Genomic DNA, 69,921 nt, shown 5'->3' with positions numbered 1-69,921 from the left:
GTTTCCTTGCTTATAACCTGTCCTCCCCACTAGCATGCAGGCTCTGTGAGGGCAGCCACTTAGCCTGCCTGTTCCTTCTGAATTCCCAGGATCGGCACAGTGCCTGGTACACTATAGGTATTTGATAACTACTTGTTGAATGTATGATGAATGAATAGATCTCCCAATAAGCTATGAGCCCCTTGAGGACAGAGATTGTTTCCCCAGTGCAAGACTTGGCACATAGTAGGTGCTGTATGTTGGAATTGAGTCAATCTTTAAAAATTACAGGAGCAACCCAAAATTTAAAGGAACAAAGGAGGGAGGAGCTCTGCAATGCAATTTATCTATAATGTCAACCCCTTTTTCACCAGACACACCGAATGGCATGTGGCTGTGGACCTCACATTCACTGGTGGCCGGTGAAGCCACCATGCACTTATTGCAGCATGTCCTGTTCTAAGCACTTTACATGGCATTACTCTATCTTTATGATAATCCTATACGTGGATACTGTTATGAGACCCATTTTACAGATGAGAAAACTGAGGCATGGGGCTGAAGCAACTTGCTCAAAGTGTACAGCTAACAAAGGGTAGAATTTTTTAACTGCAGACTGTGAACTGCTTGGGGTATGGTGCATAACTTATTTGTCTTTGATTACCTGGGTGTTGCCAGAGAACAGGCTCTTAACTACTTTCCTGTAAAATTATTGACTCCAGATAAAATCTTCCTATTACTGGGCATTTGGACGTGGCTAATTTTTTAAAAAAAGATTTATTTGTTTATTGGAGAGCGAGAGAGTGAGTGTGTGAACGCGGGGGAGGGGCAAAGGGAGAAGGGAAGCAGACTCCCTGCTGAGTGCGGGGCTCAGTCCCACGACCCTGAGATCATGACCTGAGCTGAAACCAAGAGTTGGATACTCAACTGACTGAGTCACCCAGGCACCCTGGACATTGCTAGTTGTTGCTTATTATTCATTCATGTGTTTGTGAGAACTACCTCTGCCTAGAATGCTCTTTGTTAGTGTGTTTGTGTGACTGGCTCAAGTTACACACTGATGGTGGATTCCCTTTAAAAAAAAAAACTGTTTTCTGGGCAGCCCGGGTGGTGCAGTGGTTTAGTGCCGCCTTTGGCCTGGGATGTAATCCTGGAGCCTGGGATCGAGTCCCACATCCAGTCCTGCATCGAGTCCCACATTGGGCTCCCTGCATGGAGGCTGCCTTTCTCTCTGCCTGTGTCTCTACCTCTCTCTCTCTGTTTCTCATGAATAAAAAATTTAAAAAAAAAAAAACCTGTTTTCTTATGATGAGTCCCTAAAATAGGATTACCAGGTAAAAAGTTATGAGCATTTTCAGGTCTCTTGATACATATTGCCAGATTGTTTTCCTCAAAGTTTGGCCCAATCTGTACTGTTAGCAGCAGGCTCATTTCATAATAAGCTCACTAGCAGTGCATGCTGTGACTTTTTCTTGTTGGCTAATTTATCTGAAATGGTATATATCTCAGTATTTCTTTCATTTCTGTCTTTTTGACAGGTATAAAGCATTTTATTTGTTGTTTTATTTTTTATGTCAATATCTTTTTATATCCTCCATTTACCTAATTTGGAATTTCTCTTACAAACGAAGATGAGCTTGTATATGCATGTGTGTGTTTGTGTGTGTATGTGTGTGTGTGTGTATTTCATATAATATTTGACACAAATAGTTTTTTTCCTCAGTCTGTTGGTTTTAGTTTTGTGATTCTTTGTTATTCTTTCATAGAAGTTTCAACATACTATCATGTGTCTTAACTAAGTGCACTGCCATTAATAGGGAATTTGTCCCTATTTACCTTTTGTGCTCTGCAAGTTATAGATTACATTTATTTTATACATATTTTTTTCTATTGTAGAAATAGAATGTGTAGTGCTGGCTTTGGCGGCATATATACTAAAATTGGAATGATACAGAGAAGATTAGCACGGCCCCCGTGCAAGGATGACATGCAAATTTGTGAAGTGTCCCATAAATTAAAAGAGAGAGAGAGAAAAAATGTTTATTAGGGAAAATCTAGTGCAAACGCCCATATAAAGTGATCCTTTAAGCCCACCATTCAGAGATGATTATTGTTAAAAATTACTTTGATTCTTTTTCTTTTTTTAATGTCAATACACATTATTTTTTAACTTTGAATAAACCATATATTGGAAAGTATGGTTTTCTTTAAATGCTGATATGTTACATGGACTTTTTAAAAAGATTTTATTGATTTATTCATGAGAGACAGAGAGAGAGAGAGAGAGAGAGACAGAGACACAGGCAGAGGGAGAAGCAGGCTCCATGCAGGGAGCCTGACGTGGGACTTGATCCTGGGACTCCAGGATGACACCCTGGGCCGAAGGCAGGCGCTAAACCGCTGAGTCACCCAGGGATCCCCAGGTGGACTTTTTAATGTATAAACATTTTAAATGTTCATGGAGTGGTCTAAAATGACATATATTTAGGGTTAAATATACAATTTAGCAACTATGTACTGGCATTTTATTTTTATTATTATTTTTTTTTAATATTTTATTTATTTATTCATGAGAGACACAGAGAGAGAGGCAGAGACACAGGCAGAGGGAGAAGCAGGCCCTATGCAGGGAGCCCAATATGGGACCCAATCCCGGGTCTCTAGGATCACGCCCTGGGCCAAAGGCAGGCACTAAACTGCTGAGCCACCCAGGGATCCCCAGTACTGGCATTTTATAAATGCAAGGTATAGTTGGGTGTAGGAAGGGACCCAGAAGGGGCAAGTACCACAGGAGTTTAATAAGAATCTTGGGACCCCAAATCCAGGGCACAAGCCTCAGTCACTCCACTCTGTCTGGAGATCCTCTCTCTATTGACAGGATTGGGCTTTCTTAACTTGCCTATTGTGTTTTATTCTAGTGATTTATGGTTATGAAGCGTGACTCTGTCTTGAGTGTGCTGCAATAGCATTGTTAAATGTGGATCTGGCTAGTTTTTGTCTTAAAAATTCTTAACTTATGATTTCAACTGCTTTTTTGTTTTATTACTGCTTTGCCATACTGTACAGTAATTTTATTTTTTTCATCTCTTGTCTTTATCCTGTTTTTTGATAATTTGTTTTCTTTGTTCAGCCTATTCCATAGTGTTTTCGCAATAGCTTTGTGTTGTGTTTAGAAAACCAGTAGGGTGCCTTCTATTTCCAGCAATGTGGCAGTCTAGATACTCTGAACAGCCTCCCGACTGACAACAAAGAAAACTGTATCCTGACTTACAAGAAAGCAGGGGATTCTTCAGAGGTCAAAATTAAGTGAAAGCAGGCATCTCCACTTTGAGTAAAAGCCAGCCTATTCTCCACCCACTAGCCAGAGGAATTCTTTTAAAATGTAAGTCAAATCATGTCTAGCTTTATTAAAATTGCCTGAAACCCTGCCCTGGCTCCTGTCTCACTCCAAATTAAAGCAAAAGCCCTCCAGGGGTTTCTAAGACCCTTTGTGATCGGCCCCTGTCTCCTCTCTGATCCCCTCCCTCACTACTTTCCCTCTTGCCCATCCTATCACAGTCATGGCAGCCTCTCTGCAGTTCCTCATGGAACAGTTCCTCATGGCATGTCCCTGCTTTAGCATCTTTGCACCAGCTTTTCCTTCTTCCTGGATCACCTTTCTTCCAGGTACCACACAGGCTCATTCCTTTACCTCCTTTGCATCTTTGCCTGAGGTCATCTTTTCAGTGAGGCCTTATACTTTATCCTTAATACTGCCACCTGCCCTTCCCCCTGCTCTGTGCTTTCTTTGATTCAGTATCATTTATTATCTCTTAATTTACTTCTTTATTTTGTTGTTTGCCTCCCTCCTGCTGGACTGTAAACACAATGAGAAGAAGGACTTTGTCTCTTTTTTTCACTAGTGTGTCCCAAGCATGTAAAATAGTGGCTATTCTAATATGTATTAAATGAATTCATTAACCCAGAGAGAAAACCCGACTTTGAAACTGGCTTTCTCTCTGGGAGTGTATGCTGACCCCTTGGGGTGTTGGTCTTTGGTTTTGATAGCTGCATGGGTTCCTAAGGGACTCAGTCGGGATGGACAATCTGATAGAATCCCTCGCATAAAGCTGTGAACCTGAAAAAAGTACCTAATCATCAGTGTAAGGGTAAACCAGAAAAACACCTATCCCACAGAGGAGGACAGCAAAAAGACATTTTTTGGATCTTGGTAGTGGTAAGAAGAAGATACAAAATGGATACTTTAGAGCCATAAGCTAGCCTTTTTTTTGGCTTTGTTGCCCAAATTCATATTCAGACAACTGTGTTGTCTGAAAAACGTCAAGGCTAGAATTTATTTTACCTTTCAGAAGCAAACACAATGTCCCTCTGGAGTAGAAATCTTTAGCCTAGGCTTTTAAGAATTCTCACAAGTGCCAAAGTACATGAGCTTGCAGTCAAAAAATTGCAAAACACAAACACCATGAGGGAAAACCAGCAGAATAGACAACAGAACCAGACCTACAATTATTTCATGTATTAGAATTATCAGATGTTAAAACAGAATGTTTATAATGTTTAAAGAAATAAGAAATTTAAAATGTGACCACTGTTATCAAGAGGTACTTGATCACAGGGTAGTTCATGTGGTTAGGCCTCCAATTTTTTATTTTGACTCAGGTCATGATTTCAGGGTCGTGAGATCAGCTCTGCCTTGAGCTCTGTATCAGGCCCTACACTGGGTGTGGAGCCTGCTTAAGATTCTCTCTCTCCCTCTCCTTCTGCCCCACCACAACTGGATCTCAGGGGTAGCCTGCTGCTGAGTGGAGGAGAAGCTTGCTGGAGGGCATGGGCCAAGGCTGAACTGTGAGGACCACTGAGGTGAAGGCTACCATACCCTTGTACACTGAGCCATAGGGACTACACAGAACACAGTATGATGAAAGAGTGAAAGTCTCTTTTTCCTGATCTGTCCTTGTAATATCTTTCCAGCAATCTCTGTTGACAAAACTTAACATAGAGCTACCTGGCAAGGGTTCAGCTCCAGTACCACAAAGCAAGGCAAAGAAAGGTGAATTGGGAGCTGAGAGGCAATAAGTTAGTAACTGGCAGAGAGTCAATAGAATGGCAGAGAGGAAGACCTGTTTTCAGATTTAGGAAATCCAATGAATCCCACACATAGGCAACATATTAATGAAACTGAATACTGAAGACAAAGAGAAGATCTTAAAACTAGTGATAGAAATGAGACAGAAGACTACCTATAGAAGAATGACAGACTTAAAGCTTTTCTCCCATAATAATGAAGGTAGGAGATATTAGAATAGCAGCTTTAATATATCAACCTAGAATTTTGTATCCAGCAAAATTGTTTTTCCAGAATGAGTATGAAATGTAGGCATTTTCAGACAAGCAAATACTGAGAATAGATCTTCACTAATGAAAGTTCTAAAGGATATATTTCAGGCATAAGGAAAATGATTCCAGATGGATGGTCTGAGTTGCAAGAAGGAATGGTGACCAAAGATAGCTAAATATGAGGGTTTATCCAAAGGATCACTGACTGTCACCACCACTACCACCACCAATAATATTTTTGGGGTTAAAAACAGTTTTCAGTTATGATTAGGCTCTGCTGTGAGTAGCAGATCCCAAGTTACCTGACTTGAACAAGATATCGAGGCTTATTTCACTCTCATGTAAATGTCTGGATGTAGGCAATTCGGAGCCTACATCCATCGGAGGTTTGGTGGTTTAAGCATATTGCTTCCAGTTGTACCTATTTCTAGGTGTCATCATCTTGCTGGGGCTAAGATCTTAGTCCCATGGCCATGAATACCTGTAAGGAATGTTAGCAACATGGTCTTTCTAGGTGGTCCTGTGTCTAGCAAAAATTGAGGATTGGAAGTGTTGGTGTAGGCAATTAGCAGCCTCTGCCACAAATAAGATAAACTAAGACACTGGACAGCAATAGAATATAAGTTGGGAAGTAAAGGAACCAAGTTGGTGTTCTAAGGTTTTTAACTGAGAGGAAGATATTGTTTAATTTTAGACTTTAAGTTAGGCATGCATGTTAAAATGTAAATGTTTAGAATAACCATAAAAGAATATAGATAATATAATGGATAATAGATTATACACAATAAAAATATATATCTATATAAATAGATAATATAATTGCCAACATTGAAGGTAGTTGAAATGGTTTAGTTTGGACACCGTCATAAAAAAAATAAACAACATAGTTGAGACCACAGGAAAACCCAATATATATCTGGAAACTTGTTTTTCGACAAGGCTTGAAAAGCAGATCACTGAGGATAGTTTAATAATATATGGTGCTGGGACATCTGATTGTCTATATGCAAAAAATGAAGTTGAATCCCTATCTCAATGCACACATGAATATAAATCCCAGGAATCCATATAGGAGAATATCAGTTTAACCTTGAAACAGGGAAGAACAGTGAAGAATCTCTTAGAAACCAGAAAAGGAAATGACTGATATTTGTCTAAATTAAAACAAAGAGCTTCTGTTCATCTGTCAGCAAAAGGAAAGAGGCAATCACACCCTAGGAGAAAGTATGGAAACATATATACAACTGGATAAGAGATCAGTACACAGAATATATGAAGGATTCTTACATAAGAATCTTAAGAAAATAATAAGAAAAGCAATACAAAATGGAAATCAATAGAGAGATATAGACAAAATACATTAACAGGCAGTTCACAGAGGAGGAAATCCAAATAGAAAAATGACAAACTGCCCAACCTCGTTGATAATCAAGGAAACATGAACTCAAATGAAAAGGAGACACCATTTTCTACTGACTAGATTAGAAAAAAATTAAAGGCATGACAATATCAAGAGTTGGTAAGGGTATAGAGTAGTTGGATCTCTTAGACATTGACAGGTAGGAGTTGGTATTTCTATTTTGAGAAACAAGTTGTCACTACTCAGATAAAGTGAGATATGTGTATACCCTACCTTCCAGCAAGTTCTTAGATATATATTGTCAAGAAACTCTTGGCATGTGAATTTGAGGATATATATGAGGAATGGTCACAGGAGCAATTTTTATAATATATAACATTGGAAACAACATTAACATTTGTTGGCAGGGTAATAGATAATAAATTACTGTGTATTCCATATAATGAATTGGATGCAGCATGTTGTGAATTAAGGGTATATCAGTTGGATGAATCTTGGGAATGTAAGTTTCAACAAAAAAAGAAAATTGCCGAGATTACATACTCTATAATTTGATTTTACACAAATTTCAAAAGTGTACTAAACTAAATACTGTGCTAAACAGAGCAGGAGAATAATGAAAACAAAATTCAGGATAACTGCTACCTTTGGAGGGGGAAGGGAAGTGGCATGTCATTGGGGTGGGCCACATGGGGGTTTCAAAGATATTGGAAATTTTATATTTATTTAGCTGGTGGTGGGTACACTGATATTCATTTTATTGTTATTCTTTCTATCTTAAACATGGTACAAGTATTTTTTGTAGGAATTAAATATTTAATAAAAATGGAGTCTGTCATTATTGCTTATTAGTATTCTTTGATAGGCTCACATTTATTCTATCATGCCACTTATAACATCCAGAAAAATATCTTGGGGATTTCAATTAGCCTACTTAATCTATTTATTAAATAGGAGAGAATTCTCTATTTTGCTTTATTAAGTTTTTCCAGCTAGGAGAAGTAGAGCTCTTGTATTTTATTTCTCTCATTAAGGTTTTATTATTTTCTTTGAATAAGTTATTGTGGGCCAAGTACATCCAAGAATTTAATAACATAATGCTTTCATTACTATTGTGAATGGAAACATTTGCCTGTGTTTCTGAGCTGAGACAACGGCTTGCATGCTGAGACACATTGATTTTCCCCGAAAACTATCCCCTTTCCTTTGGATTTTCTAGGTAGGCAAACATGTTATCTGCAATATGATTTTTTTTTTTTTAGATTTTATTTATTCATGAGACACCACAGAGAGAGAGAGGCAGAGACCTAAGCAGAGGGAGAAGTAGTCTCCCTGTGGGGAGCCCAATGCGGGACTCAATCCTAAGACCCCAGGATGCAGACAAGCAAATACTGGATCACGACCTGAGCCAAAGGCAGATGCTCAACCACTGAGCTACCCAGGAGTCCCTGCAATGTGATTTTTTTTTCCATTTTCTATATATTATACCTTTTTGTTTCTTTTCCCCCCCCCTAATAGCTATTGCCCACACATCTCATGATATATAAAATAGGAATGGTGACAGAAAGCTTCAGACTTGGAGTCAGAAGACATGGGTTTGAGTCCTGACTTTACCATATAATAGCTGAGTAACTTTAGGCAAGTTAACTTAATCTCTCTGAGCCTGTTTCTCCCGTTTCTTCGTCTGGAAAATGAAGAGTTGAACTTAATTACTAAAGTTGGTTTTGGTTCTGAAATGAGGCCATTCTAATGTATATCCATTAAGTTAGAGTTACCTCTTTAAATAGTCTCTGCTTTGCAGGGCTTGATTTTGTTTTGTCTGTAGTTGTAATCAAGAATAGATGCTATAGGCTATTGAATGCCATATTGACATATACTGAGAAAATTAGATTTGCATTGTGGATCTATATTTTCCATATTATGATGAAGCCGGTGGTCGCCTTGCTCATATTGTTCCTGTCTTCCATAGAGAAATAAATCACTGAAGGTGATTCTTTGGCTATGAGCGGAGATTTGGTTAGTTATGGTTTTGTTTTAGATTTTCCTGTATGTTCACAAGTTAAATTCTGACCATATGTTTTTGTTGTTTTCCTTTTTGTGTGTTGCCCTTGTTCGTTCCATTTTTTTAAAAGATATTTTTGTGCACTTTATGTAGAATAGGGATTATTGCTTTGTTTTTAAGAGTTGGGGAATTATTTAAGGACTCCATTAGGACCATTAGACATTATAAATGTTTGACCTTGTTTCTTCTGTGGATTCAGTCACTTATTGGGCCTCTTTGAGGAGGGCAGCCAGTTGATGCAGCGAGGAGGCCCCTTGTCTGGGACCACTAGGGAGATCTGCTATTAACTCAATCCAGAACCTGGAGCAGGTCACTTCCTCTCTCCGACTTTTCTCATCTGTAAAATGGGGGCTGCAGCTGCCTCTCAGATGAGGTGTGAAGTCGTAGTGGGCATGCTCTGTAAACTCTGCCCTCTCTCACAGAGGGGCCTGGTAGCAGATTGGGCAGCTTTATTTTTACAGGTGCTTGTCCGTTTCCACTCAATTTCCAGACTCATAAAAAGAGCTAAGACTTAATAAGCCTGTCACCACATGCTTTTGGAATATTTATTTTGCGGATTCTTTTTTTTTGTTGTTTCCTTTTTTTCTTAAAAAACGGGGGGGGGGTGCTTTAAATAGCAAAAGGGTAGCTTTGCATTATTTCCTGTGAAGTTAAAGTTTTTTTCCTCTGATTTTATTTATACCACTAATAAGAAGAGAACTCTTATTATAATGCAAGGGTGTCTTTTCTTTTTTACTTTATTGTCAAAGAACCTTTGGAACCTCTTTTCTCGGGGTCCTCATGGATTCATTTATAGAGCATTTTCCCCTCAAAGCTTTGAAAGTTAATGTTTTTTAAAGTGGAGCTAAGGGAAATAATTCAGAGCAACTGAGATTAATTTTACTTATTAACGAAGGCTCACAAGCAAGAATGTTAAGTTATATGAACAAGGATATATGTGTTTCTCTTTACTAGAATATATACTTCCCAGCTCCTAGATTGGAGCCCAGCACATAGTAGGTGCTCAATAAGTATGTGCTGAGTGACTCATGAATATGGATAGCTTGAATTTTTTACTTTAATATGTACATGTTTTTATTAATGAGACTAATGGCTTATTAATTTTTAATCATATACATGAGTATTATTTCTGCTTATGGAATCTGTAGTTTTTCTCAATTTTATTCATTCCTGCTGCTGGCTATGGTATTGGAACATTTTTTCTTTTTCCTCTATTGGTCTTCTCCATTACCTCCTTTATTTTTTTTTATTAAAAAAATTTTTTTTTAAGATCTTATTTATTTATTCATGAGAGACACACAGAGGGATGCAGAGGCACAGGCAGAGGGAAAAGCAGGCTCCATGCAGGGAGCCAGACGTGGGACTTGATCCTCCATGCAGGGAGCCTGACGTGGGACTTGATCCTGTGTCTCCAGGATCACACCCTGGGCTGAAGGTGGCGTTAAACCGCAGAGCCACCCGGGCTGCCCCCTCCTTCTCTTTAGATGGCTTCTATCAATCTCTTCTTTTTTTCTTCCTCCCTCCCTTTTTTTCCCCTTTCTTTTCTTCTTCTTCTCTTTCTCATCACTTATGTATTTCCTATTCGTTCATCTATTTAAAAGATATTATTCAAAAAAGTACCTACTCTATGCCAGACTGCTAGACACGGGGGAGAGGGAGAGTGAACAAGATGGTCATGATCTCTGGGGTCATGGAATTTATAGTCTGACAGGGAGAACAGGCCTGAGCAGATACATTTCACAAATACCTAATTATAAATTATGACAAATGCTATGAAGGCTAAGTTTGTTGGAGGGAGCATGGAGCTTTCAGAAAGGCTTTTCATGAAGTCATGGTAGCTGAGATCTAAAGGGAAATTAGGAGTTGATGGGGTTGGGGCCTCAGGGCACAACAGGGTGAGGAATGGGGTTGGGGGAAGGGAAGCAAGGTTTTCCTGAGAGCCCAGAGCCTTGGAGTAACTGGAATACAGTGAGCGTGTTGGGGATGAAGAAAGGGGCTAAAGGGCACAGTCAGGGTTCGTTCATGTCCACCTTTCTGTCAGGACTCCTCCTCTAGGACCTGCCTTGCAGGATCCCACACTGCACTGGTTGTCAGCAAGTGGTCTGTGTTACAGATTTCTTTTCTGGATTTTTAAGTCATTTAAGAAAACAATTTTAATTTTATGTCTTTGGGCAAACCATGTAACCTCTCAGAACCTCACTTTCTGAAATGAGATGAATTTGGTCTACCCCATGGGGTTCTTTGTGATCACCCTGTGATTATCTGCTAGAGGCCCATCTTCCTCCCAGGCTTGAGAGCCTGGCGGTGAGTGGGTGTTTCACACACCTGTATAATTCTGGCTCCTATGATGGGGCCTGGCATGGAATGAGGGTATCTGGGAGGCTGTCATAGAAGACGGAGCCCCAAGGCTGGGCCCAGAGGCCAAGATGTATTTGAGGAAGGGGGAAGGGCTGCAGAGGTATGGACAGACCCAGGGTCTGGAAAGTGGCAGATGGCCAATGAAGATCAGAGCAGAGAGGTAATAACAATAACAGTAATAATGATAGCGCTATCTTACTAGGCCCTTGTTATGTGCCAGACACTGGTTTAAATGCTCTACATATACTCATTTATCCTTTTAGTGACCCTGTGAGGTAGGTATTATAATTATTCTCATTTTACAAATGAGAACACTGAGGTACAGAGGGATTAAGTACCTTGCCCAAGGTCACATATCCACTAAGTGTTGAAGCCTGGATTGAAGACCAGGCATTATGGCTTCAGAATATATAACGTAATGAATGCAGAGAATTAGGAGTGGCTTAAATGCCAGGCTAGAAGGCCCTTCTAGGCTATTGTACTGGTTATGGGAGCCATGGAAAGCTTTAGAGGGAAGGAGTGCTAAGGCTGCACTCACTGTGCCCAGGAAAGCTGAAATGACTGTCTGTCTCTTCTGCAGAAATCATCCACGGAGCAGCCCCTGTACAGCAGCAGCCTGTGGGGCCCTGTGGCTGATGGCAGTGACTGCGTAGCTGAGGGCCTGTGGCTGCCACAACTACATGTAGGGGACTGGCTGGTCTTTGAGAACATGGGCGCCTACACCGTGGGCATGGGTTCCCTCTTTGGGGGGACCCAGACCTGCCGAGTCACCTATGCCATGTCCCGGGTGGCCTGGTAAGGGGGCCCTGCTGAGAAGGGAGTGGGGGAGGGCAAGGGAGCAGGCAGGGAACAAGAGAAATCTGAGATTTCAGACTGGTTTCCATGACATCCAGTTTGACAAGTACCTCCTGGCTGTTGATTCCCAGTAAGGCCTGTGCTTGGCACCTGGTGTGGCCACGAATGAGCTGGAGCTGGCCTTGAGGAGCTCAGCATCCTGTGAGAGACCCAGAGGAGCAGACAGGCACTCGTGATAATACGGGGGGGGGGGGGGGGGGGGACGGGGGGACGGGACTGCGGAAGCTGAGAGCCCATTCTGATGCCCAGACCCAGTTCCCAGAGGAGGGAAGATGGTAGAAGAGTGGGAGTGAGCCGGCAAGAGGGAGCAGGGGGTTCAGGGCCGAAGGAACAGCGAGTGAACATGCTGCCTTCAGAAACTACCTGAGGTTGGTTGTGGCTGGAGAGTGCGCAGGGCTGGATCTGGGCAGGGCTCTGAGCAGTGGGGAGCATGGACTGATATGAAGCAGGTAAGTGACACATCTGGCCTGGATTTTAGAAAGACCACTCTGGCTACTGGGGGAATTACGGGAGGACAGGGGAGATTGCTCAGACTAGTGGGGGGCGGGGGGCTCTGTGGCCTGGGACTTGCCTGCTGGCTGAGCCTCCATAGGAAATATATACATTTGCCCTGCTTGCCTCACCAGGCCAGTGCTGGGATCCAGTGAGGCAGGAGGGGCACGAGACAGAAGTCAGATTTGTTGAACCCTTCTGTCTGGCCTTCTGTCAGGCATCGTATGATTATTTTCTCTCACCTGCACAGAATCAGTGTGATCACAAAGAGAGGTTTGTCCAGTGGGGGCTGGGAGAGGCCTGCAGAGGCAGGAGAAGTTGGAGGGACTTCTATGCTAGGCCTCAGGCTGAATCTAGCCTGTGTTCTGGGGGACATGCTAGGTGCTTGAGCACTGCGCCCCCCACCCCCAATAGTGCTACCAACCCCCCGGCTGGTGTAGCTCAGCATCAAGGTCACATTTTATCCATCCACCCAACAGACCTTTGTAGTACTTGCTCCCTGCAGGGGCACAGGATGGGCTGATGCAACCATTGTGACATCAGGGGTGTTGTGACAAGGTCTGAAACAAACTTAAAGAAGCAACCACACAGGCCTCCTCATCCCATTCTGGCTCCATCATAAGCAAACACAGGCAGAGGTGTAGGGAGTCGGGTTATTCATTATTAGAGATGAAAAAATTTGATGTATTAAAATGGCTGTGCCAAGAAATTCCCCACGTCCAAGGAATTCTGCCAAAATGTCCTGCTTTAGAGCCTGGCTCTGTGCTAGGTCCTGAGGGGATAACAGCACCCAAGGCAGAGTGGTGACCTGCACACACAGACACTGGCACAGAGAGCAGAAAGATCACTGGGGAGAGACAGCCGGGTGGCAGAGGTGCCAGGGCTAGGGGGAGTTAGGTGCAGGAAAGCTGATGGTGGGGGGCAGTCTGGGCTGAGAGATGTGGGGGTTTGAGGCCAGTTCATTCAAAGAACTGCAAATAGTTGCATCTGGCTGGAGTGGCCTGTGCAGAAGACTGGATGGAGAAGGACCTTGGAGGCCCAGGCTGGAGCTGATCTTGAAGGCACTAGAGGGTCAGTCACTGATGCTTTTTAGGAAATTGGATCAACCCATTTTGACAGATAAGGAGACAGAGGGTTCTTGGCCTGGGGAGCCTCCTACAAGCCTGACCACTGACTTGCTGTTGAAGTGTCCATGTCAGCAAAGAGGGAGGCCTTCCTGCAGGTGGGAGACCAGGTTGGGCAGGGCCTGAGAGCAGACGGAAGCTGCTGACCACTCAAGTGCAGGTGTTTGCCTCCTGGAAAGATGAACCTGGGCCAGAATTGTCTGGCGGAGGCAGAGGCAGAGCAGAGAGACTGGATAGCCCTGGGTAGAGACAGTGGTGGCACTGGGAATGGAAAGAAGTGGCTACACCTGTGAGAAAGCTCAGGACCTGGGCTCAACAGGGATAGACTGGGCTGGGGAACAAGATTCCTGACTTGTGGCTGAGCAGCTGGTCAGATGGTGGAGCCATTTATCAACCTTGGTAGGTAGGTCTGTAGGATTTTGGAGAGGGGCAGGAGATGATTTTTTTTTTTTAAGTCCTATGCCTGGGATATAAAGAATGTGGGCTTTGGACTGAGAGAATTGGGTTGAATCCTGGTTCTACCACTTTCTAGGGATGTGACCTTGTACAGGTCACTTCCTTCTCAGTCTCAATTTCTTCACTGGTAAAATGGGGATAATAATGCTGCCCTTATGTGGTTTGGGGAACACAATTAGATACTATAAGGTGCCTGGCACAGTGTGTGGCATGTAGTCAGTGCTCCATAAATATGGGTTCCTTTTCCCTTACTGTGGAGGAAGACCACTGGGGAAAAGAGACCAGTGGGGAAAGAAGTCATCAGACTCATCCTCACTCCTGCACTAGGCTGGGCTCTGGGCCCAGGTGGGAACCCTACATACCAGGGGCTGGGACTTCTGGTGCAGGGAGCCTTCAGGAGCCCCTGGCCTGTGGGCCCCATGCTGGCTGCCTCCAGTGCCCCTCTCTTGCCTGCAGGGAAGCACTTCGAGGGCAGCTGCTGCCTGCAGAACAAGACGAGGACACCGAGGGCATGTGCAAGCCTCTGTCCTGTGGCTGGGAGATCACAGACACCTTGTGCGTGGGCCCTGTCTTCACTCCAGCAAGCATCATGTGAGCGGACCCTGTCCCCCCTCCGGAGAACTCCAGCGGGGCCGCAGAGATGCCTCTGGGAGATGTGGGAAAGGCAGCAGGCAGGGGCACCCTCTGGCCAGGACTCTGGTGCTCACTCTGCTGCCCCCCACGCTCCACCTGTAGTGTTTCTGCCCTGTAAATAGGACCAGTCTTACACTCGCTGTAGTTCAAGTATGCAACATAAATCCTGTCCCTTCCAGCTGTGTCGCTTCCTCTGCAGCGCAAGGGGCCTGGTCAGCCAGGTGTGGGGGTGTTCTGGGGGTCTCCCTTGGTCTCCTTTCCACCTTTGTAAATATGAAGCAAATAAATATTTAGGTTTTTTAAAAATAACCCAGTGGAATCTAGCAGTTCAATTCACAAAGCAGCCCGGGCTAGGCCAGGGCTGAGACTTTCTCACCCTACACCGATGACCCCATGCCCTCTGCTTCAGTCCTGACCTAGCTGCAGTGTGGGCATCTCCCTCTGGCATCCAGCTTCTCTGACTCATCTCTTTCCTCTGCATAGGCTGGCATGCTTGATGTCATGAGGAAGAGTGAACTGTTAGGGGTTGAGGCAGGAGTCAGAATTACCATCCTACAGCCCTAGGGCTGCAGCTCCTGACTTGTGAGGGGCCTCTATGTGAACCCAACACCCAGCCTAAGGCCTGGATCAATGTAGGGATGACATTACCTGACACAGCTTTGGAAATTCATAACAAAGATAAAGGGCAGATGGGTATTGGGAGATGTTCTGAGGAGACCCTGCCCCCTAACCGTCCCTGCAGGTCTGCAAGGCAGTAAGACTAATGCAGATATGGAGCGGCTGGTTTTGCTTATTCAGGCAGTAACTGCCAGAACAGGGCTGGCCATGGAGCACTGCCATGTCCAGTGCCAAGGGCCCTTCAACTAGAAGTCCATTGTCAAGATAAAGGCTCCTTCACAGCGCTAGGGTCCCAGGCTATTCATCTGGGGTGTGTGGGCTGCTTAGCAAAGAAGATCAGATTCTGGAGTCCTCAGCTACAACAGGGTACCTGAAAGATTTTTCTTCTGCAATTAAAAAAACCCTTGAAATATAAAATTATCATGCCTTAAAACCCAAAGTATAGAATTCAGTTGTTTTTTAGTATATTTAGAGTTTGCACAACCATCACTACTGTCCAATCCAGAGCATGTCCATTTTCTTTAAGAAATTGGCATTCGTGCCTCATTTGCCCCTTCCCCAGCCCCTGGCATTCACTAATCTACTGCCCATCCCTGTGGATTTACCTGTTCTGGACATATCATTGAATATTTTTACCTTCACTTGAGCTTCTCCTAGGTAAGCCTGGTACGTGGGTTTTTTCCCCCCCGCACTGCCAAGCAATTCTCCGACACCAGCTGGGTGTTCAGCAATTCAATTTGATCCTGACACTATCTACCTGGAGATAGCTTCAGATCTCACAGGTTAAGGGCTCAGTCCTACAAGACTCCCCACTCTTCTCCCACTTCGGACACCAATCACCAAATCCAGGTTGTGATGTGTGTTGGGATGAACCGGCTATAGAGTGGAGGTTCCAATAACTCTCTTCCTTGGGTTCATTTAATTTGCTAAAGTGGCTCACAGAACTCAGGGAAACACCTTACTTACTGTATTACTGGTTTACTATGAAAGGATGTAACTCAGGAACGGCCAGAAGAGCTTCCTGGGGCAAGCTATGGAGAAAGGGTGCAGACCTTCTATGCCCTCTACAGGTAACATCACTGTCTCAGCACTTCCATGTGATCACCAGCTTGGAAGCTCCCCAAACCCCATCCTTTGGGTTTTCATGGAGGCTTCATTACCAAGCAAGACTGATTAAATTATTGGCATCGGTGACTGAACTCAATCTCCAGCCTCCTCTCCTCCCCAGAGTTTGGGGGTAGGATATAACAAAGGACACCTTTGTCACTCGTCACTTAGGAAATTCCAAGGATTTTGAGATCTCTGTGCCAGGAGTAGGGATGAAAACAAAATATACATCTATTACTGTAAGTCATAATATCACACCTGGTCAGCTTGTTTCAGCGTCTCAGCCACTCCTGGGTCCTACATGTGGCTCTGAGGTCATCTAATGAGGCAATGTGTTCTGAGTGAACTGGGTGCTTGTCAAAAGCAGAGATGTTTTTTTCCAGGCTAGGCCTGGTTTTTGATTATTTGACAATATATAGGCTGAAAGGTCAGGACACCAAGAGACTTGGAGACCAATCAGACAGGGACAGCATCACTACTGCCCATTGCTTATCCACCCATCACCAGGTTTTGCATCTTACACTGTGCGGGGCTCAGCCCTCATCCATGAGGCTAGTTCTGAGACTCCTTCCATTTTGATGGCCGAGCAGATCTGGAGCCTCTCATGCCTGTTTGGAGAAAGAAGGAAGGCAAACACAGGTTCTGCTGGAACCGGCCATCTGCTTCCAAAGGCAGCAGATGCCCTGCTAAGACCTCTGGCTGCAGTGAGATCCAGGAAAAACTCATTACCTTGTCTGAGGCAGGTTCGCTGGGGAGATGCTTCTGTGGCTTTTAAAATGACAGCAGCTGGCACGGAGTTTGAACAGATTTTTCACTGGAGCCTTTCAAATGTTTCATGTTCCATTTGCTGCAAGAGTGTGAAATTTACTTTTCTGAGAAGGATATACACAGAAGTTGATGTGACTTGCTTGAGAATAATAAACAGTCATTTCTTTTCAGTTGTTTTTGTTTGTCATTTCCATCTTTTTGTGAAAAGAAGAGAAGAATATTAAACATCTGGAGAATGTTAAGGCCCTGATGCCTGTACAGGGGAATCTGACCTGGGTCTCCTGGAGCCCAGGCTGCACGGGCATTTGCATCCTTTGAACACCTCCCTAAGCACGCCACTAGCAGTGAACCTGCATGCTATGCTGGCTGCCCTGGAGGTCACTTTCCTGTTGGCCTCTCCCAGACCCATCCTGCCCTGGGACCTCACCTAAGGGACACGCTCCTCTCGACACCTCCCCACAACCCATCTGTGCCTCCTGAGGCTTCTCCCATGGGTTAACTCGCTTACTCACTCACTCTGGGAGGTTAATGGACCTGACCAAGCTGCCACCTCCCTCACCTAGGGAATGGCCTCCTCCTTCCCCCACCGTCCACTCTGCTCAGTGCTGGATCCAGTCGCCCCAGTGATTCCCATTTCATCGAACATACCATTTAAAGTCCTCATCCAACTCCTGACTCCCTCTCTCCTCCCTTGCTCACTACTCCCCAGACACAATGGCCCCTCCATTCCTCAAACACTCCATACATCGTACCCTTGCCGGGCCTGCATTTGCTGTCCCCTTTCTGAAATGACCTTCCCAGGTTATCTGGGGGGCTCGCCCACTCCATTCAGGTTCTACTCAAATGTTTTCCCTGGGTAACAACTTCTCTGACCACTCTTTAGAAAACAGCACTTTCTGGGATCCCTGGGTGGCGCAGCGGTTTAGCCCCTGCCTTTGGCCCAGGGCATGATCCTGGAGACCCCGGATCGAATCCCACGTCAGGCTCCTGGTGCATGGAGCCTGCTTCTCCCTCTGCCTATGTCTCTGCCTCTCTCTCTCTCTCTCTCTCTATGACTCATAAATAAATAAAAATTAAAAAAAAAAAAAAGAAAACAGCACTTTCCAAGTCTCTCTCTCCTCCCTTAACTGGTTTTTTCTTCACAGTACCTATTGGACACACTCCATTACATGTTGTTCTGTGCATCATCTGTCAGCCCCTCCAGAATGTGAGCTTGGCATTTTTTTTTTCACTGCTAGGTCCTCACTACTTAGAACAAAGTAGGTGCTCAAAAAACATGTATCAAATGGACAACTGAATAAACATAGCATCTGACCTGTCTGAATCTGTTTCCTCTTTTGTAAAATGGGGCTGCTAAATATATTTCCCTCAGAGGGTTATTGGTATAAAGTACTTGGCTCAGGGCTTGGCACATCATTAGGTCCTGACGAAATAAATGATGTTGAAAGGTTAATTCCTTGAGCATTTACCGTGGCCATGCCCTGTAGTAGAAGCTGATGATGCAGAGATGAATCCTCAAGGAACTCACAGTGCAGTGCAGTCAAAGAGAACCCTGAACGAGAGTGAGTCTGACTTTAATTCTGTAGGCGTTAGGAAACCCCATATGCTTCTGGAACAGAAGCACACAGGATCTTTGAGAAGACAATTGAAAGTATATTCAGGGCAGCCCCGGTGGCGCAGCGGTTTAGTGCTGCCTGCAGCCCAGGGTGTGATCCTGGAGACCCTGGATCGAGTCCCACGTCAGGCTCTCTGCATGGAGCCTGCTTCTACCTCTGCCTGTGTCTCTGACTCTCATTCTCTCTCTCTGTCTCTATGAATAAATAAATAAAAAATCTTAAAAAAAAGAAAGTATATTCAAAAAGAGCAGAAGGCGGAGAGCTGGTGGGTTGGTGGTAGTACACACTTCCTTCACTCTACTTCAGCCTGGTTAAGGCGGGCCCCACCAGGGAGACTTACAGAGGTCCCAGGGACACAAGATGCCATGCATGTCTGTCTATGCCTATTCTGGAGGGAGACCGTGGCCTTCTGGGTGTCATCCCTCTCTCTGGAAGCCCCCCCTGCCCAGGCCAGCTCATTCAGCTGTAAAGGGACCGCAGGGAAGGCAACAAGATGGGAGTTTCCACTCAACACTTTGCTCCATTTTAAATCCTCTTCCTGGCACCCCTGGGATGAGCAGCTAAACCTGTGTAAATTCAACCAGCAAAATTAAATTGCCCAGCACAGCCTCCAGCAGTCAGAGGGAGCTTACTGAAACCTGAATCTGATCTTGTCAGTCCTCTGCTGAAAGTCCTTCAGTTGATTCCCACTGTGATGTCAATAAAAGCAAACTGCCCGAGACCTCCGCCTGCCTCTCTGATCTCGCCTCATACCACTCTGCTCTCACCATGCTCCAGCCTACTGGCCTCTTTTCAGTTTTATGTTTTTGCTGCAGCCAGGCCCTTACCCTTGCCATTCCCTCTGCGCTCCTGGACTGACTCATTCTCATTTTATTTTTTTAAAATACTTTATTTATTATGAGAGACAGAGGAGAGAGAGAGAGGCAGAGACATAGGCAGAGGGAGAAGCAGGCTCCATGGAGGGACTTGATCCCAGGTCTCCAGGATCACGCCCTGGGCCAGAAGGCAGACGCTTAACCGCTGGGCCACCCAGGCATCCCACTCATTCTCATTTTAAAGAGTCACCTTCAGGGACCCCTGGGTGGCACAGCGGTTTGGCGCCTGCCTATGGCCCAGGGTGCAATCCTGGAGACCGGGGATCAAATCCCACGTTGGGCTCCTGGTGCATGGAGCCTGCTTGTGTCTCTGCCTCTCTCTCTCTGTGACTATCATAAATAAATTTAAAAAAAAAAAAAGGGTCACCTTCAATGTCACCTTCTTGGGAAGGCCTTTTCTGAATACCCTTGAACAAAGTGGCCCCTCCATCTGTTAGAGTCACATTTTATAAGAATGAAATCTTGAAGGCGTTATTTACGGTAAGAAACGCATCAAGACTATCCCTGAAAATCCTTAGAAAGCAATCCTGCACACCATTCCCTTTTTTTCTGCTCCTCTAACATGCCAGGCACCATTTCCTTAGAGGCCCAAAGAACTCCATGATCTCTCTCCCTCATCTCTTCAGGGCTTTGCTCAAATGCCTTCTCAGTGAGGCCTTTCTGACCACCACTCTTGAAAACGAACACTCCTACCCCAGCATTTTGTAGCCCCTCGGTACCCTTACTCTCCTCCCACCCCCACGCCCGCCCCATAGCTCACCCTTTGATGTACTCTATATTCTACTTGGAATTTAAGAAGGCAGAGCTCTCTTCACTGCCTGTCCCCAGTACCTAGACTCCTAGTACCTAGCTTTTTAACTAAAGTTAAAGCTTTTTAAAGGTCGAGTTAGTAAAATTAGCTTTTTTTGGCCCTATACATAGCTGTTCCACAATTAAGTGTTGAAGGGAGCATCTTTCAGGTCTCAGCTTAGGGTACCTCTCCCTTTGGGTGGGGTAACGCTTCTCTAAGCACTCGCAGCATCCTGTATCTACCTGTATTAAAGAAATGTTGATCACAAGGTGATTTTTCTACTTCTCACACACTGGCTCATCTCACAAAGACAGGGAGCGTCTCCCAACTGCCTGTGTCACCTGGAGCTTGGGTTTGTGCTTGGTAGAGTAGGCGTTAGGTGTCGTCTGAATACGGGAGTCTTGGGGGAGGCGGGTGGGCATCTGGCCCCTTGGGCTCAGTCCCCGAGGAGCAGCCTGCATCCTGCAGGGGGCCGACCACTCACTGCCATGGACTGCGGGCTTCGGGGGCTTGGTTTTCTCACCGAACAGACGCGACAGCCGGGGGGCGACACCGCCTCCCTGAGCCCGGAAAGCCGGCTTCCGGCCGTGACGTCACATCCGTGCCAGAGAGCCTCCGAGGCCTCGAGCCCCGTGCTCTCGCGCCCTCTGCCGGTCGGGAGGAGGACCTGCCCTCACCCACCGGAAGAGAGCGCGGAGTCCATTGGGTTCGGAGACCGACGCTCCAGTCTCCACCAATGGGAAGCCGACCTTTCGCCGTGGGCGGGGCTCTCACAGGAAAAGGGTCAGCCCGGGACAAAAGCGGCGTGGGAAGGCGGCGACCCGGCCTCCGCGGGGCGAGAGAGGCCGCAAGCGGCCCCGGAAGTGGGCTTGTTACCCAGCAGCTACTTCCGCCTCGCGCCTCGCTTACAAAGCGGGGGGGGGGGGCCCGGGAGGAGAAGCCCCCGAGAGGGCCGTCGGCGGCTGGGGGTGCTCGTCCCCGGTGTCCCGCCCGCCCGCCCGGCCGTCTCACACCCGAGAGACGTCTGGGGAGTTCACGCAGAGTATCAGGGGCTTTGAACGAGTTCCTGACCTGGAGGCCGAGGTGTTTTTACGTCTTAAAACAATAAAAGAGTACCTCCTGCGTGCCGTGCCCCGCCTGTGCCCCTCGCTCGCTTTATTTCATTTAATCCGCACAAGCCTGGGAAGTTATTTTGACAGAATCCGACCCGGCCCTGCCGGTGCTGGCGTCCTGCTTCTGTCTAGTTGTTACCCGTTTCCCGGAGGCAAATCCACACCTGTGCCACAGTTTCTGCATCTGTGAAATGGAATAATTGTGCGTATCTCGTACCGTCGTCCTAAGGACGAAATCAAGGACGTTTAAGGCACTTAGAGCTGCACCTGACTCGCTAAGCACAGCGACTGCCTACAAGAGTCCCATTTGCAACCGAGGAGACTGAGGCTTGGATAGGAAGTAGCTTGGCTAGAACGGATAGTAATTGGCGAAGGCGGTTGGGAAGCATCTCTGCCTGCCTCGGAGGAACCTCTCCACCATACTCCCCCAGTCCTTTTCCTATGGGAGCCTGAGGGGGCGGTAATTGCCTTTACATCAGCATGTGTATTTATTTACTAGGATCCCCTCTTATCAAATGGCTGCTTTCTGGGCATTTTAATAACGCCAATTAAGGTGGTGAAGTTCTGTAACTTGTTCTGTACACCTTCAGTTAGGGTGAGGTTCCAAGATCCAGCTAATAAATCCCATCAATATGAAAATCAGAAATGGATTTCTGAACACATTAAGATGTGAGATATACGAGTGGAGATAATTATGATTAGGTGTGGAAAATGCCGTTAGTGGAAAGCACAGGGTGCCAAGTGGGGTCTGGTTAGGGACAGATGTAACTGCCTGTGAGGGGTAGGACAGAAGCTGCGGACTTTGATGGATGGGTAGGAGTTGGCCAGGTGGAAAAGTAAAGGGAAGTTGATGGGAGCATCCCAGACCGGGGCCATGGTGTGTACAAAGGAATAAGGTGTGATAATTCAGAGTCCTTTCTTGGGAACTGGAGTACCAGATGGAGGATGAGAATGAAATGGAGAGTTGGACTTTTTCTTTTTAATTCATGAGACACACAGAGAGAGGCAGAGGCGTAGGCAGAGGGAGAAGCAGGCTCTCCCAGGACCCTGGGATCATGACCTGAGCTGAAGGCGGTCACTCAACCACTGAGCCACCCAGCTGTCCTGAGATTCAGACATATTATGAAGGTTATGTTCTTGAGGTATCTGCAAACCAACAGAAGTTTCTCAGGAGGAGAGAGAAAGGTTCAGCTATGTACTTTACATGGCTCCGTAGGAGGCAGTGAAGAGGATATGGGAAGCAGTTTCTAAGATGTCACCAATGATCCTGAACTCCAGTATTCACACTCTAGTAAGATTCCTTCCCCTTAAGTATGGGCTATGTTTATTGATTCCATTCTAATGAAGAGACTGTATTAGAAGTGATGGATTGTTATTTCTGAGATTAGTTTACAAAAACTGTGGCTTTTGTCTTGGGCACTCTCTTTCTCTCTTGTTCACTTGTTCTTGGGGAAGACATGTACCATGTTATGAGCTGTCTTATGGAGAAGCCTATGTGTCAAAAGGCTGATGTCTCTCTTCGATAGCTAGCAAGGACTTGAGGACTTCTAACAGTCAAGTGAGTGAGCTTGGGGGTGGATCCTCCCCTAGGCAGGCCTTGGAATGATTTTGGCCATGGCCAACACCTGATGGCATTGCTGTGACAGCCCTAAGAGGTACTCAGCTTAGCCATTACCAGGCTTCTGACCCCAAAAAACTGTGGGACAATATGTTTGTGGTTTTAAGTTTTAATGAAATTTTAAAGTAATTTTTTATATATCAATAGCAAAATAGATAATATAGAGAGGAGGGGTGAGAGACAAAGCAGGGAGATTGGGAGGAGACTGTTGTTGTAGGCTAGGGAAGAGATGATGAGAATTGGAATCAGGACAGTGGCTGTAGGGTGGAAGAGCAGGACACAAATTTGAGATATGTCTGGAAATAAAAGGAGGACATTTGGCAATGGAGTTGCATGTGGAATGAGGAAGAAGGCAAAGGAGAGAACAGTGTCAGTGTTTAGTAACAATGTGGGAGATGGTATTAGCTAGAGTTGCTAGCATGCAGGCCATAGGGATGAGTTTAAAAAGTATTTGCTTAAGATTTCTGGCAACAAGATAGATCAACACACAGACTCTAGGGTGGACAAAGATAAAACAGTTACTGTGGTCTGGGGAAGAAATACTGCAGTAAAACAGAATCAAGGAAGTGAGAACTGAAGGGAGCTCTCTTCTCTGAGTTAGATTTACTTGTCAAAGTATATGGGGTGCTACTCTCCTTTTCATCTAGTCATTCATTCAGCAAATATTTAGTAAATGCCTTCTTTGTACTAGGCACTGTTTTAGGCACTGAGGACACAAAAATGAGCACAAAAGTCCCTGTCTTCATGGCATTTATTTTGGCTGTGGGAAGAGAAACAATACCATATTTAGCTTCTGGCTGTTATTCTCTCCAACACTGTTTCTGTTTTATTCTTTGATAATTTCAATATACACAGAGATGATCCTTCCAAGATTTTGTCCTCTCAATTTCTTGCTTCAGAGATCTTGTCTTTTCACTTCAGCCACTCACTCATGGTCATACCACTGGCCTTGCCATGGATCTGATTTTCTAAGTAACACCTCATACCTTTCCAGTTATTCTCTCTCATATTCTGACTCCATCGAATCCTTCAACTCCAGCAACTGAAATCTAGTAATCCTACATTTTGCGTTTCCTCTCTCTGTTAATGTTCTCTCTTCTAGCTATATCAGCCAGGATAGGATAAGTGGTAATGGAGTAACAATCTCAAAATTTCAGACTTACATTTAAGGTTTACATTTTAAGCTTTAACACAATAAGGTTTTATTTCTTGCTCATACAACTTGAACATGATGGGGCTCTGCTTATTGTAGTCAGAAACCCAGGCTGACAGAAAAGCCAACATCTTAAGCAACATCTTATGTTGGTCACTAGGCCAGAGGGAAAAGAGAACTCTGAGGGTTTTGTCATCAATTATATGCTCCAGCTAAGATCTGTTACTAGATGGCCAAAACTAGTCACATGGCCATGCCCAACGTCAAGTGAACAGGAAAGTGCATTTCTACCCAAAGTCCAAAAGGTTGAAGTGGAAGGGTGAAGTGGAGAACTGAAATATTTATGAATAGCACTTAGATTCCCATGCCAGCTTAAATTCCATGGTCAATCTTTAGCATCATTCCCTCATGATCACCCTTAACAATCATGTGTCTCTTCTGTTTGTTGTATTCCCTTGGCAAAACCATCACCTTGGTTCAATACAACTTTCCACCTTCACTCATGCAGCTGAAATAATTACACCTCTTGGAGTTGCCAATAACCTCTTAGAACAGGATTCTTTAGCTTACCTAGTTTGGGTGGCACTGATATTCCTGGCTTTCATATTTCAGAATTGGGGGTTAAGTGTGGGCAGGAGCATTCAGAGAAGACTTTTTTCCTTTTCTTTTTTTCTTTCTTTCCCTTCTTTCTTTCTTTCTTTTTTAGTTTTTTTTTTTTTTAAGTGAGGTTTACACCAAATGTGGGACTTGAACTCACAAACCTGAGATCAAGAGTCTCATGCTATACCAACTGGGCCATTCAGGCACCCCTGGAGAAGACTTTCTTGAGAGAGAGAGGAGACATTTGTTCATTGTTCATTGATCCCCTGCTGTGAATCACTCTGCATGCGTAACTGCCATGGACTACACTCTTAAAAATTGGGAGGACTTGCTTCTTTGATTGCCAGAGAGAAAAGGAGAAGATATTTGGGATGGGGTCATGGCGAAGAGATACACGAACGTGTACCGGTAGGAAATAGCATTAGTCTGTCAGGGCAACAGTGATGATGAGGCATGTTGCTTCTGCTTCCTAAGCATCTCTTTTTTTCTTTTGTAATTTTATTTATTTATGTGAAAGAGAGAGAGAGAGAGAGAGAGAGAGAAAGGCAGAGACACAGGCAGAGGGAGAAGCAGGCTCCATGCAGGGAACCCAATGCGGGACTAGATCCCAGGATCACGCCCGGGGCCAAAGGCAGGCACCAAACCACTGAGCCACCCAGCGATCCCCAACGCAAGCATCTCTTGAATTCAGTTGTCTCCCAGTATTCCTACTGCCACGGCCAAAGTCTATCATCATCATCATCTCTCATCTCTCATCTGGATGACTTTAACTCCTCCCAGCTGATTTTGCCAATGCTAGCCTTAACTCCTGCCCAGTCTATTCTTTAAGAGGAAGTCACAATGATCTTCCTAAAATGAATCTTTTTAAAATCATGTTACTTCCTGGCTTGAATCTCTGGATGCCCACTGCTTTCGGAATGAAGCCAGGACTTTTTAGCTGCTCCCCCACCACCCTCAGGGTCTAAATCTGTGCTGTCCATTATGTTAGCCACTGACTTCATGTGGCTATGGAGTGCTCAAAATGTGGCTAGTCTGATTTTAGATGTGCTATAAATGTAAGATATACTCCAGATTTCAAAGATGTAATTCAAAGAGAATGTAAAATATCTCATTAACAATTTAAAAATATTGGCTATGTACTGAAATATTTGTATATATTGGGTGAAATAAAATATATTATTAAAATTAATTTCACTCATTTTTTTTACCTTCTTCAGTGTACCTACTAGAAAATGTGAAATCACATATGTGGTTCATATTGTACTTATATTGGACTGTGTTGATTAAACCTACATACCCCTCTGGCTTTATCTTTCTCCACTCCTTGAATTTTAGTTAAGGCTATTAAAAATAAGAGAAACTGACTTTGAAAGGAAATGAAAACTCAGAGTTTGGGGAATTGACTGGAAGGGGCTTCTGACTCAAAGGAATTGTTGATTAAGCAGTCTGGGGGTTCTCATCCGCAGAGGTTCACAGATGTTATTGTCACTCAACTCCATTTCTGGGTCTTACATTCCACATTTCAAATTCCTAGGAAGAGAGAATCCAATTAGATCAGTTTATTTATTTATTTTTAAGAGGATCTATTTATTCATTTGAGAGAAAGAGAGAGTGAGCATGGGTTGGGGGAGGGGCAAAGGGAGAAGGAGGGAGAATCTCAAGTAGACTCCGCATTGAGCATTCCCAACCCCCTCGTTGTGGGGTCTATCTCACAACCCTGAGATCATGACCCCAGCTGAAATCGAGAGTTGGAGGCTTAATAGGCTGAGCCACCCAGGGGCCCCTGATTAGATCAGTTTAAATCAGATGTGTCTATTCCTGGGTCAATCCATTAAGGACTCATCATGAGCTGCCTACTGCACATTTCCTCCCCCACCCCTCCAGCCATTATGTTCCCAATTCGGTAACCTCTAGGAGTTAAGGGTCAGATAGTAAATTTTGTATGCATTGCAAGCCACAGTGTCTCTGTCACAACTACTTCGCTCTGCTCTGTACAGCAAAAGCAGTCAGAGACAAATACATAGTGGATGAAGGATACGACTATGTTTCAATAAAACTTATTTATAAAACCAGGAAGTGGGCCGTGTTTCACCAACCCCTACACTTTATTTTCTGTTCCCATTACGTGGACTACCCTTTTCCACCTTCCTTCCAACAAGCTGCTAGTTACTCTTCAGTTCTTGGTTTAGATGCCACTTCTTGGAAATTTCCTTAACTCTTTCCTTGGCCAGTTAATGGTCTCTTCTCTAGGAAGCTCTAGGAGCTTCCACAAGCTTCCACTCCTATACCGCATCCAAGCACTTCTCATTGCCATTGTTCTGTTCCAAGCACTAGATTACTAGTCTGAGTCTCATTTGTCATTATGAACCCAGAACCCAACATACTTAGTAATTATTGGATGGGTGAAAGAAGCCATGAACCTGTGGCTGGCAGTCAGAACAGACGTCTGAGATCTTAGGACACTAGTGAGAATTCTGGGATTTTGTATTAGCTGCATGATATCCGCTTCCTCCCTTTGTTGCCCCTCTGAATCCCAGAGATCAGGCAGTGGATAAGGGATAGGGGAGGCTCCAGGCTGGGCAGAGGTTCATGGTCCTGGTGATTTCCATGCCATCCAAGCCTTGCCTGTCAGGGGCTTAGGGCCATGTTCTCTAGAAGCACCATGTAATAAGTGGAAACTCCATGACCGCAGGAAAGCACAGATGATGTGAGTGTTTTAAGATTGACAAATGGGGGATGCCTGGGTGGCTCAGTGGTTGAGCATCTGCTTTCTGTTCAGGGTGTGATCCCAGAGTCCTGGGATCAAGTCCCACATCGGGTTCCCTGCATGGAGCCCATTTCTCCTCTCTCTGCCTATGTCTCTGCCTCTCTCTCTCTGTCTCTCATAAATAAATAAAATCATTTTTTGTTTAAAAACATATGAAAATGGTGGGGCACCTGGGTGGCTCAGTCGGTCAAGCAGTTAAGCATCTGCCTTCAGCTCAGGTTGTAATCCCAGGGTCCTGGGATTGAGCCCCAAGATGAGCCCTGTGTCAAGTCCCACATCTGGATGCCTACTCAGCAAGGAGCCTGCTTCTCCCTCTCTCCCTCCCCATGCTTGCGCGCGCTCTCTCTCGGTCAAATAAATAAATAAAATCTTAAAAAAAATTAAGGTGTGACCAGTGGGAAATTCTAGGGACATCAAGGCTTGGATAGTGTGATAAGCCAAGCCCCAACTGGAGTGAAACCACATGCTCTCATCCAGTCCCTGGAGCTGGTCTTCCTGTTTTGTTGTGAGATTCCCTGTGAAGACACCACCAGCTCAGGAGGGGGGGTTTCTCAGAGAGATAAGGGGGCAGCATTGGCCAAGGGAAGCCTTGGCCTCACAGTCACCCAGAGCCATAATTACAGGGGCTGCAGAATGGGCTTCCTTGACCCAAGGTTTTGTGAGTAATGTCCAACAGAACCTGGACAAGGGTACAGGAGACTATGAGGCTACACTACATGGTTGTAGCCTCTGCAAGGCTTCATCTAGTTCAGCATATTATTGCTTATTGCCTCAAGAGAGTAAAGGAGTTTCTTCTCTTAAGGGTCACATGTCACACCTTTGGGCAATACACACTCGCTAGGGCTTTTTCTGAGTGTTGTGCCAAGGAGACTGAGAATATAACATAAATGGAAACTTCTGGTTTTTCAGTCCTTGAGTGGCTTACCTGGGTCCCTGATGGGGATGGTGGGCTGGGGTGAATGACGTGAGACCACCGGGAGCACGTCTTCCATAACATACAGCTGACGATCAGCAGAGTGGACAAGGACAACAGGGCCGGGATGATGATCACCGCAGCCTGCAAGCCACCCACATCTGGCCAAAGGGACTGAAGTGTCAAGGCAGGAGTAGCAGACTGCTCTCCAGGGGAAGGCTGTGCTCCTGCCCTCAGTAGCTGTGTCCACACAAGATTGAGATCCCAAGTCTAGAGGAGGTATGGTATAGCGCAAGAACAGACTTGGAGGTGAAGATTGAGTGACCTTGGGCAAGTAGCCAATAGTTCTATTTCCCCCACTGGTTGGCACTTAGAAGTACATGGTACTTGGTCCATGTTTGTGGACTCTAAGTGAGAGAAGTGATATGAATAACACCTTGTGCTTTATATGCCTTGTCTTGTCCAACCTGGCAAGCTGCCTGTAATATTCCCATCTACCAGATGGGGAAGCTGAGATGCAGAGGCTGGCTTGTCTGAGGTTAAAAAGTTAGTAAGGGGCAGAAGTAGGATTTGAACCCAGGTCTGCATGCTGCCAGGACTTCAAGCTATCCATGTGATTCCCAACAAGAATGGGCCGGGCATGTGGGCCAGCCCAGCAAGACAACACCTGGCACATGATAGTCCTTCAATAAGTTCCAGCTCTCATTAGATAGTAATATTAGTTTGACTCATTGGGTCCTCATCGGAAGGATAGATGTTATTACTCCGGTTTCTCAGGAAAACGGAAGCTAGGGAGGTGAAGTGTCTTCCTTAAGATCACCCAGCTGGGAAGTGGCAAGCCTAAGACTCAAACCCAGGCTGACTCCCCTTTTCTCATGTAGGCTAACGTGCTTAAGTAGTAGAGAAATCCAGTACTCCTGCCTCAGTTTATCCAGCTGAAAAATAGGAAGATGTCATTGGAAAAGCAGTAACAGAGGGATCTTTAAAGGGTCATCCTATGACAAGGAGGCCAGTCTTGTCTGGGGGGACCCAGAAGACGGGGCTAGAACCAATGGGGACGCAAGGGGACCCATATAAGGAAAGGTCTCCTAATCATTATGGTCCAGTAGTGGGATGGGCTGCAGCAGAGCTAGTGAGCTCCCTGCCACCAGACACTTTACCCAGGAATGCTGTGGTATGGGAGACAGCAAGAATCACATACAAAGGGTTCTGCTGGTCGGAGGAACAATGTGGGAGCTCTGGATCCTGTTTCCTGGAACTGCCAGCTTGCTGTACCTGTCCTCTCTGGGGCTCCTGAGATAAGGGAGTCGGGCCGAGCAATATGGCTCTGAAATAGCCCCCAGTGCTTCCAGGAGAATTCTCCCTTCCAACTTTCTCTCTACCACATGCTGCAGCCTCACCAGCCTTCTCTTGGCCTCCAGTTTTGCTCTACTCCATGCAACTATGGCCTCACCCCTGCCATGATTAATGCCTTCTCATGGCTCCACAGTGCCCGCAGATGCCGCACAGCATGGCGTGACCTGCCCTGCTTTCCTCTCCAGCTGCATCTCTCTGCCCGCTGGGTCATGTTCCACCCTCAGCCACATCAACCCCATTTCTGGCCCCCCTAACCCTTGCACATGCCGTTCCCTCTTCCTGGAACACTTTACCCACTTCTTACTCATCCTGCAGGCCTCAGCTTCAGCAGTACCTCCTCCCGCAGCCTCTTCTCTAGCCTTCCCTCTGCACATGCTCTGTGACCGTCTGGTCGCTGTCAACTCTTGGATAGAGACCTGGGATGCACCTGTCATTGCTTATCTCAGTGATAGCACATAGTAGATACTCTCTACAGGTTTGTTAGGTGAGTGATTGAATAAGACAGAGAGAGAGAGAGAGAGAGAGAGAGAGAGAGAGAGTTGATAACACAGTGGGGCTGTTTTGGAGGAGAACAGAGAAGGACAGAGGGGTCCTCTGGCCCGGGCCTCCCCCACCCCACAGGTAATGTTACCTTTTCTCCATTTAAGTCTTGCCCAAAGTCAACATTTCTCTGGACTGAGCTCGGGGAGGGTGCACCCAGGCTTGGCTGAACAAACATGACCTTCACCACTTGACCACCCCACCCCCATTCAGTTCTAGTCATTTGACTCCAGCCCAAGGGCTATATCTGGTTCATCAGCTTCCCTCTTTGAGAATTAGCAAGTACTGGGCAAGAGGTGAGGGTAAGCTGGGAGGCACAGAGCCTGGATTCACCAGCTCTGCTATGAACTTGCTGTGTGACCTTGAGGAATTCAGGTCCCTTCTCTGAGCTCAGTTTCCCCAATGATAGCAAGGGAAGTTGATCCCTACACCCATCACAGGATGGTATGGGAAAGGCAAGATAATAAGGAGCATGGGTTTGGGAGTCACACAGACCTGGGTTCAAATATGCACTCTACTGGTTAATTGGAAAATCATCTCAACTCTCTGGACTTAGTGTTCTTACCCATAAAATGGGGATGAAAGTAGTACCTCCTCTCGAGCTTGCACTAAAGATTAGCTGAGATGACAGCTAAGAATGATTATTAGGTTAATGATGCTTCAAACAAGACCTGGTGCACAATTTAATTCAATGCATCATAAGGTGTGCAGGGACGTGGAGAAAAAAGAGCATTTGGAGGGATGCGCTTGGGTAGCTCCATGGTTGAACGTCTGCCTTTGGCTCAGGTCGTGATCCTGGGGTCCTGGGATCTAGTCCCGCATCAGGCTCCCTGCAGGGAGCCTGCTTCTTCCTCTGCTTATGTGTCTACCTCCCTCTCTGTGTCTCTCATGAATAAATAAAATCTTTTTTTTTTTTAAGAGAGAGCATTTGGAAACATGACTTCAAATTTAGTTATAAAATTCTAGAGTTGGGAAGGTGCCTGAGGAACCACATGATATGTTGGTGAGGACACTGAGACACCCCCCGCCAAAGTGGAGAAGGGTCTTGTCCAAGATCACTCAAGTCCATTGTATTTGGCTGGAAAATTCCAGTGTGGGCCTGGGCAGGAAGCCGAGTATTTGTTTTGGGAACCAGAAAATGTTCAAGTGGCTTCAGGTCCCTCCCCACCAGCCCTGGCCCCACTGCCCCTGGCACAGGCTTGCTGCTGTTCCTCCCTCAGCCCCGTAAGTTTGAGGAAAAGCTGGCTGAAGAGCTGGCTGAAGTTCAAGGGTGTGTATCACTTTTCTCCAACTCCCTCCCACCACTTGAGCCCAGAAGAACTCCTTTCCCTTCAAGGCAGGACCACCCAAACCCTCCACGCCCCATAATCAGAGGAACCCAATGTTTAAGAAAGTGGCAGAGGAAAGGGGCAGGGTTCTACTTACTGCACCGGTGGGCAGCAGTGGAGAAGTTGCAGGGGGGCTCTGCGCCCATCAGTGGGGTGTCGGGACCTCAGCTCAGGAGGGGTGGAGGTGGCAGGTGCTCAGGCCTTCCCAGCGCATTCCCCTTCTGGGAGGGGGAAGACCAAGGTTACATCCTGAAGCAACTGTGGCAAGAGGGTCCCTACTCAGAATGGACATCAGGAAGAGCAGGCTTCCAGGGACTCTGGGATCAAACATCTCTTATGGCGTTAAACTGATGCTGTAGAAGACTATTGAACAACATGGAAAAATGAACACAGTCTGTTATTAAGTGTGGGGGGGAAGGCTATGGAGCAATAAGAGACTGTATTCAGACTCAATAAACACACTCACATGGGGGGGAAAAAGACTGTAAATGTTATCACCAAAGCACAATCAGTGGTTATCTCAGGACAGTGGCTGGTGGGTGATTTTACTTTGTGTGTCTTGACTGTATTTTCTCAATTTTCTATACTAAACACATTATAAGAAAAAAAATTTACTCAAGAAAGCAGCACACTTTAAGAGAGCAAGCATTTGACCAACAATTCCATTTGTAGGAATTTACTTTACAGAACACATAGAAACATGAAGCATGATCATATTTTCGTAAAAGAAAATTCTATTTCTGTTTACGCATAAGCAGAAATGCCTGGGAGGACCTGAACCAAACTGTTAACATCTATTGACTTCTGGGAGCCAGATGAGGAAGCTTCCTGCTTTACAGTCTTACATTTATTTGAATTTTTAAACAATGAACATAAGTTATCTTATAATTATTTAAAAAGGCAAACAATCAAACAACATTCCTAGTCTTTGCTGGCTCTCTCTGGTTCTCCCTCTGTAGAATCTGGCTGAGGGTGATGGAGTGGTCAGTGGGCTCACTCTGGGGGCTGTTTCTATCCGAGCATCTTCAGGGAGGAGCTTTCTCTGATCTGTAAGACTGACCCTCAACTTAGAGCTGGGGTGGCTTCATGATTCCAGCTTTCACACTAGCCAGTTGCAACCAGCAAACATTTCCTGAGGCCCTCTCTGCACCCAGCAGGCAGAACTGGAGAAATGATCCTGCCTCAAGATGCTCGTGGTAGGGGGAGACCCAGAGTACTACAGGGGCCCAGAACATTTTCTGCTGGGTCTGAAAGACTGGGGCAGCCACATCTTGAGTGAGACATGAAGGATGGACAAACAGGATATCAACAGGAAGAAAAGGGAGGTCAAGGGCATTCTAGGCAGGGGGACAGGTATTACAAAAGCAGAGCTGTTAAGGACCAAAATATGCTTAACACTCCATTTAAAAAAAAGATTTTATTTATTTATTCATGAGAGACACACAGAGAGAGGCAGAGACATAGGCAGAGGGAGAAGCAGGCTCCTCACAGGGAACCCAATGTGGGACCCGATCCCCAGACCTGGGATGACGCCCCGAGCCAAAGGCAGATGCTCAACTGCTGAGCTACCCAGGCGTCCCTTAAAATGCTCCGTTTGGAATCCTAATACTCTGAGTGCTTTCCTTCTACCATTATATACAGCCTTTTCCTCCTCTACAGGTAGCCCCTGCAAACAGAAAAGCCATGTTGTGTCACCAGCAGTCTGTGTCAGGGTGTTGGTGACAGGGAATGAGGGCTGAAGGCTGGGCCAGAGTGACAATTGCATTGGCCAGGTACACAGGAGCTACCACCACTTCTAGCTGGATCTGTGCCCACACAATAACATCTGCTCTCGTGCTGCCTGAATAGTCATAAGGAGACCCCTCCCTCTTCCCATCCCCCCTATAAATTATCACCTACCTGCTTGATGTGGTGCCTGAGATCCCACCACTAGTCTCTCTTCCTGGAATGGCTCCTATTAAGAATGTGCACAGGTTGAAAAGGGCACAGCATCTGAGACCGTAAGCCAACCACCCTGAGGAACACAGGAGGGTATGTTTTGATAGAGGAAGGAAAGGGACGGAGGAGGACATTTCAGGAGTGTGACAGAGGAAGAGGGAGGGTGGAGGGGGTGGGCAATGTTGGGTAAACTTCACAAGGCTACCTCTGCCTCTTAGAACCTTAGAACCAGGTGTTGCCCCATTATCCCTCTTGTGGAACCAGTGAGGAATGGACACCCTTAAGGTGGAGATGAAGGAAGCTGTCCAGAGTCACTGGAGGGTCAGGGTTGGAGCCAGGATCCAGTCAGATTTAGCAAGGTTCTCCCAAGTCTTGACCCTCAGTCCCATACCTGTGATGTCCAGCCAGCTCTGCTTTTTCTGGGACCTCGAGGTCCTTATCTGCATCTCCCTTCTCCCAGGTGTAAGAGCAGAGCTGCTCATTCCTCATACAAACCAGGACCTCATTCCTGGTTTGTAGATCTTGCAGTTTGGTTAGGGAGGGGCTTCTGCCTGGGGTTTGCTGTAGGCAGAGGAAGCAGGTAGGTCCAATGGCTCAGCCTACAGCAAGTGAGGGGCAAAAGCCTCTTCTCTTGAGAAAAAGATTCCCAAACCTCCAAACCACTGCAGTCCCGGGTCTGACTCTAGTGCTGTGGAATCAGGGGACCCCCTTGGGCCATTTCCCCAATACCCTCACTTACCTGGAACTCCTTGTGGCTCAGGCAGCTGCCTAGGTGGCTTTGTCTCTACTGTGGCTGGTGCTGGCTCTGGACTGTATTGCCAGTAAGGCAGGTACCAGGTGTGGACAGGCACCAACTGGCTTTGCCCTGAAGGGGGGACCTTAGGGTCAAAGCTAACCGTCTCTTCTTGGGGAAGAGCATAGAGAAAGGCACTCGGCTCTTGGTATCTGGGGCTTTGGGGGCCCTAGCCACTCCTCTTTTCTTTCTGCTCAGGCTCCAGGTTCCCAAGGGGTGGGAGGAGGCACCAGAATCCACTGGGAGGAGATTAAAAGTTGCATGAAAAGAGCCAATGACTGGGAGGCAGGAGACCTGGGTTGGGCCTGGCTATGGGCCACAGGCTGGTGTCTTCTCATTTGGGTCACAGTGTTCTCTGTAAAATGACATGGTTGTAGTCAGTAGTCTTTCAGCAGTCGTCCTATGATACTGACTGGCATGCTCAGTTGGGCTGTGTCCATCCCAGAGAGGACTTTTCAGCCTTGTGACCCCTTTGTTCTCCCCTCCAGTCTGAGGAGGGTGGCTGCCAACTCTGAAGGTATCCCTACACCCCCACTGACCTTCTTAGACATGGGATCCTTCTTCTCTGGGTGCCTCCCTCCTCAGCCCTGCTCCTTTTCCTTTCCTGGGCAGGGCCCTCTTAGCTGGCCATCCTCCCTCTCCTGTTTACTGACTGGGAACCAGGACACTTGGGTTTGGGTCTTGGCTCTGCCTTGTGCCATATGCCCTTGAGCTAGGAATGAACTGTCTCTGAACCTCAGATCCCTCAGGCCTCACGAGCATTCAGACTTGATCATACCCAGGCCGACAATTTTGGGGAACTCACCAGGACTTAGGCTTCATGGCCCTGGCTCCAGCCTCTTGAAAGGCCACCCTTGCCATGACATCAGAGTAGGAAGCCCCTGGGCCTTTGGTCCAAAGTGTCAATCCTTCCCACACTTCATCTAATTCCTTGGGTGAGTGGGGGGCATTTTGAAATAGTCAGAAATATAATAGAACTATCAATTTTTTTTGAAAGAAAATAGAAGACAGTTCTATTCTGTACACAAAGTAAACACACACGTCATTTCATCCAGATAAAAGGAAAAACAAAGGAAAATAAACACATTTCAAAATAAAAGTCTCCCCCAATCTCCAAATTTTTTGGAGACTGTGCCTCCTGACTGCATCTCTCTTTCTTTCTGTCTCTGTTTCTGCTCCCCATCACCCCATCTTCAGGCATGGTTCAGGATTCCCGGAGTGGAATCATGGGTATCCCAGAGTAAGAAGAAATAACCACGCCCTGGTGGGCAATTATGATTCAGCACCTTGGCCAGCACTTACCACTCCCCGAACCCCACTTCTCTTCAAGACCCCTTCATTTAAGCCTGTGACATGGCCCTTTGCAACTGACCTTCTGGTGGAGTGTCTGGGGATGGTGAATAGAGTCAGGACCCAGGCAGGGTGAGAGGAAGCCAGGTGTGAGCAGTCAGCCTCCTGGGACAACCTCCCTGGCTGAGCTCTGTGCTGCTAAGAGACCTTATCTCTGTTGTTTTCTATTCCTGCTGCCACCCCAGAGAGAAACACCCAGAACTAATGTTAGATTCTGAGTAGGACAAACCCTGCATTAGACGTACAAATCCCGGACAATCAGAGCCAGAACCTTGGCAATCCAATTAACTAGAGCCCTACCCCCCTTCCCCAAAAGAGATGGGGACACTAAAGCCCAGGGAGAGAGAGGCACCTGCTTAGGGTCACATTGTACCTTCTTGAGTCTACCCCTGATCCTGAGAGACACATGGGTCTTGGCTCAAAGTTGAGACTTGACTCACAGTTGCACAAATGCACAATAGTGTGGAGCCAGGGTTAAGGTCCCCTTTTGAATCCCAGGGATCACAGTTCTGGTGTCTGCTGCCTGTCACTGAGGCAGTCCTCAAAGATGAACAGCATTTCCAGGGAGGTCAGGTGAAGAGTTTGGCTTTAGCTTTGGATGGGCCTGGGGCTAATTTCTGGCTCTGCTGAGTACTAGCTGTGGGTCCCCAGGCAGGTGATGTTCTCCATTCACACACAGTGAGAAAACGATAACAACCCGTGGGCTTGTCTTGATGTTAGATAAGTATTAGCATTCTGTCTGCTGACCGCAAACTGGGATCCAGATAAGGATAGTGTCCTATCAGTTCTCTCCTGCTCTGGGTAAGACTTTTGTTGATCCCTCCTTCCTTCCCAAGACTGGGATGCCTTTGGCTCCCCTCTTTGCTTGCCTGTGTTAAATGGGAAACTCCTGGTATCAGCCTAACAAACCCAGATCCTTACATTCAGGAATTTTTTGGACACTTCATACCTTTGGAATTGCCCTGATTTCCCAGAGTCCTGAGTTGGGTGTGCAAATTAGGCCCTTACAGTTACTCCTAGACAGTGGGAAATGGGAAGTGAAGACTGGGATGTGGCTAGCACTTCTTGGACCTCATGCAGAGGCTGAGTAAGGGAAGGGTAGGAGGGACCATGAAGACATGGTCTGTCTTCTCCCCCAGAAGACAGATCCATTGAGCAAAGATGCAGGGTCATGACTGGGGGGCCACAGAGATTTGAGAGCCTCAGGTCGGGTAGAGGGCTTGGGGATACTCTCAAAATCATTTCCCCCCAAACTGGGTGCTCTCCATCAACCAATCAGAGACCTTTCCCTCTGCTCCTGCAAATTCCTCCAATCTTTGTTCATGCCCCTCTTTCTAGAAACTCGAACAATTTAATGACTGTGGTGGCTCCCTCTCTGCTCTCCTTAGCTCCAGGTATAAGTGAAGATCCACCTGAAGCGTCCAATATGGTCTCCCTCATTTGCAGGTAAGGAAACTGAGGAGGGAGGCCTCAGGGTCCAGAAAGAGTCATCCCAGAACTAAGACAAAGCTCAGGTCTCCTGTTCCCCAGATTGCTGCACTGCACAGCTGTGGGGCCCCAGGGCCTTGTCACTTACAGTGTGCACAGCTCATCTGTCCATATTCTTGGCCCTGCCTGACTCCTGGCCAGACTCCTTCCCAGCTAGTCAGAGGTAGGGTGGACCTCCTTCTTTACAGCAGACCTGGGGACATTACTGGCTAACGTAGATACCCTCTGCAAGGCATAAGGAAGAAGATATACTCCTTAGGGTCAGATTTCTTAGGGCACTGAGTCTGGGAGGCAGCTGGAGTGAGAGTAGCTGGAGTAAGCGAGCTCCCTAAATGCATAGCACTTTGCAGCTTACCAATAAATCATGAGATGGGAGTTATTATTCCCATTTTCCATGTGGAAAAACCAAGGCCCAGAGAGGTTAAGCCATTTCTCTAAAGTCATACAGTAATGGAGTCTGGGTTCAAGCCCAGGTTTGTGGAATTCAGGAGACCATGACACTGTCTCATGAGCTCCCCTTTACTCCTAAGGCTACCACTAACCCCTCCTCCAGGCAGACTACCAGTCTTCCCTGACTAGTAAGTTGTGATGTAAGTGCTCGCTTTAGAACCCAGTTCTAATCCAAACTTTGCCACTTTCCAGCATGGGACATGGGACTCTGGGCATGTCACATCTTCTCTCTGAACCTCATTTTCTACCTCTGTAAAATGGGCATAATACTACGTACCCAGTAGGGTTGCTTTGCAGATCAGCCATGTTAATATACGTATCCTGCCTGGGATGGAAGAGGTGGGCCTTTCTCAAAATGAATGGAACTGACCACTGACATTCTGTAACTTTAATTTAATACAAATTCATCATAACTCACAAAATGGGTAACATTTAAAATAAAAATACAGCTGGGGGTGGCCCAGATTCTGGTAGATGAAGGGGCGGGATGAGATTGAGGATTTCTCCTGCCCAAGAAGGATGCTAATGGGCAGTAGTTGTGAGGGAAGCTCCCCAAGTTCACCTAGTCTGGTTCCTTTGGGGTAAGGGTGATCAGGGACCCCATGAGCTTCAGAATCTAGGCTCCAGGACTAGAAAGCAAAGCCGAGGCTTGAGACATTTCAGCCGCTCCTGCAGATCCACCTCTCGGGGCTGTCACCCCTGGGAAAGGACAGAGCCACGGAGCAGGACATCTGGAGGCTCTGCTGCTTCAAAGCCAAGACCCCGAGGTGAACCCCTGTGCACAGGCTTGTTCAGCACTCACTCTAACTTCCTTCTAGGCCCTTTCTATGTGGCTGGGGCTGGAAAGAAGAATAATTTCCCAGATACCCTTACAGCCAAAGTCCTGGGTCATATTTCTTTTTCTCCAACAGTGCCCCTCATCCAGATTTGGATTTGGGAATTAAATTGAGTGGGAGAGATGCCTCAGGACATCCATTTGCTGGCCTGGCCAGAAGTGGAGGGAGCACAGCTCTGCAGTCAGCAGCTTCCTGATGCAGTGGCTTACTGCAGATAGGAGCAGTGTTTCTGACCAGGACAGACATGATGAATCTGGTGACTGGGAGTTATTCCTGGAAATTCAGCAGAGTCTGCTCCTGCAGTCCTTCCAATGATTTTGCAAAGCCATCAGGGATGTGATAATAAATCCTGCCTAATTAAACTAGCTAAAGCAGCTCTTGTTATCTGAAACAGGATCCTAACAGAAACAGATGCCAAGCCTGATGGGAGGTCCCGGCCAACAGCCTGCCCCAGAGCTCCGGTCCTGACTGAAACACCATTCCCTGCAGCCTCTCCGCATCCTAGCCTGGTCACAGAGACCTGCCTGGACCCTTATCCAAGCTTCTGGGGACTTCCGTCACCCAGTGATGCTTTCCTGCAGCTGCCTTTAGGCTACTGGTCTCTGCATTAGCCTCAGGGCGTGCTGTCATCCTGCTTTTAGACCTGCGTGGGCTGGAAGGGGGTGGCACAGTGACTGTAACATGTGGGCTCAGTGACCGGGTGCCTCCCACAGGCCACAGCATTGTCTCTACCTACAGGTCAGTGGGAAAAACAGGAACCATAAAGCTCTTGGTCTGGAGGTAGAAGAGGTGGTTCTCAGACAACCCTAAGACCCGCTACTGCCTGCATCCATCATGGGCTGGGGTCAAGGGTAAAATGGCCCATGGCTTAGTGAGGGGCAAGTCTGAGACCTGGGAGCATGAGAGGGTTCCTGTGTATCTTTCAGGCTGCCAGCTGCTGGCAACTCTGACACATCCTGAGATTAGGGCATGCGGGCAGGAGGGAGACACAGGGAGGTGGTCCCCCTGCCCCTGAGAGGATGGGGTGAGGGCTGGGCGGGGGCTGCCCTGAGGAGAAGCCACATCACATTCTTGGACCAAAGCTGCCTCCCCATCAAGTTCAGAACTACAGGACATCAATGCTGATAGAGTTTAGGAATCATGGAGCACAACGTCCATTTTACAGACAGGGAAATGGAGGCTGAAGGGTAAACAAGCGATCTGAGACCTCGCGGTGGCCACGCTTGACCGGAGTCCAGGCCTCTCGTCCCCTGGGCAGCGCTCTTGCTGGTGGCTGTGGCCCAGGTGGCATCTGGGGGCGCCCTCTGCCGCCCTAGATGCGGACCGTATTGATCCTCAACGGCTGCACGTTCTTGCCGTTAGCGTGGCTCTGCCCAGGGCTGAAGTAGGAGCAGAGCTTGCCCGGAAACTTCTCGCGGAAGGTGTAGAGCCAGGACATGTCGTCAGCGTTGTAGAAGATGAGCAGGCCTTGATCATAGTCCAGGAACACGCCCACCTTGTCGAGCTTGTCGCGGACGTTGAGCCGGGTCCAGGGCTCAGTGCAGGCGCTGTACTGGTTGCCGTCGTGCATGACGATGCAGTAGAAGCCCCGGCTGGGCTGGATCTGGATGCTGCCCTTGCGGCTGGCCGCCTCGTGGGCCAGCCCGATCACCCACTGGGTCTTCTCCGCCACCACCACCTCCCAGTAGTGGACGCCGCTGCTGAAGGCCTCGGAGCCCAGCACTGACACCTCCACGTCAAAGCGCTTCGGCGAGTCCTGCAGCGGCTGTGGATGCAGGTTGCCGTAGGCCACGATGGTGCAGTCGTCGGACAGGATCAGGCGCTGGTGGGCAGTGCCCGGGTCCAGGGTCAGGGCAGCGGGCACTGCAGCGGACGGAGCAGGGAGAGAAGATGAGTGGAGAGAAGGCTGTGGACCTGCTCTGCGGTCCTCCCTGAGGGCCGGGCTCCCCTGGGTCCCTGGGAGGCTGTGTGATGCTGAATGCAAGCCTGCCCTGTCTGGTCCTCAGCTTCCTCCTCTGTAATATGGAAGGGTCATGGCTAAGGTCCTTCCAGATTTAAACCTGGCTGCAGGGACGCCTGGGTGGCTCAGGGGTTGAGCGTCTGCCTTTGGCTCAGGGTGTGATCCCGGAGTCCCAGGATCCAGTCCCACTTCGGGCTCTGCAGGGAGCCTGCTTCTCCCCCTGCCTAGGTCTCTGCCTCTCTCTCTCTGTGTATCTCATGAATAAATAAATAAAACGCTAAAAAAAAGGGGGGGGGGATCTCTGGGTGGCTCAGCGGCAGTTTAGCGCCTGCCTTAGGCCTGGGTCATGATCCTAGAGACCTGGGATCGAGTCCCACATCGGGCTCCCTACATGGAGCCTGCTTCTCCCTCTGCCTGTGTCTCTGCTTCTCTCTCTCTGTCTCTCATGAATAAATAAAATTTTTAAAAGAAAAAAAAAAACCTGGCTGCTAAGGAGCAGGAGCTGTGACTGCCTTGAGCAAGGAACATAGTGGGCACCCCACAAATTTGTTGAATAAACCATAACGAAATCTAGAATTAGGGGACTTCAAAGCTGGGAGAGCTTAAAGATTATCCAAGGGCTGGTAATCACCCTGGAGTGGGAATGAGGAAATTTATGGGGGTGTGTGTTCTCAATAGGTGGGATCCATGTATCTAAATGCCCTGAATGAAATGACAGGGCAGTCTCATGACACTCTTGCCACCCATAAATTTTCAAATGCTCAACCACTCAAAAATGTTTTCTGTAATGACCTAAAATTACAACTTAACTCCATTTCATGTATAAATAGGATATAATATACTGAATATTTTAGAACACTACTACCATGGAAACAGGGGAGACTGAATTTGTTTTGTTTGGGACTTCACTGAGAATTGTTCACTTTTTGGGAATACATCTCTAAGAAAAATGCCACTGACTCATATAATCTGCTTGTTTCGGACCACACTGGAGGCAGAATGGAGTTTTATCTATGGTGTGAGCACCTGACTACTTCATCATGTTTTCCAACGTGGCTATAGTGAGTACCTATTGACATGTGCAACATTTTATTATAAATCATTTCCTTCTATTTTTCTTTTATACTATCATGGGTGTATGGGTATATATAAGTTCAAGTACACACACACATATATGTAAATATATATTATATATTCAAGTATATATAAATATATAATGAAATTGTGAAAAGATTATATTATCCTTGAGACATCACCCATTATTTGTTATGAAATGTAGGTGACAGGTCTGAAAAAGCTGAAAGCCATTGATTCTGAGCCAACTCTTCCACTCAATAGGTGGGGAAAATGAGACCCAAAGAGGAGAGGTGACTAATCTCAGGTCACGCAGAAGCCAATGGCAGAGTGACAGCTAATCAAGGCCATCTGCAATCTGACCCCATCCCTCACCTCCTGCCTCCCCATCACATGATGCTGCCTCATGGCACCCAGCCCCAAAGCCATCACTTGGACTGTTTCTCTACTGACTCCTCTCTGCTTGTTGTAATCACCCTGGCACACAGCTCCACTCCAGGACCCATCCTCTGGGAAGGCTTCTTAGTTGCCCAGCAGGTGTGCTCACTCTTTTTTCCGAAATTCCTTAACTTCGTGTCCCCTCCTGATTATATACAGGTTATAGTCTCCTGTGCCCACAGCTTATGCCCATTTGCACCAGGAGGCCAAGGGCTATGTACCATCCAACCAGGTTCTCCTTTCTGTGCCCAGTGCCCAGCACAGAGCCAGGCATGGTGAAGGTTTCCAGAAAGGCTTACCAAATTAAACTTAACCCTGTTTGTGTTGCTCTTGGGCAGGCTGCACAGGCTAGGTCATCCGGCTCTGGGCTGGCCACACTGGCTTAGCAGGTCTGGCTTTCAGAGTCTCTGTTTATTCTCTTTGTGGTAAGGGAGCTGATGCTCAGCCAGAAGATGGAAGGACCTGAAAGTGGCCCTCCTGAGCCTGGATGACCATTTCCAGGCCAGAGCAAGACAGGCAAAGAAGGATGAAGAAATAGAATCCTGCCACCAGTTCCTATAGGAGCAAAAAATATCTTCATGCTGCTCTCTGGTGCTTTCCTCCTCCGGGGGTGCAGAAGCATGCTTACACTGGCTGGAGCATTACCCCCTACTTCTACCACCTCTGTTGGCTGCATGTGTGCCCAGAAATAAAACACCTACATGGTGGCAACTGTCCCCAACAGGGAGCAACAGCCAGGTTCCGAACTATGCTCCCGTTCACACATCCACTAACGATGCTGACCGTTGACTTCTATCAAGCTCCTTCCATGAGCCCTGTTAGGAGTAAATTCAGTTTTGCATTTTACATTCTTTTTTCCTGTTCTTAGAATGCAGAGCGCTGAATGGAAACAATTAGCCCTGTGAATAGAGGGGTCAATGGAAACACAACTCTCTATCCAGGGACAGGGAAGAGGGGGAGCCATGAGCAGGAAGGCATGGGATCAGTGGATGAGTGTTCAACTGTGTTGTCGGCGTGGCAGAACCAGAAGCTCCTGCCACATGGCATGTGGGAATTCCCACATGCCTCCCACGGTGGGGTCGGGAGGTGAGAGGTGGAGGGAGGTGTAGGAAGTGTGTGCGAAGGGGAGGCTGGGGAAGGAAGAAGAATCTAATTAGACACAGATGGGCCACTCCTACTGGCTGTGGAATGTGGGTCACACTCAGGCGGCTCTAGCAAAAGGGGCAGAGCGGGCACAAAGCCAAGGTGTGGGCAGCAGCAGTTCTGAGTGCCACGGGAGCCTGGGGTGCTCAGGGTGATTGAGGAGGTCGGCAACAGGCAGAAACTGCAGCCAGGCCCGAAGGACAGGGGCGTGGAAGGTGGGGATGGGGGTGTGGAGGCAGATACCAGCACACAGGCCGGAGGGCTCAGGTCCAGACCCTTGGGCCCAGTGTGTGGCCACTTCCAGGCCTACCGATGCGCGGGGAGGCAGCCAAGTGGGCTCTCAGTGGCTCTGAGATTGGGCCCACCGAGCCGAGCCTGCGGTAGAGGAAGTCCGGAGAGCACCGGGAGCCAGCTCCTGGGCGTGGCCCCTCCCTGCTTTGACGCCCAGGGGACTGGGTGAGGGCAGGGTCCACCACTCATTGGGTGGGCTTGGGGGCTGGGTCTGCCGTGCATTGGGCAGTGCTGGCGGTGGAGGCGGGGCGAGGGGGTGGGCCCTGGAACGGGGTGCTGGGCCAGACCGCGGGGGTGCGGGGGACTGGGGTCGGTGTTCTTATGAGGCACAGGGTGTGTCCTGTTTCTTTTGTGTGTGTGTGTGTGTGTGTGTGTGTGTGTGTGTGTGTCCTGTTTCTTAAGAGGCTTTTACACCTCGAGGGGTGGACCTTGGGGTCCACCTCCAAGGTCTCCCATCTCATCAGAACAGGTTCTGTCTTCCAAAGCCTCCTTTCCACCCTTCCTGAGGCTAGCGCCGGCCAGAGGAACAGCCTTTCAGACCAGAGAGAGACCCAGAAGGGGGCATGGCAACACCTTTTCCCCCCACTGAGATGTCGGCCCTGGCTGGGGAAAGGCAATCTCCACCCATCCTGTATCCTTGGCAGAGATGCCAGGCTCCAGCGAAACAAAGCAGTCCCCCGGGGATCACTGTGTTACAGGTCAGAGCTCTTTCCTAGGTCCTGAAACACTGTTTTATAAAAACAAAAGCAGATATTGGGGCACCTCATCTGGTCTCCAGGTATTTTGTCCGTCCATGTAAGCCTGAGACCCTGAGGTCAGGGGCATGGGGGTGGAGACGTGGAACTGTGGAGGCCCCAGGAAAAGTCTTCTGGCCATCGTCAACCACACACCACATGGCCCAGGCAGCAGAGAAACCCCTAGGCCAGCACCATTGCCGGGCAGCGGGTGGCTGGTACCTCTCTGTTCCCAAGGACAGTGGCTCAGTGGTTGAGCATCTGCCTTTGGCTCAGGGTGTGATCCCAGGGTCTGGAGATCGAGTGCTGCAACCAGCTCCCTGCAAGGAGCCTGCTTCTCCCTCTGCCTATGTCTCTGCCTCTCTCTGTGCGTCTCTCGTGAATTAAAAAAAAAAAAAAAAAAAGAAAAGAAAGGAAAATATCCCAAGGACAATGGCTAAACCCTTCAGAAGCCTGATGGGTCAGGAGATACCACCAGCCGTTTCCTCTAGCCAGGCTCTTACAAAATCTGCTGCCTTGGGCTTCCCACCTATTTAGGCCCTCTGTGGCATCGGCATCGTGCTGGCATTTGAGAAACACATTCATATCCACTAGCTCCTGCGGAAACCGCAGCATCCCCAGGAGTGCAGATTACCATATCATTTGTCAGAAGAGGAAACTGAGGCTTCTCAGAGTTAAGTGGCCTACTCGAGCTGCCCCTTGGGGTAGAAGTACAGTTGGAATTCGAGCTAAGGTCTTTCCTTCCCCTTTCCTTTATGTGGCCCCAGAAAGCCTGCTCAGCAAGACTGAGGAACCACTGGATGAGTCATGAGCATAATAATAAACAGGTATCATGTACTAAGTTCCAGGATTATTATCACAAATAGATAATTTTATTTCATTCTTATACCTACCCTGGGAGATAAATCACATCTTCCCCATCCCTGTTTTAGAGGAGAAAATTGGCTCAGAGAGGGCAGTGATTTGCCCTGGGCCACATAGCCAGGCAATGAACACACTGGAAGCCAAAATGATTGGGTTCAGGGGAGCAGGAGGAGGAGCGAGCAGCCCAGGGGAGGCAGTGTCTCATGTCCTCTGAGCAGGAGCCACCTGGTCTAGGTGGGGAGGAAGTTTGTGCTGGGGAGCAGGAACAATCAGGCCAGGCCATTGGAGGAGGGTTTTCAATGTCAGATGAAGGGTGGGACAGAGGGTGGGTGGTGGTGGAGAGTGGAGGTTTCAAAGCAAAGGGGAATGACGAGTGCTAAATGGAGTTCTCAGGTGACCCAATAGGAAGCCTGAGCTGGAAGCTGCACAGCAGGAAACTGCTGGAATTCATGGGCTAGGTCCCTGGGGGCACCTGCCCCTCCCATCTGGACATAAAGGGCCCTGGTGCTGGCAGAGGAACTAGAGTGACTTCACAGGCCCTACAGACAAAGCAAGGGGCCTGGCTAACCAGGTCACTGTTCTCTGAACTCCCCAGGGACCACGGTCCTTGGCAGGATGCTCAGGGCACACACTACTGCTCCCTCAGCCCCTCTTCCACAGAATTTTCTCTGGGCCAGTGGTTCTTAACTGAGGCGATTCGCCTCCCCGGGGTCATCAGGGAATATCTGGGAACATTTTTGGTTGTCAAAACTGGGGAGGGGGGCATCTAGTTGGGAATGCTGCTGAACACCCTACCATGCACAGGACAGCCCCCTAAGACAAGGAATTATTCAGCTGCAAAGGTCAATAGTGCTGACAGCGGGAAATCCTGCCCTGAGGCAACCAGCAAGTTCCCACATCCGTGTGCTCATACAGAGGCTCAGAGGAGAAACTGACTTGTTCAAGGATGTGTGGCAAATTCATTAAAAAATATCGGCCGAGTACCTCCTTTTTGGCACTATTCTAGTGGCAGAGCTGAGACTAGGACTTACTCATTTCTTTACTTATCAACAAACATTTACTGTTGGGGCTGCTAAGGGTATACAGTGATGAATTAGACCCAGGCCCGACGTCTTAGAGCTCATGGTCTAGTGAGACACACAGCTACACAGATGTTGACAAAGCAGTGCAACCAGGAAAGCCCAGGACTACGTGAAGAAATCCAGGAAGGCTTCTCAGAGGAGGTGTTTATAAACTAAGATGGGAGGGGAGTAGGAGTTAGTCATCAAAGACTGAAGTTTGTGTAGAGGGTTCTGGGCAAAGGAAGCAGCATGTGTGAAAGTGGAGGAGGGAGAGTACAGCTCATTTAAGGTCTGAAGACGGTTCAGTGTGGCTGAGTATTATGGGGAGACGGGTAGAGAATGAGAGAATGGCAGTGCCCAGGTCTTACAGGGTCTTGCCTGTCAGCCCAAGGTGCCTGGAGTGCCTCTCTGAGCTGTGACAAGGATGCAGCAGGTGGCCGCTGAGACAGAGAAAGCTCCTGAGACCATCTGCCTGAGGGGCTTTCCTGAGTCGGCAGCTAGGGACGTGCTCCTTGCCTCCCTGGGTTATTCTGCTTCACCTACATGTTGCCCTCACCCTGCTGGGTCCCAGGGTGATGGTCCCTCCAAGTCTAGGAGTGCACAGAGGCTAGGAGTACCCCAAGAGGACAGCCCCGAGCCCCCCCCCCCGCCCCCGGCAAAATACTGCCCCTCCTGGAAACGAGGACACAGATCCAGATGGAAGAGTAAGAGTAAAAGAAGCAAAAAAAAAAAAAAAAAAAAAAAGAGTAAAAGAAGCTGTCCCTTCACTTCTGGGAAATTGGTAGTGATGTTCAGCGGCCTACGGGGAGCCCCATCTCCATCCAGCATTCACACCCTCAGTGATGTCTTCAGCCCCTCTCCATCCCTGCCTGGGAGGCCCAATCATGACATCCTGGGACCAGTCATGCTCCTGCACTCCGCACTGTCTTTGCCGCTGCAGTTCCCCACGCTAGGGACAGTCTGGAGGCCCCACCAGGCCCCACCCTTCCCCAAGTGGCAAAAGCCTCAGCCTTCAGTGCTTGGTTCAAACATCGGTCCGTTCAGTGCTTCCCCTGGCCACTCCCCTGCCCCATCCAGAGCCTCCTGCTTCCCCCTCGGGGCTTCCACAGCACTGTGGAAGTCCCTCGTCATAGCTTGTCCCGCTGGGCTCTCAGGATCTGTTTGTGCATCTGTTTCTCCTGACCCCTGAAAATCCCCTGAGGGACTTTCAATGTCTATAGATGGAAAGAAGGAATGCAGACATGGGGACAGAGCTCTGGCTGCTGTGTGACTATGGGAAATCAGTGAGTCTTTCTGAGCCTCAGTCTCCCATGCAGCTTTCCTGGGTTGATATGAGGCCAGAGAATGCCTGGTTGGCTTAGTAGGTACGGGCACAGGCTCTGGGGTCTGATAGGTCCGAGTGTAAATCCTGGCTGTACCACTGATAGGCTGTGATCAGGAACAGGACAAGTTCCTAACAGTTCTGCGCCTGTTTCCTCAACCGAAAAAATGAGGATAATAAGAGTGCCTACTTCTTAGGGAGACATCACCTTTATGTCCTTGTCTCACCTTAAAGGACATGGTGCCTTTGTAGGTTGTATGATTTCAGGTCCCAAGATCTACTCATGCCACTAGAAACCTGATTAGACCTTCTCTCTCTCTGCAAACCTCCTCTTGCCCATCCTCCTCTCAGCTGACGACCCTGCTTCCTATCTCACTGGGAAAGGGGAGGCCATCAGAAGAGAATTCTCAAGCTCCCACCCCTGCCCGTTTCTTCTCCCTCCTCTGGGTTCCCAGCAGAGGCAGCTGCAGACGCCACTGCTGGCTGTCCCCCAGCAGAGGCAGCTGCAGACGCCACTGCTGGCTGTCCCCCCACCCTCACCCCCGGCAACTCTCTCTGCCTTTCACCCTCAGTTTTGCCCTCCTTCCACTGGGCCTTTCCCATCACCTGCAGATAGGCTGTTACTTCTTCTACCTTTAATAGCCTCTGCCACATTCTCTTTCCCTCCCTTAAATAAAACACCTGTCTTAGAAATAGAAAGCACTGTCTCCACTCACTGTCTCCCATTCGTTCTTGGATGGCCCCCTCTCTGGCTTATACCCCTGTGACTTGGCCAAAGCTCCTGTCATCAAAGACCTCCATGGTGCTGGAGAACAGTCAGTTCTGGGCCCTTCCACCTGGCTCAGTGGCCATTGCTGCCATCAGCCACTCTCCCTACTTGGTTTCCAGGCCATACCGGGTTTCCCTCCCACTTCTCTAGCTGCTCCTTCCCAGTCCCCTTGGCTGGGTCTCCCTCCTGTCTCTACCTTCTGGGAGTGCCCCAGGGCTCTAAAGTTTAGAGTAGCCCTGTCTTTCTTCTCTTGCTTCCTAGGTGATCTAATCCTGACTCATTAAATACTATCCACGTGCTGACTCTGCCAGCCCTGACCCTTGTCCTGTATGGCACTTGTCATTCTGGCTGCCTTCTCGGCACCAGCACTTAGACATCTCATCGGTATTGCAGACCTCATGTGCTTACAGCTCTGTCCTTCTAGGCACCTCGGCTCAAATCATTGTAGCTTCCTTGTCTTCTTTCTCTCACACCTGAGATCCAATTCATTAGCAAATCCTGTTGGCTCTCCCTTCAAAGTTTACCCTAAATCTGATAACTTCTCTCTACCTCCACAGCCAGCACCCTGCTCTAAGCCACCATCGCTCACCTGGAGTATTGTGGTAACCTCCTAACCAGTGTCCCAGTCTCCACCTTTCATCCCCTTCAGTCTGTCCTTAACCCCGCAGCGAGAACGAGCCTTGAGGAACTTAAGTTTATGGCACTGCATGTCCCCCCAGACCATCCTATGGCTCCCATCTCACTCGGCATGAAATCCTAAAGTTCTCACACTGGTCTGTAGGCCCTCAGGGTCTGGTCACTGCTACCTCCCTAACCTCACCTCCACTCTCTTCCACTCTAGCCACACTGGCTTCCTCACCAATCCTTGAACATGCCAGGCTTTCTCCTGCCTCAGGGCCTTTACACTTGCTATCTCCACTGCCAGGAACACTCAGAAATCTGTATGGATCGCTCTCCTTCTTCCTCCAGGCATTTACTTCTATGCTTCCTTCTCAGTGAGGTCTTCTTATTGGGCCCTTTACCTGAAATCTCTATCCTACCTCAACATCCCCTAGCTCCCTTCCTCCTCTTTTATCCTTATCTAATGAACTATGAATTTTACTTATTTACTTTCATTTTTTCTCTCCCTATGATGTAAGATCATGAGGACAGGAATTTTGGCCTATTTTGCTCACTGCTATGTCTCTAATATCCAGAATAGTGTGTGGTGTGATATGTGTCGTATGTATAGGATGGATGAGTGAAGTGTCCAAAGTTTCAGTCTCTTCATCTGGAGAATGGATATCCTAATGGGACCTACCTTATGGCTGTGTGAGGATTCACTGAGTTGAGTGATTGTGTGGCTGCCCAGCACAAGGCCTGGAACACAGGAGCTACTAAGCAAGAAACTCATCTCATCTCTCTACCCTGCCCCATGCTGGGTTTAGAGAAGGCAGCTGAGCTGCGATGGACCCTTCTAGCTCCTGCCCATGATAATGCTTGCCTCTTCCTGGGGTGCTCTCAGTGACTGGCCGGAAGGGCCTTACCTGGGTGGATGTCCTGGAACAGGGACTTCCAGATGGTGTACTGCAGGGGGCCTGTGTACTTGGAGGTCGGGAAGTCTTCATAAGTCAAATTGGTCTCATGGATTTTCCCTTTAAGTCTGGAAAGAAAGGAGAGCAGGCTGCATTGGGGGCTAGATTTTGTTCCCAGCACTGGGGGCCTTATAGCCATGTTCAGGGCAGCTGACAAACGGCAAGGTCGTGTACGTAAAGTCTGACAGCCCCAGATTCAAGTGCCTACTTGTGTCACTTGCTACCTCTCTATAGCCTCAGTTTTTTCACCTTTAAAATGGATACTATGGGGCAGCCCCAGCGATTCAGCAGTTTAGCGCCACCTTCAGCCCAGGGTGTGATCCTGGAGACCCAGGATTGAGTCCCACATCAGGCTCCCTGCTGCATGGAGCCTGCTTCTCCCTCTGCCTCTGTCTCTGCCTGTCTCTCTCTTTCTCTCTCTCTCTCTCTCTCTCTGTGCCTCTCATGAATAAATAAATAAAATCTTTTTTTTTTAAATGGGTACTATGATAGCACCTGCTTTCTTGCCTTGTAAGGACTACATGGAGTAATGGACATAAAGTGCTCACCACAGTGCTGGGCTCATGGTCAACACCGAATACCTGATGTTAGCTATCAGCACTGATCATCAACAGACCAATAATAAGGGACACCTGGGTGGCTCAGCAGTTGAGCATCTGCCTTTGACTCAGAGCATGATCCTGGGTCGGCATCGAGTCCCACATCGAGCTCCCTGCATGGAACCTGCTTCTCCCTCTGTCTGTGTCTTTGCCTCTCTCTCTCTCTCTCTCTCTGTGTCTACCATGAATAAATAAATAGTCTTTTAAAAAAATAAACTTGTAAAAAAAAAGAAAGACCAATAATGGGTATTTTTATTAAAGGTGGTTATGGGACCAGAGAGACCTGCAGTTGAATCCTGGCTCCACCATATACTAGATGAGGGGCCTTGGCCAAGCGATCCAGCTTCTCTCTGCCTGTTCCTATGTGTGTGAAAGGGTTTGGCAGCTGGAACTATCTCCGAGGGAGTTAACAGGGGAGGCCTGTGTGTGCAGGGGGAGGCAGCTGGCTGGCAGCGGGCACTCACCGCTCGGACAGCGAGGCCACCCCGGCCAGGAAGGTGTGGCGGTCAGTTTCAGCCAGCCGCTCCTGCAGGATCTGGGCGCCCTCCTGCACCTTGCGCAGCTGCTGGCTGTACCGCTGGACCTTCTGCTCGATGTCGGTCAGCGTGCGAGCAGTGTCCGCCTCCAGCTCCTCCAGCATGGCCTTCTGCCGCTCCCGCAGCAGCCGGTGTAGCCGCTCGAACGCCTCACCGATGGTGGTCCGCAAGCCTTTGGTGGAAGACTGTGGGGACAGTCATCAGGGGTTATGCCCGGGGGAGTAGATGGGGTGACCCCTGGGAGAGAGGAGGAAACCGAGAGCCTTGAAGTGGTGAGAAGAAAGACCGGGGAAGGGTAGGCTCTGGCCCAGGAATGGCAACCTGGCAAAGCACGGTGGCATGGCAGGCTGGCGTAGGGGGGGCCGGGCCTGATTCCACGTGCCCCTTAGGAAACGAATGAAACGCTCTGGGTGACACACTGCGGCTTGAACTAGAGGAGTGGCAGAGGGACCGTGGCTTGAAAGACATTGGGGTGCAGGCTGGATGCAGGAGAGAAAAGTGTGAGGGTGAGGATGATGCCCAGCTTTCTGGCTTGGGGGTGGGGGGGACGCGGAAGCTGGGGGAGAGGTGGTAGGTGGGGAGAAGATGCTGAGTTCACTCTAGGATCCAGTGAGGTTTTTATTTGCAAAAAAAAAAAAAAAAATCACTCATAGGGCTCAAGTGAAGATGACAAGGAGATTGCAGATATCAGAGAGTTTTATAAACTGCAAAGTGCCAGGTAGACCTTGGTGGTCACTCGATCTGTCCAGCCACCCTTGTGACCTCCTCGCCAAGAAACCAGAGATGGAGCTTAAAACCATGATCACAGGAGGCAAGACTGGACTTGCCTAGTTCTCTGCTCCGCGGGAACCACCAGGCCCAGGAGGGGCCCGCGTGGTGAAGGCCACAGGCTTCGGTGCCCAACAGCTCTGGGTCTCTAGCGTTGGCAAGCTCAGTCCCCTGATGTCTCTGACCCTGTCTTCTTTTCTGTGAGGGAGTAACATGACCACATCACAGGGTCCTGGGGAAGATTAATTGGGGGCATGTTCACAAAATGCATGGCATTGTTTGGGGTGCAGAGAAAGAGCCTGATTATTAAAAGGGACCAATTCTAACAGGCACATCCTGGAAGTCTTCATTGAGAGGTGGCCTCTGAGCTGGGGCCCAGACTGGCAGGAAGTCCACTGGGGTTGCAGGGAGCAGCACGAGTCAGGACAGCACGGGGGTACGGGGGGTACGGAAGTGTGGCCAGGCTGCGGCAGCGTGCGGGACCTGCCTCTGCAATTTTACTTTGTGGGATTCTGGCTGGGAGTTCACGGAGTCAGAGACCCTGCTGTGTTCAGTGCCCAGGGCTCTGTGGGAGGCTTGACAAAGGCTCAATTAGGGCCAGTTCCCTCCTGTCGCGGCGGCAGGAAGAACTGCTGGCAGTGGGCCAGCCTCCCCGCGCATGCCCACCCAGAGCGCCAGGCAGACAAAGGGGGCGGAGGAGAGGCTGGGGCTGCACAGCCAGCCTGCCTGTGGCCTCCCCGAGCCCCTCCCTGAACCCTGAGGCTTCCGTGCAGGTCACAGGTGGAGAAGATGAGGCCTGCCTTCCCTGCCCCATCTGCCGCTGCCCCCTCAAAGGACCCTCAAATCCCACATCCACTCCTTCCAGCTCCTTCTCAACCTTCTATGGCAGTGTTTGGCACACTGGGCAGTCCCTACTAGCTGCAGGTTCTGGTTTGCCTCTCACCTCTGTGGCTGCTCCTTCCCAGCCAGCTCCTTCCCTTCTCATCTACATGTCCTCCTATATATTCCAGCCCCGCTGCATTGAGGATGCTGCTACGTCCTTATCTGTGGCCTAGCATGTCTTCTGAGCACCACATTCGTCTTTCCACCTGCCTCAACCACACATACTCCTGGGATCCCATAGGCCACCCAACTCTCTTGGTCCGCAAGTCAACTCTGTGTCTTTGGCAACCAAACTCACTGCCACAGTGACCCTTCTAATGTGCAAAGCAGATCAAAGCCAATGCTGTTTAGGAACATTTTTTGGCTCCTTGATAAGTAGTAAAACACTAAATCCCTTAGCCTGGCTTCAAAGTCCTCAATCTGATCCCAACTTACCTCTTCATTGCCATTCTGTTGCAATTCCACCTGTCTAGGATGGACCCCCTCCCAACAAAATCTTTATTCAACAGGCAAACTCCTACTTATCCTGCAAGACCCAGACTGAAAGCTACCTCCTCTGTGATAACCTCCCTAACTTTTCCAGGCAATTAAATAGTTAAGTGTCTCCAAAGCATTCTGTAAATATTCTTAATACACAGTCTTACATTTTATGTGGCTCCAGCTAGTGAACAAACCCCTGGGGGTAAGAATGACGTCTTTCCCAGGCTTGAATTTCCTGTGCCCATCCCAGGGCCTGGCACAGGGCTGGCAGTCAAAATCTGCTTGAGAGGTGAAGGAGGAAGAATCTTGACAAAAATTGCTCTGCAGAGGTGGGTGCAGACTCCATTTTCTTTTTAGGATGGGGGCCTAGTATCTCCAGGACAAAAGAGGAAGGACAAGAAGAGGGGGGAGAGGCAGGAAGGGGGCAGCTAAAAGTGGAATAACAGAGTGACAGCCATTCCAGGTGCCTCAAGTATGTCCCTGAAAAGTCTTCCCAATCTACCTGTCTTGCTGACCACACAGCCATAGATCTGGCTGAGGACATCCCAGCATGTGGCTGGAATATGCACTAGGTTCTGACAAAACTGGATAGTAAGCTCCCAATTAACCACATACTACTAGCTATGGGGCCGTAGGCTGGTTTCTCAACCTCCTTGTACCTCAGTTTCCTTGCCAATAGAGTGGAGATAAGATTCCTACCTCAAAAGGTGTCCCCCTCACACCACACACACACACACACTCATTTGTTCTACAACTATTTATTGTGTGGGAAGCACTGTGCTGGGTTCTGAGGAGTCCTGCTGTCACAGAGGTGACATTCTGTGGGGTTCAGTGAGACAATGAATGGGAAACACAATTACCAGCACAGAGAAAGGTTCAGCTCAATCGGTGTGCCCCATTTATTCTAGTTTTTTCTAGGGCAGAGCCACCCCCACCCCACCCCCCATCCCTTTTGTGCTGTGGCTGAGAAAGCGGCCCCTACCCCAGCCCACCACAGCCCTGGGAATACACTGGGGCTCCGAGGAACTGGGGCCGTTTCAGAAGAACACCCTGCCAAGAATGCGTCACTTGGTCAGCCCCGACCAAGGAAAACACTGGGACCAGGGAGGGAGTTCAGACAGGCCCTCAGGCCGGGCCATTGGAGGGGCAGGCGCTGCAGGAAAGCCGAGTCAGGCACCAGGTGAAATATGACCTCCAAAGCATCCATAGGCATTTCTTGTATAAACACCCCAGTCCAGACAGGAAGCAGGGCTGGGGGAACTGGAGGGGGAGGTGGCCCCACAGGACCCCCCAGAGGTAGACAGATGGACAGGAAAGCAGGGGAGGAAAAGGTCAGTGGAGAAAAACAATGGGGAGCGGAGAGGAGAGAACACTAGAGAAAAAACTAGACTATAATACTCCGCTCTCATTCACATAGTCTTCCATTTGCTTCTCTTCACCTGAGGGTTCAGAATCACCAGGAAAATGGGGAAACTGAGGCTGTGGAAGGCAAACAGGCTAGATAGAGTCCTTTGTTTCTCATCTATTACCTGCTGAGGGTCCTGCCTGCAGGCGCTCCAGAATGTTTTCCAAAGAAATGTTTGTCATGACCTCCCTGAGACCCCACACGGGTTGGTGGCCAAGCTGGGGCATAAAACTGGATCTCCAATGGCCTCTCCAGGCCTCAGGGTGACCCCCAGAGGTCCAGAGCATTCCTAAGGCTCTAGTTCAGCTGCTAGTGGCAGCTGCACCCCTGCTAGCTAGTGGGACCAGACTGAAATAATCATAGAGCTTAGCGGCTGGGCCTGGGTCCCCAAGTCTTGGTCCCAGAAAGGGCATCAATCAAAGCTCACCAGTTGGTGAGACATTTGTGTGTGTGTGGGGGGGGGAGGGGGGACTCAGAGGGAGGCCCTGGGATCTAGAACTTCAGGGCCAGAAGGAGCTTGGCAGAGTCTCTAGTGTACAAATGGGAAAGACTGGGGTTCCAGAAAAGTATGCAGTTTACCCAAAGTCACACAGAGAGTTAGTGGCTGGATCCGAATCCAGGGCCTCCCTCTCAGGTCAAGAAAAGGCCTTTCTGTAACGCCTGGGTGGCTCAGTGGTTGAGTGTCTGCCTTTGGCTCAGAGTGTGATCCCCAGGTCCTGGAATTCTGCCCTGCTTCAGGCTCCCTACAGAAAGCCTGCTTCTCCCTCTGCCTGTGTCTCTGCCTCTCTCTGTGTATCTCTCCTGAATAAATAAATAATATCTTAAAAAGAGAAAGAAAAGAAAAGAAAAAGCCTTTCTTTTCAAACCACTGCAGCCAGAGACTACAGGGTTTGGCACTACTTTACAGTAAGTCCATATCCTCACAGTTTAAGTTTAAGAGAGATACCAAGGCCGGGCCACAAGGGAACAGGCTCAGGGCTGGCTCCTCTGGTGACGGGCGAGTATGTTTAATAAGACCAGAGTTAAGAGAAACTAGGTACGTTCTCCCAGCCCTGCAGGACTGGTCCCTGGTCCCACCTCACTCAGAGCAGGACGGGGAAAAGGGTCCTACAGGTAAGGCCAGGCACCAGTCCGAGTCCCTCCCTCAGTCAAAGGATGACTGAGTCCGTCTCACTCACTTACACAAAGAAGATGTGGTCTTTGTATACAATGGAATATTCCTCAGCCATTAGAAACGACAAATACCCGCTATTTACTTCAATGTGGAGGGACCTGGAGGGCATTATGCTGAATGAAATAAGTCAATCGGAAAAGGACAAACATATGGTCTCATTCATTTGGGGAATATAAAAATTAGTGAAAGGGAATAAAGGGAAAGGAGAGAAAATGAGTGAAAATGTCAGTGAGGGTGACAAAACATGAGAGACACCTAACTCTGGGAAATGAACAAGGGGTAGTGGAAGGGGAGGTGGGGGGGGTGTTGGGGTGACTCGGTGACGGGCACTGAGGGGGGCACTTGGGAGGGATGAGCACTGGGTGTTATGCTATATGTTGACAAATTGAACTCCAATAAAAAAAATTAAAAAAACAAACCTTACATCAGGGTAAGCCCCGCCCTCGCATAATTGGCACCTCTAAGCCCCGCCCCTCCCAGCAGGCCCCGCCCACCGCGGGCCCCGCCCCGCGCCCAGGCCGCGCTCACCTTGGTCTCGGCCAACTGTCGCTTGAGCAGCTGCAGCGCCTCGGTGTGCTCCCGCTCGCTGTCCTGAAGGGCCTGAAGCTGTTCCTTCAGCTCCCTCTGGGAGGACACAAGGCCGGGATGGGGGCCGGGCCGGGCCGGGCCAGACCGCCGCGCTCCCGCGACCGGGCCCAACGCCGGGCTCCGCGCACGGTTCAGCCCCCCACGCCCCCAGGTACGGAGGCGGCTTGCTTCTGGAGTTTGCCACACCCTCCTCTCCAGCCATCCCAGGAGCCCGCGGGCTCCCTGTCTGCACCCGCCTCTCCAAACATTCCGCCCCAGCCTCATGTGCGGAGACTCCCGGCTTAGAATCCGCTCGTGGGTACCAAGGTACCCCTGTCCGCCGCCACGACTAAGCGTCCAGGGGGCTAGGCCTGTTCTCAGTCCTGTGCTCGCGCTGGGTCATTTAGTCCCCTCAACAGCACAGAGGAAGGCACTCTTACTGATGGAAAAATGGGTACAGAGAGGTCATGAAACTGGCTCAAAAGCTTGCAGCTAAGCGAGTATGGGTAAAATCATATTTGCGATTCAAGCAGTCTGGTTCTGGAGACCCCGATCTTGACGTCAGGTGACCTGCTTTCTACAGTGATGACACCCATAACAAACGGCGACAAAAATCCACTATACAACATAGGGGAACCTTAAAGCCACGATTAGTATTACTGATTTTTCCCTTTGCCTCAGGTTCCAGTAGAGCTTAGCATGACACTGCGAGTAATCTTGTTTTTACTTAAGAATTTGATATGGGCAGCCCCGGTGGCGCAGCAGTTTAGCGCTGCCTGCAGCCTGGGGTGTGATCCTGGGGACCCTGGATCCAGTCCCACATCCGGCTCCCTGCATGGAGCCTGCTTCTTCCTCTGCCTGTTCCTCTGCCCCGCTCTCTCTCTGTGTCTCTATGAATAAATAAATAAAATCTTTAAAAATAAAAAGAATTTGATATTATGTTCATCGTGGGGCTTTTTGCTTTACTATTGGTTTTTAAAAATTGCATTAAATATTATCCATCTCAATCACTGAGTTTGGGGGATGCCTGCTTCAATGCTGGTCCCACACCTGTCTTCACCGTCCATCTCCCCTGACTCCCACACAGCCAGGCAGCCTTCTTTCTGTTGCTCCATCACGGGCTTGTCTCAGCCTCATGATTTTGCCCTTGCTGTTTCCTTTGGCCAGTGCACTCCACTCGGATTTTCTCCTGGTGATTCCTTTATGTCATTAACATATCAGCTCAGATGCCATGTCCTCAGGAAGGTCTCCATGTACAGCATCATCCTCTACACCCTCTGTCCCACATCCTGTTTCAAGGTCTTTCTAGCACCTTCTGCTGTCTGAGATGCTCTTACTCGCCTGTCAGGTGCTTGTCTCATCCACAGCACTATGCCTATCATGAGGGCAGGAGTCTTGTTGGGCTTACTTGTGTTTAGAACAGTGCTCCACACACAGTAGGGCCTCAACGAATATTTGTCAAATGAATGAATGTGGTGTAGAGGTGGGTACCACCATGACAAGTCCAGCTCTCTGCATGTATGGGGCATTTGGCCCACTGTATCATAACTGGTTCTCCTGTCTGTCCCCAGGGCCTCCCCCTATGAGCCCGTGAGTTCAGTGGGGCAGGCCCTTACCATTTCCTGCTCCACAGCCCCTACAGCTATCAATGGCCTGGCAACAAGATGGGGCTCCAGGAAGTTTGCTTTGTGGATGAATGTCCATGGAAACAGCCTCTGAGCAGGACCTGGGTTTCCCCAGTCAGCCTAGGCTGCAAGAGATGCCACGGAGCTGCCCGACCTGTTCACCCTCACTTCCTTCCCTCCTACTCACTCAGCTCATCATAGCAGGGAGGGCCCTTGGAAAACATCTGGCCCAGCTAATTTTACAGAATAGGTAGCAACATGGGAAGATAATTATGATGACATGCTAAGGGAAACATGCAGAAATTATCTTTGCTTATTACTCTTTGGTCATGCAACAAATATTGAGCAACTACTATGTGCCAGACACTGTTGAGGCTCTGGTGACACAGCAGAGAGCAAGACAGACAGTCCACATCCATAAGGACCGTCCAGTGTGGCGGGGAAGACATACTGAGCAAGGAAAAGAACAAAATAACCAGGTGATTTTTGGATTCTAGTCTGTGCTCTAGAGAAAATAAAGCAGTGCAGGAGGGGCCCATGTGTGGCGAGAGTGGTCAGGGAAGGCTTCTTTTCTTTGAGCTGTCACCTGAGATGACACAGTGGCAGGATGGGGAGGAGCCAGCCTTGGAAACAGTTAGAAGGGACACTGGGAGCAGCTCATGCTGTGACAGCAGAGCTCCCACAGAAGGACGGCTGCAACTCTGCGAGCCGCCTCAGGCCACAAGGCAGCTGTAAAGATGGAAGTTGAAGCTGAAACCAGAGGGGTAAGAGGGGGGAGCCTGGGTCCCTGATGACTGTGGGACCCACAGCCACAGCACACAGTCAGCCACAGCATCACTGCTCAGTGGTGAGCTAGGGCGTTGGCCCTCCAAAAAAAACAAAAACAAAAACAAAAACAAACCCTGATTTATAGTGTTTGCCAATTTCTGTGGTGTAAATGCTTTCACTAAAGCCAATTTCAAGTGCTCAATGCGAGGTCACTGGACACAGACTGAGAAGACACTGGCACAGTCAGCTCACAGGAACCCGAGGAGGCTGGCTCCACCACTCACTGCGTGGGGGCCTTTCCTATAGGCATGTTGTACGGGAGACAGAAACACACACCATCTAATTGTGGCTGCTTAGCCAGGTGTCTGTTACTAACAGCCGAGAGTCATTCCTAACAGGTTCTTGGGCATCTGAGTCATTGGAGCAGACGAATCTCATTCACCTGACAGTACAGAATGAATGCTCCTCAGGCCCTTCCTGATGGCCTGCGTCTGTCCAGCTTGGGACATGGTGAACAGACATGCAGGTATCTGAGGGATGAGCTGAGTGTGACAATCCCCCTTCCCCTCCAATGTCCTCATGGGTCCACATAAGACTCAGCTCCCCAAGCAGCTCCTCCGAGTCTGAGAAAACTGCCCTGAAGGTAGAGTTCCTCTCATTTCTGAGGGCACCCAAGAGACTTGGACAAATTTCTCCCTGCTTCCAGGGGCGAGGAATGAGGGAGCAGACCTGCCTCTTTCTACCGGACCCTGGGAGCAACAGAGCCCTCCTTGCCCATTCCACAAACATGGGCAGAGGCCTCCTTGGCCCACGTGATCCTGTGTCAGCAACAGACAGAAGGATGTCAAGCCCCAACCCATGATGTCTCAGGAGGGGTGCTAATGAGTTAGTTGGGGTGGGGGGAGACAGGGACACATGCATTAACATGACAGAGAATGCCGGAATAGAGATAGGGGACACCAGGCTTGCTGCTCTTCCCATATTGCCATCTCAGTGAAGGCCACCCCACCCCTACTGCCATCCAAACAAGAAATCTGGGAGTCATCCTTGACACTGCCCATCCACCAATGCAATCAGTCATCAGGTTTGTCTTGGCAGCTACTGTCTCCTGTCCTCACCTTCCCCTGGTTCAGTTTTCACCTCTGCTTTTCTGAGCTATGACCCTAGGCTCCCCTCCGCCCTTGTACTCTTCAAGTGCCCCACAGAGCAGCTGGAATGACTGCTCCACCAGACACATCTGTGCGTTCTTCTTCCCCATTCCCCATGGCAGGAGTTCCATGGCATCTGGAAAGGTGAGCATGAAGCTTGAGCATGGCATTCAGGCCTTCACCACTGGCCCCAAACTTCTGCTCCAGCCTGGTCTCTTGGTCCAGACCTGCACTGTCCAAGACAGCAGCCATTAGCCATGTGCTTTTTCTACTAAAGTTAAAATGATTTGGAATTAAATAAAACTGAAACTCAGTTCCTCAGTGGCACCAAAGTGTTGGGTTACACATTTCAAGTGCACGTGAGCCACATGTGACTGGTGGCTCCTGTCTCACACAGCACAGATGTGGAACACCAGGAACCGTCTGGTTAAACCCTCCAGATTTCTGTAACAGGAAACTGAGGTCTACGAGAAGGGACTGACTGGCCTGTGGCCACACAGCTTGACAGAAGAGAACCAACCAGAAAATGGACCACCAGCAGAAGTGAGACAGGAACCAGGAAGCTCTAAGTGGTAGAGGGAGCTCAGAAGGGCAGTGGTGACGTTCAGCTTCACAGGTGCAGGTCACGTAATTCTCACAACAGCCTCATAAGGTGAGTGCCTTTGTCACCTCCATCTCACAGAGGGGGAAACAGAGGCTCAGAGAGGTCAGTCAGCTTCCCTGAGGTCACACACACTTTCCAAATCTGTAAAGTGCAGCTAATACCAGTGTTGGCTCTGTGGTTGTAAGGATCAGACAATTTAATTCACGACCTGACGTGATGCACAGGGTATATTCAGTCACTCTTAGGGTGCTGTCATTGTCATCATAATCATCCCAATTTCCTGTGAAATAGGGAGTCAGAACCAGCAGAGCTGCCAGGAGAGAGTGTATTTCTGACGGAAGGCCCGGGGAAGATGGATGGACAGGCAGCGTTCCTTCACGTCTCCTGGGTGGGGCCTGAGCATCCTGGGTGGAGAGACTAGTTGAGCAGGGGCACACCTGGTGTGTGCAGGAAGTGGGGGGCAGCTGGGGATGACAGGAGCCCGCTATGGCTGGGTGGGTGGAGTCACAAGCTGGGAAGGCTGGGGTGGAGGGGGAGGAGGCCTTGAAGGTCAGCTTGGGGGAGCTGGGCTCTGCAGGTCCCATCAGAGCAGGATGTCAGGAGGAGGAGGGTCAGGAGGGACCAACCATAGAGGGCAGAACCACAGCTCTGTACCCCTTCCTTTGGAGTGGGAACAGAGTCAGGGCTGGCGCAGACCTGAGTAGACAATTATGCAAATGTCAGCTGGGAGCCTCTGGGGCTCCCAGAGGTTTGGAGAGGCCAGGACTGGGGCAGCAGCTGGGGGGAGGACAGAGAGCCAGGGCTCATATGCTCCCAATGCCAGACCTCCCCTCCTGTGGGGCCACCCTCTCCCAGCCTAGAAAACAAAGTTGCTGCAGGAAGCCATTGCCTGAAGACTTCAGGGACCCCTTCTCACCCCTGTCACCAAGCAGGGCTGCTCGGAGGGGACAGCATGAACTCTGGCATCAGGGAAACCTGGGTTTGAATCCGGCTGTGTGACCCTGAGCAGATCACCTCTTCCCCTCTCAGGGCCCACCTCTGGGAGCCTTATCTGTAAAATGGGGATCAGAACCACCCATGGGGTCATGGTGGGACCCCACGAAAGGGCCAGCGTGCTGCCAGCATGCGCAGGTGCCTGAGCCCCCTCCCCTTCTTGCACTCCGGCACTGCTCTCCCTCCTGCTCTAACCTAAGGACGCCAGATACCTTAACATGGCAAACTGAACTTGCCCCCAGCTTTTTCCTCTCCTCATCCCTCTTCCATGCCCAGAACCCCTGATGCTCCTACTCCCCCCAACAGGCCTGAACTCCTGCATGTCCTCTCTCTCTCTGAGCCTCACCCCTCCAGGACCACCTGCAGCCTCTCGCAAGGCCTCCTGGCTGTTCCCCTCTTGCCCCCCCAGGCTCTCCCAGCCCTCCAACTGCCCGCTGCCCATCACATAGATCTGACTGGGCCCTGCTTGTCAGCTCAAACCTGTTCCTGGCTCCCCAGCATCTCTGGGAACAAATCCAAGCTCCCCAGGGTGGGGGTGGGAGACTGTTCAAGGCCCTTTCAGAGCCGGTGCAACTTCTCTTTCCCGTTCCTGCCTGGCCTCAGGCACCCTCCCCTCTGACCACAACTAACCACCAGCTCATCTCTATGCCTGTCCCTGGTCTGACCACCTGAGTGAGTTCCAGTTCCAGCAACACTTACTGCTTCCGGGGCAGCAGGCACAATTTCTGAGCCTCAGTTTCTTCATTGGTAAATGAGGACCCACCTCACAGGTTGGCCGTGAGGATTCAGTGAGAGAGCCAGCCAAAGCACTGGACCTGCCCCTGCACTCTGCACCCAGGTGATGGGGGCTGTGGATCGCATTTATTTCCTGTGTCCACGATGTCGTCTCTCTCTGATCTCAGCTCAACTGTTAGCCCCACGGAGCCTGGACAACTCCCAGTTACAGCCACAGGAGCCTGGGACATGACCTCGCAGCTTATGGCCCCTCCCCCCAAACCACAAAGCAGAGCCAGGGCTCCTTCAGCTCTCTCCTGAGCCTGGCACACAGCCTGGCCCTCAGCTGCCACAGCAGGAGTGCTGAGTGAAGAAATTATTGACTGAGTCCCTGAGTTCAAGATGGAACTCACCTCCAAATCCTCTATACCCACCCTGGCGTCCAAGCAGAGCTCAAGGTGCAGAAAGTAAATGATGCTGTGTCGTGGTCTCTGAGGCCCCCTCTGCCTTCAGATGTTCCCTGAGGCAGTTAGGATGTTGGTGAGGAAGGTGAGTTCTGAGCCAGACAGACTGGAGTCTGAGTGCCTGGCTCTGGCTCCCACTGGCATCCTCCCACACCCATTCCATCTGGGCAAGTTACGGAACCTCTCAGCCTCAATGTCTTCATCTATCAAATGGTGCTGGTGCTGGTGCTGGTCCCACACAAGGAATTGGGAAGGAAGAAGGATTTAATGCCCATCACAGCACCTAGCACACAACCAGTGCCCAATAAACTTTGGCTAGTGTTTTCCTTAGAGTTGTTTTTATTTCTGTTGTCATCGCCTACCAGATCCTTTGCTTTCTATGAAATAAACATCCCGAGGCCACCCAGGTTCAAGTCTCTACGCTGTGGCCTATGCTTAGCCAAGATGTCCTGGATGAACATTCCTGGAAGCCCACAGACACCTGTGAGGACAGAAGTCGAGATGCCAACAGGCAGCCCTGAGTTTGACTCACGGCCAGCCTCGCCTCCATGGAGGCTGCTGTTTGCACATAAATCGTGTCCTCTGCTGGGAAAAGTAACAGCAGAGTCTGCTTCCCTGGAACACAAACAACCTGGCTGCCTCCCTGTCCATGGCACCAAATAAAGTGGCTTCACATCTGTTATCTGTTTTTTGTTGTTGTTGCTGTTATCTGTTTGGATAGGCAGCAACTCTTTCTCTCTCTCTCTTTTACACATCAAGTGGCCAGTCTTGTTCTTACTTCTATTTCCCACATCAGGAAAGGGTGAGAGAAGGCAGTGCCCTCTACTCAGCTGAAAGAAGCTGGAGTCAGGATTTGAACCTGGTCCCCTAACCCTGCTCTTTCCCTATGTGGCTGTCACTACACCCAGCTCGTCAGGGGTCCCATCCGAAGCAGATCCAGCACCATCTCCCCTGGTAGGACAGAGGCCATGGGAGAGGCTCCAATGGTCACATGACACCTGGAGGAGGTGGCTGGGACTGAATGATCCCTTCTCTGGAAGCATGGAAGCTGAGATCTCAGGCCAGAGAGCCGGATGCATGCCTGACCGAGATGACATCCAGCCACCTGCCCTTGGTGCATCAGCTAGCAGACAGTGTCCTTAGCCTGACTCTGTGCTGAGTTCTTGAAATACAAAGACAGGCAGGAAGGGGTGGGCAGGGGCAGGGGACAGGACCACTACCTGGCCCTCAGAGGCAGCCAGGAGGCCGTGAGTGGCCCAGTCAGACTGGCTTCTCATCCTGTCTCTGCCATTTCCCAGCTGGGTGACCGAACTCGGCACTCAATTCCTCTGAGCCTGTTTCTTTATCTGGAAGAGGAGCAAATGACAGGACCCACTTGACAGGGTTTTATGAAGATTAAATGAGGCAATACAAGAAAAGTGCTTAGTCTAGTCCCAGGCAATGGGCCAGGGCCCAATAGGTATTGGCTGAGAAGTCCTAAACCCTTCTGAGATGGGGTCCCTTCTTCCCTTTGGCTCTGTGGTCCGTGGCTCAGCAGTAGAAAAAAAAAGGTAGGGTGGGGGAAAGCATGAACACACACACATACACACGCACGCACAAACTCACATGCTCTTCACACAATAAAAATTCTGAAGAATCACAAAGCAATTCTAACCATGTTTTCCTATGGGGTGAGATTATGGCAGAGACTTTAACTTTCAGGTTATAAAGCTCTGTTGATATTTAATTTTACAATCAGAAACAATAAAGAGACTTAAAAATTGTTGTGTGCTACTCAGTGCCAGGCACAGTATCAGGCACGTTTGATACAGCATCCCTAACCCTTAGAACGTCCTTCTCAAGGAGGTCATATTATTCCCACATTGTAGATGAGCAGGTTAAAGGTTGAGAGAAGTAAAGCGACCTGATCAGGGACACAAAGCTCATCAGTGATGATGCCAGGATCTGACCCCAGTATTGGAATCAAGTTCAAAGCAATTCTGCTTGGCAGGTCAGGGAAAGCTTCAAGGAAGAGGTGATATTTGAGCAGAGCCTGGAAAGCTGATTAGGGCTTCTCTAGGGCGAGGTTCTCAACCAGGGGTGATTTTGATCCCAGGGGACATTTGATGAATCCTGGAGACGTTTTTGGCTGTCACAGCTTGGTGGAGTTGGAGGGGTGGGAGGGTGGGAAGCCTACTGGCTAGTGCTAGTGGTTAGAGGCCAGGGATACTTTTAAACATTCTATAATGCACAGGATTGCCTTGCACACAAAGACTTATCTGGCCCCGAATGTCAGAACTGCATGGTATGATAACACACTAGACTGTCATTTACTGAGTGCATTACTAAGTTCTCGCAAATGTCATCTTGTTTAATCCATATCCATTGCTGTCAATGAGGGACTTGAAGCTCAGAGATGTTAAGTTTTCTAAGGCCACACTGCCAGAAAATGGTAGCACTGGGATTGAAGCTGCCCAATACAAAGCCAGAATTCTTAACCTTTCTGCTCTGCTACCTCCAGGATTTATAATAAATGTAAAATCTCCAACCACTAGGTTGGATATGAGGAGACTCCAGCTGAGCTCAGACGTGGCCTCCTCTGGCCTCAGGCCTTGGGCAAGGTCCCCTCCCTCCTCTGCCATTTCTGCATCTGTCAACTGAGGGTGGCACCAAAAGATCTCCAAGGCCCTGCCCGCTCTGAGTTTGTTATTCTCCAGGAGAGGGGCCCAAGCCCAGGCTCCAGGAGCCCTGGGGACAGAAGCACCGCTGGGAGGGGAGGGGGTATGTCGGGCAGACTCAGCCTCATTCCCAGTGCACAAATAGCTAATGAGCCCTGCTCTGTTGATTATGTTACCCCACAAGGAGAGAGAGGCAGGTGGGGTGGGGAGTGGCTTGAACCTCATCCAGGAGCTTACCTCTCCCGTGGGGAAGGCATGTCTCTCTGCCACCTTCTTGCCACGCCCAAAGAAGGCACCAAAGCAAGGCCTCCTTCTCAGGCAAGAGAGACAGGTCTGGGCATTTGCCCAGCTGGGCACGTGAGTTCTTACAGGTAGAAGAAGAAGGGATGGGAGTGCATGCTGACCCAGCCCCTACCATGTGCCAAGCATCTCAAACAGCAAGTTCACCTCAGGTCAGCCTCCTGAAGTCCTGGTAGGAAGGAATCCAGTTTACAGACCAGAGACTCAAGGCTTATGTGAAGGGACTTTCCGAGTCACACAGACAGTGCTGAAAGAAGGTTTGGAACCCAAGACTGTCTGACCACAGGACAATACAGTAGAAGTTAGGTAAGTGGCAGTCCTGTTCTCTTCACCGATGAGTAAAAGTGTTTCAGTAACATTTGGAGAAAATATATATTTAACTTCTCCTGCATTTCCCAGGACACAGAATGGATTGTAAAAAAAAACAAAACACAATCGCTCTGATGTCCTGGTTTGCAGACAGGGGAACCCAGGCTCAGTAGGCAGAGGCCTCTCTAGCTGGAAAGTCAGACAGGGAGAGGAGGGGCTAAGCGGCAGAGGAGGGATCTGGCTGGGGCAGGTGGAGCTTTCTAGTCTGGCTCTTTGTGGTAGTGTGGCTTTGGGGGACTCATATCACCTCTCTGGACCTTAGTCTCCACACCTATGTTGGGAAGAGGCTGGACAGATGGTTTCAGGGTCTCTTCAAGCCCTCACAACCTACACTCAGCCATGTCAGAGGTTCTCTCCTTCCTGTTTATGTGACTTCACAGATGGAGAGATAGGGATACCAGGACCCAGGACCAAAGGCTCTGGGGACAGAGGGCCAATGCCAGCCTGTGCGAGCTCCCAGAGCCCCTAACTCTTGCTCTCCAGCCTCAGAGCCAGAAAGGGAGGGAGTCAGTCACAGTTTGGTGATGAAAGGGGCAGCAAGGGAGAGATGATGAACATGGGGCCATTTCTAATCTGCTAAGTGCAGGTTGATTCGCAGAGACTCATGTACAAGGTGGGGAGGGTGGCGTGGAAACACCTCCTACAACATAGGGAAAAGTAGCAATTCAGATGCTTAAGCATCTCAAGAGCCAGGGAACTTACTACCTGCCAAGTTAGGCCACTGCATATTCAAAAAATGTCTGAGTGAAAAATCTTCTGCTTCCAAAGGCTTCCACAGTCTGGGCCAGCTCAGGCCAGAATTGATCATTCATTATTCAGACTTTACTGATGAGTATGGATGTGCCAGGCTTTGGGGCCATAGATATGATGAATTAGAGACTGTCTCTGCTCTTTGGGAACTGTGTGCTAGACTGGTATCCCAAGGCCAAAGACACAGGACTGGTGGATGGAAATAGTTTAGGTTGAGGAGAAGATTCTAGACTTCCAGGTTGAAATAAGCTTGGGTGCCATTTTAGTAAACACATTAAGTGGATTTCTTTGCTACAAGATTTCTCCAAACCTTTAATATGCAAAATGTACATGGAGAGTCCTCCAAGGGGGGTATAGAGAATACACTATATTTCCCCAATATAGCTGATCTGGGAACACTAGTTTTAAAAACAGCATACTTATTAACAGAGGATATTTGAGGGAAATGCAGCTCTAATGCCTTTTCTTCTTTTCTTCTTTCTTTTTCTTTTCTTTTCTTTTCTTTTCTTTTCTTTCTTTCTTTCTTTCTTTCTTTCTTTCTTTCTTTCTTTCTTTCTTTTCTTTCTTTCTTCTCTTTCTTTTCTCTTTTTTTGCCAGGGGAGCATGGGGAAGCCTTATACTGAGAGGACATTTGAGCTGGGCTTTGAGACTTGAATAGGAGTTGGTCAGTGAAGATGAGAAGGTTTAAGGGAGATCAATTATAGTGCCAGGCTGACTATGCTCAGGTTACCCTGCATATACTGTTTCATTTAGTCTTCAAAGGTCTTGATGTGAGTGACAGGGCCAAAGAGGTCATCAAAATCCTCTGGAGACTCCTAGAGATCCACCCCCTCCCTTTCTTGAATCACCTCATTGCAGGGCCTTATTCTCCTAATCTTGAGTCTTAAGTCCTATTCCCACTGTCAACCTGGCCTCTACTCTGGTTTAGACTCTAAATAGGTTTTACGGTACCAGGACTAGATCCCAGTTTTAACCCTTCACACACCCTGACCTAGCCCTTGGCCCAGTAACCTACCCTCTCAGCAGTTTGTGTGGCCATAACTTAGACTCTTTCTTAGAACTAGCCCTGACCTGCCCAGTGCAGTCCAGCCCTGGTGCTGCCCCCTAGGTCCTCATGCACACCTGACTGAGTGCTGCTCCATGGTGTCCCAAGCCTGCCCCTCAGGTACTCCGAACAGTCCTGGACCTATTCCCGGATGGCGGCCCCGCTCCCTGTCCAGCCCCGATAGTGCTCCTATTCCCATCTGTGTCTTTGTCCCCACTCTGTCCCATTCATTTGTGGGTCCTGTCTTCAGGTCCGGCCCCCTGATCCCAGACAGTAGTCCTGCCCTTGCCCAGCTCTAATTCGTCCTGGTCCCCAACTCTGCCCCAAGCCTCTGATCTCACTGGTCCCCCCCCACGCCACGGGTGACCCCTCCCCAACCAAGGACCCACCCCCACTTCTGGTTTGTCTCAGACCCGGGCGGGGACAGGCGGCCCGAGGCCCCGCCCCCAGCACCCCGCCCTCTCACCGCGGCCCCGCCCCGCCCCCGTCCCACACTAAATCTGATAGGGCCCTGACTGCGCCGGCGGCCCCGCCCCGTGACAGTTCCGACGCGGCCCCGCCCCGGCCCCGCCCCGGCCCCGCCCCGGCCCCGCCCCGGCCCCGCCCCGGCCCCGCCCCGCCCCCTGGCCGGCCCGGCCGCTCACCTGCAACTCCTCGAAGGCATCGTCGATGCCGGTGACCTGGTGCTGCTCGTGCAGCGCGGGCTCGTCGCAGAAGAAGCAGAGCAGCGCGCGGTCCGTGAGGCAGAAGAGCTTGACCTTGTCGTGCGCCTGGCAGGGTCGCGCGGCGCGGCGCGCGCTGAGGATGGCGTCCAGCGGGAAGGCGCTGTAGCGCTCCACGATGTTGGCCAGCTTGAGGCTGGGCGCGAGCGCGGGCTCGGCGAACGTGCGCCGGCACTCGGGGCAGTCGCGGGCGCCCTGCGCCTCCTGCCTCACCCAGTGCTCGGTGATGCAGCGGCGGCAGAAGTAGTGCTCACAGCCCAGGCTCACCGGGTCCTGGTAGATGCTCAGACAGATGGAGCAGAGCAGCTCGTCCTTGAGGCTGCACGCCATGGCGCTGGGGGCGGCGGAGAGGGGGCCCTGGGATGCAGGGGGGCGGCTGGGCGAGCGCGGCGCTGCCGGGGGCCGCACCGAGGGATGGGTGCGGGGAGCAGGCGAGGAGAGGCAGGAGTAGGAGCTGCAGAAGGAAGGGGGGCTGTCCGGGAGGGAAGGGGGGTACGCGAGGAAGAGGTGCAGGATAGATGGAGACTAGCCGGGATGCGAGCCCAGGAAGGTGGTCTCGAGGTGGTGGGTGACTCGGAGCGATGGGTGCTGGAGGGAGGGCGCCGTAGGTGTCTGAGGGAAGGGGCTCCTGGCAAGGAGGTTCTAGAGGAAGGGACAGCCTGAAGGGATGGGTTTTGGGATAAGAGGATCCAGGAGGGGGGCGGACGCCTTAGGGGGACTGAAATCCCGGGATGGGTGCAGTGGGGGGAGGGGGAGAAGCAGAGGATGGGGAATTCTGGGGAAGGGGGAAGCCAGGCGGAGCTGCGCCGCGGCTGTGCCTGGCAGAGGAGAGGAGGGGTGCGAGCGCGCTCAGCTGCCGGATCCCAGCCCCAAGACCCCGCCCGGCGCGGCCCCTTACCCCTGCCGGCTCAGCGGCCACTGCTCCGGTCCGAGCGCAGCCTCTCAACCCGGAACCAGCCGAGCGCGAGCTCCCGGCGGCAGTGACTCCCTCCCCGCCCCCGCGGGCCTGGCCCAGGCGACTCCGCCCCTACGGCGGGCGGGGGAGAGGAGAGGCGGGGCCAGGCCTCCAGCCCGCGGACCCCCTCTCCGCCCCCACCGTCCCCCCTACTCCCTGGGGACCGAAACCCAGCTGTTCTTTCAGGATCTGCACACGGAACAACATGCACGTCTCGCTTAGGGTCCCTGCGGCGGGTGAGGACAGCTAATTTAAGAGGATAACGAGTAAACAAGGAGCATCTTTCGAGATCATCGACTTGAAGAACTGGGGAAAATAATTTTTTATTAAAACAAGCAAGAATATGTCCTGTAATCTGTATAGAATACAACCTTTCCATACAGTGTAAAGAGAAATGCCCTGCTTGCTTAGAGCAAGTTCAAGATTTCCTTTTCACTTTCTTTTTTTTAAAAGATTTTATTTACTTATTCATAAGAGACACAGAGGCAGAGACAT

General features: G+C 49.3%; 2 protein-coding genes, 1 long non-coding RNA gene and 1 other non-coding gene across 12 annotated transcripts in view; 2 read left to right on the top strand and 2 right to left on the bottom strand.

Annotated features, from left to right (window-relative positions):
- AZIN2 (antizyme inhibitor 2) overlaps nt 1-17,319 on the top strand; it is a 37,004-nt gene extending 19,685 nt beyond the window's left edge. Inside the window, exons 10-11 of one of the 2 annotated variants that reach the window (XM_077898598.1) lie at nt 11,677-11,891; nt 14,480-17,319. In XM_077898598.1, the coding sequence (XP_077754724.1) occupies nt 11,677-11,891; nt 14,480-14,618 (354 nt within the window). In that variant the 3' untranslated portion in view covers nt 14,619-17,319. Of the gene's footprint in view, nt 1-3,181; nt 10,676-11,676; nt 11,892-14,479 lie in introns of those variants that run through there. The other variant, XM_077898599.1, reaches the window with a different exon arrangement.
- The window catches only part of LOC144314468 (uncharacterized), a 24,450-nt gene extending 3,310 nt beyond the window's left edge, over nt 1-21,140 (bottom strand). Inside the window, exons 1-4 of one of the 2 annotated variants that reach the window (XR_013380387.1) lie at nt 20,673-21,140; nt 17,111-17,228; nt 16,640-16,989; nt 1-14,919 (exon numbers count right to left, since the gene is read on the bottom strand). The exon at nt 1-14,919 is cut by the window's left edge and continues 3,310 nt beyond it. This is a non-coding gene — a long non-coding RNA (uncharacterized LOC144314468). The remainder of the gene's footprint in view (nt 14,920-16,639; nt 16,990-17,110; nt 17,229-20,672) is intronic. The other variant, XR_013380386.1, reaches the window with a different exon arrangement.
- On the top strand, nt 1,890-1,996 carry LOC144315063 (U6 spliceosomal RNA). The gene has a single exon (XR_013380865.1). It is a non-coding gene; the product is annotated as a U6 spliceosomal RNA (small nuclear RNA).
- A 2,753-nt stretch (nt 21,141-23,893) lies between the features above and the next one.
- TRIM62 (tripartite motif containing 62) lies at nt 23,894-69,446 on the bottom strand. 7 transcript variants are annotated; one of them, XM_077898586.1, is made up of 11 exons: nt 69,370-69,446; nt 68,394-68,828; nt 56,274-56,369; nt 50,965-51,221; nt 49,854-49,969; nt 35,354-40,535; nt 34,495-34,903; nt 33,717-33,831; nt 31,915-32,038; nt 28,606-28,863; nt 23,894-26,443 (listed from the first exon to the last, which is right to left on the bottom strand). In XM_077898586.1, exons 2-6 carry the CDS (start codon nt 68,799-68,801, stop codon nt 39,985-39,987), a joined length of 1,428 nt encoding a protein of 475 aa, XP_077754712.1. In that variant the 5' UTR covers nt 68,802-68,828; nt 69,370-69,446; the 3' UTR covers nt 23,894-26,443; nt 28,606-28,863; nt 31,915-32,038; nt 33,717-33,831; nt 34,495-34,903; nt 35,354-39,984. The 7 variants fall into 7 exon arrangements, with proteins under 7 accessions (XP_077754712.1, XP_077754714.1, XP_077754718.1 ...); XM_077898588.1 differs by adding an exon at nt 34,147-34,316 and having other exon boundaries at nt 68,394-69,441; XM_077898592.1 differs by adding an exon at nt 34,147-34,316 and having other exon boundaries at nt 33,717-33,771; nt 68,394-69,441.
- Nucleotides 69,447-69,921: the final 475 nt, after the last annotated feature.

The sequence above is a fragment of the Canis aureus genome, chromosome 5, assembly GCF_053574225.1.
Source record: "Canis aureus isolate CA01 chromosome 5, VMU_Caureus_v.1.0, whole genome shotgun sequence".
Taxonomy (NCBI): domain Eukaryota; kingdom Metazoa; phylum Chordata; class Mammalia; order Carnivora; family Canidae; genus Canis; species Canis aureus.
Note: the sequence above shows the minus strand (reverse complement) of the source record. Positions and strands in the feature narration are given on the sequence as shown.

Bases quoted from the DNA above. Each gene is read 5' to 3' on its own strand.
- TRIM62 (XM_077898586.1), bottom strand. From the start codon at position 68,801: ATGGCGTGCAGCCTCAAGGACGAGCTGCTCTGCTCCATCTGTCTGAGC. The intron at 49,970-50,964 runs GTGAGTGCCCGC...CTTTCTTTCCAG, and splicing joins GTGGCCTCGCTGTCCGAGCG to ACTTAAAGGGAAAATCCATG. The intron at 40,536-49,853 runs GTAAGGCCCTTC...CGTCCGCTGCAG, and splicing joins GTTCCAGGACATCCACCCAG to TGCCCGCTGCCCTGACCCTG.